Genomic DNA, 69,384 nt, shown 5'->3' on the forward strand with positions numbered 1-69,384 from the left:
TGCCAGCTGAGTGTCCCTGGGCAAGTCCCTCTACCTCTCTGATCCTCAGTTTCCCCAGCTGAGCAGGTGGGTGCTGCCTCCTTCCCCTGGGCTTGGAGGGTGGCAGTTATGGGGGGAAATGTGCCGGCAGAGCCTGCCGTGTGACTGTGAGCCCTGTCCCCAGGGCAGGAAGCTGGGCAACAACAGTAGGGCCTTCTCCTTGCTCAGGTGCCCTTGGGATGCTGTCACCTACTGTCTGTCGGTTCAGCATCTTCAAGGGTCCGTGTGCTGGGGCTGGGGAGGGCAGAGTGTGAGGGGTTGGGTGTTGGGGCCATGCACAGCCAGGGCAAACGCATGATGAAGACATGAGGGTCAGTGTGTGAGAGCAGAGAAGCTCAGACTCACCGGGACAATGTTGTGGGGGATGGGCCTGGGCCCCTTCCTCAGAGAAGGGGTTTTACATACAGGCTGTTGTGTTACCACGTCCAGACACATACACAATACACCGGCATATGCATGTCTGCATCCTAGTTTAGTGTATGTACAGGAAATGCACAACATATCCAACATATCAATCCACAATACACACAGACACACATGCATCACACACACATTCTGGAGAAATCTTCCCTCTCCCAATGCACAGCTTATTTTTCCAGGCTTCCAGTTACTCCCAGGGCAACCTCTAGAAGCTACAGCAGGCTGAGGACCTCACAGGGGACAAGAGTCCTCCCCACACACACACACATACACACACATTCTTCCCATGGGGTGAGCATCAGTAAGCAAATCCCAAGGTGGAGCACAGCTCCCAGCCAGCCCTCTGCAGCTCCCTGAACTCTGTCTCACCTTCCTGGCTGTTCTGTTACAGTTTCGTGAAGAGCCCAAGCCTGGGGACCTGATTGAGATTTCCCGCAGCGGCTCCTTGCACTGGGCCCTCTATGCGGGCGATGGTTATGTGATCCACCTGGCTCCCCCAGGTAAGGGGGCTGAAAGTGTAACTTTCCAGAGATTCGTTAACATGATGAGAACAATTCAAAGCCAAATGCCACCCTGGGAACCCGCGTGGTTTCTCCCTGAGCAGCGCTTGTGCACACAGTACATCCGTGTCCCTTGGAGGCATCTTAGTGGTCCCTCTGGTCCCGACTCCGCGGGGACAGGGGTCGGTGGCTTCAGTGAAGCCGGGCTGGGGCTGAAGTGGATGCTCCCTAGTTCCTTCCAGCCCTTTAACTGAGCGTGCAGACAGATTTCTCTAAACCAGGAGTGTCTCTGGGTGTCCTGGTCTCATAAAAGACAAGGATCAAATACTGTGGGTTGGTCAACCGGATAATGTCCATTCATATAAGGGAGCACAATAGCAGCCACTGACCATCACACTATTCATTTGCTTGAGAAAGTATTCACAGCTATTAAGTAAAAAAGAAAATCTGTCAATCCACCAATCACATAGGAGAAGGGACAGACACCAGAGCTCAATAGTGTGATCCCCTGGTCCTCCTCCCTGTCTTGTGTCTCCTCTCTCCCTCCTGGCCCCCCCTGCAGTTCCTCATACTAGTGTGTCTGATTCCAGGGGAGAAGTCTGAGGCTGGCTCCCCCACCGGCTTAGGGGTGGTGAAAAGCGAGCTCCTCGTGGAAGTGGTGGAAAACTACTTCTGTAAGGTCAACAACTACTTGGACCACCTGTACAAACCACGGCCCATAAAGGAGATGCTCAGTTCTGGGAAGGAGATGGTTGGTAAGGAGATGGAGGACAGTGATCTGAGCAGGAACTGTGAGCACTTTGTCACCGATCTGAGATATGGGAAGGCTCGTAGCCGGCAGGTAAGGCCCTGTGTGGGGAGCTACCTCTGCCTTGTGGAGGTCTGCTGGGCGAAGGGGTGAGAGGCCTATGCATCCACATGAAAAAATTACCACAAATGATGAAAAATTATGCTCCCTGCCTCCTGCTGGCTGGCACTTAGGATGTCTGAGAAGAAATCTCGGGTCTGTTCCTAATCCACTCAAGGTCTTTGAACAGGTCACTTCCTCTCTGATCCTCACTTTCCCCATGTGCAGAATGAGGGGATGTCTGGAGGACCTCTGGGGCTCTGGCCACCTCTCTCCCTTTAGGATCCTTCACCTCTAAGCCCCTAAAGGGAGCTCCTGATGCCCTGTGTGCTGTCAGGGAAAGTCTAGGCCGACCGTGGAACGTGACACATCTGCTAAGGCCCAAGAGAGCACTCGGGGAAGAGAAGCTCAAGGTCTGTGGCCTATGTGAGAGCTCAAGAACATGTTCTGTAAGGTCTGGGCACAGCCTTACCCCTGTACTCCTTCCCTCTTACCAACACACAGCTTCTTAAGAGGCACAAACATTATTTAATCCCCAGCGGTCCCTGCTCTTTCTGTTGAAACACAGCACCTCCAGGGCTCACAGCCCCTGTGATTGGGTGATGGGCAGCCTGGAGTGAAGAGAATGAGCGGAGGAGGAGCAGGTTTGGGAGGGAAATTAAGGCTTTGATGCTCATGGTGGGTGTTGAGGTGACCAGTTAGACATCCAAGTAGAGATGTTAAGTAGCAATTGGATGTTGGAATCCAGTTCAGGGCTGAGGTGGGGGTGGAAATAGAAGTTTCCAGGCTGCACTTGGGAACAGTACACAGAGCACAGTGATCCCTGAGGCCATGGTTTCCCATCGTCCCCCTCAGCTCTGCCACCACCTCCCTCTGCAGAGCTGGAGCCCAGGGAGAGCCCCGACCACAGAGCCATTCCCACTTTCACCCCCAGAGCTCTGGCCCCAGGAGCCCAGGCAGGAAGGCCCCTCCCCTGTCCACCCCCGTCAGAACCTAATGGCCCACCATGGAGGCTCACACAGGCCCTGAAGTTGGTGGGACAGAAGTCTGGGGGTTGGTCAGGAAAACGTGGGATCACATAATCGGGAACTGGATGACCCTGAATAAAGTCATGGGGGACAGATCAACAAAGAAGTGAATTCCAGAGGAGCTTCCAGGCTAAGTGACCATTGCAGGATATGGGCATGGAATGAGGGCAAAGGGAAGCTGGCCCCTGGTCTCAGATTGGGCTCCTGGGGTGAGCACTGTAGGAGGGTTGCTGAGGTCACCCACAAACAGAAGATAAACTGAAAAATCTCAAATCAGGAACCTGCAGTGCCCTGGGCAGGGACCCTGAGGAGCAGGGAGGAAGTGAGCAAGCAGGGAGGAAGGAAAGGGGACCAGGAAGGGACAGGGCAGAGAAGACCCAGTGCAGCCACTGCCAGCTGAGTGTCCCTGGGCAAGTCCCTCTGCCTCTCTGATCCTCAGTTTCCCCATCTGAGCAGGTGGGTGCTGCCTCCTTCCCCTGGGCTTGGGAGGGTGGCAGTTATGGGGGGAAATGTGCCGGCAGAGCCTGCCGTGTGACTGTGAGCCCTGTCCCAGGGCAGGAAGCTGGGCAACAACAGTAGGGCCTTCTCCAATGCTCAGGTGCCCTTGGGATGCTGTCACCTACTGTCTGTCGGTTCAGCATCTTCAAGGGTCCCTGTGCTGGGGCTGGGGAGGGCAGAGTGTGAGGGGTTGGGTGTTGGGGCCATGCACAGCCAGGGCAAACGCATGATGAAGACATGAGGGTCAGTGTGTGAGAGCAGAGAAACTCAGACTCACCTGGACAATGTTGTGGGGGATGGGCCTGGGCCCCATCCTCAGGGAAGGGGGTTTACATACAGGCTGTTGTGTTATCACCAGCCAGACACGTACACAATACACCTGCATAGGCATGTCTGCATCCTAGTGTGTGTGCATGTGCACGGGAAACACAACATATTCATGCACAATACACACAGACACACATGCATCACACACAAGTTATGGACAAATCTTCACTGTCCCAATTCCAAGGTCATTTTTTCAGGCTTCAGTTACTCACAGGGAAACCACTAGAAGCTACAGCAGTTCAAGAGTTCTCCCCACCTCGGCACCCCCATCCCACATACACACATTCTTTCCATGGGGTGAAATGTGCCGCACCAGCATAGCCAAGTCTCAGGGAGGGCCGGCGAGTCTGAGGGAGGGCCGGCGAAGGATGAAGAAAAGACAGACAAAGAGAATAAGCTGGGTCTAGGTGGATCTTCTATGCGTGACTCAGACCACAGAACACATCCAGACTGCAAGCTGATGCTTTATTTTATTGTCAGAGGTAAACAAGGTAATTTACAATGTTCTTGTAAGTTTCACTGGCTTTTGGCAGCACTTGCTGCACCTCCCATAGCCCATTAGCTACCCAGGAAAGATCTAGGGAGCAGTCACAAGATCGAACTTAATTATGCTAAGAGGGCTGTGCCACCTAAGCTGGGACTGGTTTGTGGCTTTGCCAGCAGGTCAGTCCAAGGCTTAACCCTATAACCGCTCCCTACAGTGAACATCAGTAAGCAAATCCCCAGGCGGAGCAGCTCCCAGCTCGGCCTCTGCAGCTCCCTGAACTCTCTCCCCTTCCTGGCTGTTCTCTTGCAGTTTCGTGAAGAGCCCAAGCCTGGGGACCTGATTGAGATTTCCCGCAGGGGCTACTCCCACTGGGCCCTCTATGCGGGCGATGGTTATGTGATCCACCTGGCTCCCCCAGGTAAGGGGGTTGAAAGTGTAACTTTCCAGAGATTTGTTAACATGATGAGAACAATTCAAAGCCAAATGCCACCCTAGAAACCAGTGTTGGTTTCTCCCTGGGCAGTGCGTGTGCTCACTGTACATCCGGGTCCCTTGGGGGCATCTCAGTGGTCCCTCGGGTCCTGACTCAGCAGGAAAAGAGGTCCGTGGGCCCCAGGGAAGCCGGGCTGCACCCGCATTGGATGCTCTCCAGCTCGGGCCCGTTAGCGGGGCGAGCAGACAGATTTCTCTAAACCAGCAGCGTGTCTGGGTGTCCCGCTCTCATGGAGGGACTGCCTCTCAGGCTGTGTCCTGTGCCCAGAGGATGTCACAGAACAGGGCGTCCTGAGAGGGCTTCCTGAACACCCTCCACGGAGCAGCTCTCCCAGGTCACACCTCCCAGAGAGTCTCACACACACGCACACGAGCACCTGGACCCTTGATGTAACGCAGGGAGAGCAGAAGCAGGATGACAGGCAGGCAGAGGAGAAGACAGGGCCCAGACGTGTGTGTCGTCCATGAAAGGAAGGTGCTGGGAGGAGACCGCGGACTGGGAGGCACAGGGGCTGGTGCCCTGCAGAGCAGTGGCACCCACACCTCGGACAGCAAGCGTTTGCCTTCTCGCTGGACAGAAACTTCTCATGATCACAAGAATCTCCTTGTGACTGAGCAGGTTTCTATGCGCTGTCACCTACACTGACAGAGCTGAAAACTGTCAGCATTGATGGCAAATAGTAAGCGAAACCCCCTAATCCAGACGACACTTAGGAGGCTTGGAACAGGGAGCGTGAGTGTGAGCAGCGGGTCCTGCTTGTGTGTGAGAGTGCAGGTAGTGCTTCCTCCAGGGCGGTGCTAAGTGCAGCATCAGCCTCGAGACTCACACATAAAGGAGCCTGCTGGTTAGCGTGCTCTCTAGTTCCCTCCTCTTAGAGAGCAAATCCCGGCTCCAGGCTCAATGGATTGGACGCCACCAGCTCGAAGCGCTATGTGGCCTCTCCATGTGGCCAGAGCTGGGCCAGAAAAGGCCCATGATGCCTCAGGTCCAATTTCAGTTGTTGAATGGAGATGAGAGTATTTGCCATGTAGTTCAAAAGGAGAATAATGAGGGAATATATGAAATTTGCACAGCAGAGTCTGAAACCCAGTGGGACTAAAACAACTCTGATCTCTTTCTGAAACACACAAGTGCAAACATGAACAAATACAATTTACTGCCGTTGTTTTCAGTGGCTAAGCTATGGACCAATAATAGGGACTAGGTCAACTAGATGATGTCCATTCATATAATGGAACACAGTGGCAGCCACTGACCATCACAACATTGATTAGCATGAAAAGTATTCGCAGCTCGTTAAGGAAAAGAACAAAATGATTGAATCCTCCAATCACATTGGTGAAGGGACAGAAACAGAGCTCAATAGTGTGACCCCCTGGCCCTTCCTCCCTGTCTTGTGTCTCCTCTCTCCCTCCCTGGCCTCCCCTGCAGTTCCTGATACTCGTGTGTCTGATTCCAGGGGAGAAGTCTGAGGCTGGCTCCCCCACCGGCTTAGGGGTGGTGAAAAGGGAGCTCCTCGTGGAAGTGGTGGAAAACTGCTCCTATGAGGTCAACAACCACTTGGACCACCTGTACAAACCACGGCCCATAAAGGAGATGCTCAGGTCTGGGAAGGAGATGGTTGGTAAGGAGATGGAGGACAATGATCTGAGCAGGAACTGTGAGCACTTTGTCACCGATCTGAGATATGGGAAGGCCCATAGCCGTCAGGTAAGGCCCTCTCTGGGGGGCTCCCTATCCCCTCTGGGGACCTGCTTGGGGTCGGGGTAACGGGTCTGACTAGCCAGCAGAAAAATTACCCTGAATGATGCAAACATGAGCTCTTGGGGTTCCACTGGCTGGGAGTTAGGTGTCGAGAGCAAAATTCAGGTTTGCTTGTAATCCACTCGGGGTTTGGACAGCGCACTTCCTCTCTGGCCTCAGTTTTCCCACGTGCAGAAAGAGGGGATGTTTGGAGGAAGTCTGGGGCTCTGGCCACCCTTATCCCTTTAGGATCCTTTGACTCTAAGACCCACACTAAAGGCAGCTCCTGAAGCCCTGTGTGCTGTCAGGGAAAGTCTGGGCCAACCCTGCACCATGACACATCTGCTAAAGCTCCAGAGAGCACACTAAGGAAAGCTGCTCTAGGTCTGTGGCCTATATAAGAGCTCAAGAAGGTTCTTATAAGAAGACGCTTTGCATCCCCTTCCAGCTGAGTGTTCTTGGGCAAGTCTCCCTACCTCTCTGATCCTCACTCCTCATGTGAAGAAATGGGTGCTCCCTCCTCCTCTAACCAACCCATTAATGTCAGATCTGGGCACAGCTTTAACCCCTTCCTCCTTGCCCTTTGACCAACACAAGCTAGTAAGGATTCAATCCCCAGTGGTCCCTGCTCTTCCTGATGAACCACAGCACCTCTTGGGCTGGAGGCCCAGTGACTGTGTCATGGGCGTACCAGAAAGGAGGAGAATGAGGGGAAGAGAAGAAGTTTGGGGATAGAAATTAGGGATTTGATGCTCAGGTTGGGTGTTTGAGGTGATCAGTTAGACATCCAGGTAGAAATTTTGAGTAGCAGTTGGACGTGTGAGTCTGGAGTTCAGGGCTGAGGTGGGGGTGGAGATAGAAGTTTCCAGGCGGAACTTGGGAACAATACACAGAGCACAGTGATCCCTGAGGCCATGGTTTCCCATCATCCCCCTCAGCTCTGCCACCACCTCCCTCTGCAGAGCTGGAGCCCAGGGAGAGCCCCGAAAACAGAGCCATTCCCAATTTCACCCCCAGAGCTCTGGCCCCAGGAGCCCAGGCAGGATGCCCCCTCCCCTGTCCACTCCTCTCAGGACCAAGTGGCCCACCATGGAGCTCACACAAGCCCTGGAGTGGGTGGGACAGAAGTCTGGGGGTTGGTCAGGAAAACGTGGGGTCACATAATTGGTAACTGGATGACCCTGAATAAAGTCATGGGGGAGAGATGAACAAAGAAGTGGATTCCAGAGAAGCTTCCAGGCTAAGTGACCATTATAGGATATGGGCATGGAATGAGGGCAAAGGGAAGCTGGCCCCTGGTCTCACATTGAGCTCCTGGGGTGAGCGCTGCAGGAGGTTTGCTGAGGTCAGACACAAACAGGAAGTTAAACTGAAAAATTCTCAAATCAGGAACCTGTGGTGCCCCCAACAGGGACACTGAGGAGCAGGGAGAAGGTCATAGGCAGGAAGGGACGAAAGGGGACCCGGAAGGCACGGGGCAGAGAAGACGCAGTGCAGCCACTGCCAGCTGAGTGTCCCTGGGCAAGTCCCTCTGCCTCTCTGATCTTCAGTTTCCCCAGCTGAGCAGGTGGGTGCTGCTTCCTTCCCCTGGGCTTGGGAGGGTGGCCGTTATGGGGGGAAATGTGCCGGCAGAGCCTGCCGTGTGACTGTGAGCCCTGTCCCAGGGCAGGAAGCTGGGCAACAACAGTAGGGCCTTCTCCAATGCTCAAGTGCCCTTAGGATACTGTCACCTGCTGGTGTCAGTTCAGCATCTTCAAGGGTCCGTGTGCCGGGGCTGGGGAGGGCAGTGTGAGGGGGTGGGTGTTGGGGCCATGCACAGCCAGGGCAAATGCATGATGGAGACATGAGGGTCAGTGTGTGAGAGCAGAGAAGCTCAGACTCACCTGGACAATGTTGTGGGGGATGGGCCTGGGCCCCTTCCTCAGAGAAGGGGGTTTACATACAGGCTGTTGTGTTACCACGTCCAGACACATACACAATACACCGGCATATGCAAGTCTGCATCCTAGTTGAGTGTATGTACAGGAAATGCACAACATATCCATGCACAATACACACAGACACACAAGCATCACACACACATTCTGGAGAAATCTTCCCTCTCCCAATGCACAGCTCATTTTTCCAGGCTTCCAGTTACTCACAGGGCAACCTCTAGAAGCTACAGCAGGCTGAGGACCTCACAGGGGACAAGAGTCCTCCCCACACACACACACACACATTCTTCCCATGGGGTGAGCATCAGTAAGCAAATCCCCAGGTGGAGCACAGCTCCCAGCTCGGACTCTGCAGCTCCCTGAACTCTGTCTCCCCTTCCTGGCTGTTCTCTTGCAGTTTCGTGAAGAGCCCAAGCATGGAGACCTGATTCAGATTTCCCGCAGCAGCTCCTCGCACTGGGCCCTCTATGTGGGAGAAGGTTATGTGATCCACCTGGCTCCCCCAGGTAAGGGGGTTGAAAGTGTAACTTTCCAGAGATTTGTTAACATGAGGAGAACAATTCAAAGCCAAATGCCACCCTAGAACCCGCGTGGTTTCTTCCTGAGCAGTGCTTGGGTCCCCCTACATCCGTGTCCCTTGGGGCATCTCAGTGGTTTCACAGCCCCTCACACAGCAGGGAAAGGGGTTCGAGGGTTCAGTGAAGTCGAACTATGTCAGCATTAGGAGCTCTCCAGCTCCCGCCCTTTCGCTGGGCATGTGCATAGATTTCATTAAAGCAGCCGCCACTCTGGGTGCCCACAGTCTCATGAAGAAGAAGGGTTATGACGGTGGATTGCTCAACTAGATGATGTCCATTCATATCATGGAGCACCATAGCAGCAACTGAGCATCAGAATATTCATGAGCTTGAAAAAGTATTCACAGCTCATTAAGTAAAGAGTAAAATCCGTGAATCCTCCAATCACATTGGTGAAGGGACAGAACCAGAGCTCAATAGTGTGATCCCCTGGCCCTTCCTCCCTGTCTTGTGTGTTCTCTCTCCCTCCCTGGCCTCCCCTGCAGTTCCTGATACTAGTGTGTCTGATTCCAGGGGAGAAGTCTGAGGCTGGCGCCCCCACTGGTTTAGGGGTGGTGAAAAGGGAGCTCCTCGTGGAAGTGTTGGAAAACTGCTCCTATAAGGTCAACAACTACTTGGACCACCTGTACAAACCACGGCCCATAAAGGAGATGCTCAGTTCTGGGAAGGAGGTGGTTGGTAAGGAGATGGAGTACAGTGATCTGAGCAGGAACTGTGAGCGCTTTGTCTCCGATCTGAGATATGGCAAGGCCGGCAGCCGGCAGGTAAGGGTCTCTGTGGAGGGCTCCCTCTCACGCCTAGACATCTGCTTGGGGGATAGGAAAGGAGAGGGCTTTGCATCCAAAAGAAAAAATTACCAGGAATGTTGCAAAATTACGCTCCATGGCTCCTGCTGGCTGGGCGTTAGGATGTTGAGATCAAATCTCAGGTCAGTACCTGATCCACTCTGGGTCTTTAAACAGGTCACTTCCTCTCTGGCCTCAGTTTCCCCATGTGCAGAAGGAGGAGATGTTTGGAGGACCTCTGGGGCTCTGGCCACCTCTATCCCTTTAGAATCCTTCACCTCTAAGATCCACCGTACAGGCAGCTCCTGATGCCCTGTGTGCTGTCAGAGAAATTCTGGGCCAGCCCTGGACCATGACGGGTGTCCTAAGGCCCCAGAGAGCCCGTGGGCAAGAGATGCTCAGGTCTGTGGCCTATGTGAGAGCTTTGGAACATGTTAAGTAAGATCTGGGCACAGCCTTACCCTCTCCTCTTTCCCTCTTACCAACACACAGCAAGTTAAGAGGCAGAAGCAGGATTCAATCCCCAGTGGTCCCGGCTCTTTCTGCTGAACCACAGCACCTCCAGGGCTCACAGCCCCTGTGGCTGGGTGATGGGCAGCCTGGATGGAGGAGAATGAGGGGAGGAGGAGCAGGTTTTGGAGGGAAATTAAGGATTTGATGCTCATGTGGTGTTTTGAGGTGACCAGTTAGACATCCAGGTGGACCTGTTGAGTAGCAGTTGGACGTGTGAGTCTGGAGCTCAAGGCTGAGGTGGGGGTGGAGACAGAAGGTTCCAGGCTGCACTTGGGAACAGTACACAGAGCACAGTGATCCCTGAGTCCATGGTTTCCCATCATCCCCCTCAGCTCTGCCACCACCTCCCTCTGCAGAGTTGGAGCCCAGGGAGAGCCCCAACCACAGAGCCATTCCCACTTTCATCCCCAGAGCTCTGCCCCAGGAGCCCAGGCAGGAAGACCCCTCCCCTACTCACCCCCGTCATGACCAAATGGCCCCACCCAGGAGGCTCACACAGGCCCTGGAGTGGGTGGGACAGAAGTCTGGGGTTGGTTAGGAAAACGTGGGATCACATAATCGGGAACAGGATGGCCCTGAATAAAGTCACGGGGAACAGATGAACAAAGAAGTGATTTCCAGAGAAGCCTCTAGGCTCAGTGACCATTGTAAGATATGGGCATGGAATGAGGGCAAAGGGAAGCTGGCCCCTGGTCTCAGATTGGGCTCCTGGGGTGAGTGCTGCAGGAGGTTTGCTGAGGTCAGACACAAACTGGAGGATAAACTGAAAAATCTCAAATCAGGAAGCTGCAGTGCCCTGGGCAGGGACCCTGAGGACAGGGAGGAGGTGAACAAGGGAGGAAGGGAGGAAAGGGGACCAGGAAGGGACGGGGCAGAGAACACCCAGCACAGCCACCTCCAGCTGAGTGTCCCTGGACACATCCCTCTACCTCTTTGGGCCTCAGCTGAACACGTGGGTGCTGCCTCCTTCCCCTGGGCTTGGGAGGGTGGCAGTTATGGGGGGAAATGTGCCGGCAGAGCCTGCCGTGTGACTGTGAGCCCTGTCCCAGGGCAGGAAGCTGGGCAACAACAGTAGGGCCTTCTCCAATGCTCAGGTGCCCTTGGGATGCTGTCACCTGCTGTCTGTCAGTTCAGCATCTTAAAGGGTCCGTGTTCCTGGGCTGGGGAGGTTCGAGTGTGAGGTGGTGGGTGTTGGGGCCGTGCACAGCCAGGGCAAATGCATGATGGAGACATGAGGGTCAGTGTGTGAGAGCAGAGAAGCTCAGACTCACCTGGACAATGTTGTGGGGGGTGGGCCTGGGCCCCATCCTCAGAGAAGGGGGTTTACATACAGGCTGTTGTGTCATCACAACCCAGACACATACACAATACACCTGCATATGCATGTCTGCATCCATGTGTGAATGTATGTACATGCCCATGCACAAGACACACAGACACACATGCATCACACACACATTCTGGAGAAATCTTCCCTCTCCCAATGCACAGCTCATTTTTCCAGGCTTCCAGTTATTCCCAGGGCAACCTCTAGAAGCTACAGCAGGCTGAGGACCTCACAGGGGACAAGAGTCCTCCCCACATACACACACACACATTCTTCCCATGGGGTGAGCATCAGTAAGCAAATCTCTATGCAGAGCACAGCTCCCAGCCAGGGCCTCTGCAGCTCCCTGAAATCTCTCCCCTTCCTGGCTCTTCTCTTGCAGTTTCGTGAAGAGCCCAAGCCTGGAGACCTGATTGAGATTTCCCGCATCCGCTCCTCGCACTGGGCCCTCTATGTGGGCGATGGTTATGTGATCCACCTGGCTCCCCCAGGTAAGGGCGTTGAAAGTGTAACTTTCCAGAGATTCGTTAACATGACGAGAACAATTCAAAGCCAAATGCCACCCTAGAACCCACGTTGGTTCTCCCTGGGCGGTGCGTGTGCTCACTGTACATCCGTGTCCCTTGGGTGCATCTCAGTGGTCCCTCGGGTCCTGACTCAGCAGGGAAAGAGGTCCGTGGGCCCCAGGGAAGCCAGGCTGCACCCGCATTGGATGCTCTCCAGCTCGGACCTATTAACTGGGCGAGAAGACAGTTTTCTCTAAACCAGCAGCGTGTCTGGGTGTCCCGCTCTCATGGAGGGACTGCCTCTCAGGCTGTGTCCTGTGCTCAGAGGATGTCACAGAACAGGGCGTCCTGAGAGGGCTTCCTGAACACCCTCCACGGAGCAGCTCTCCCAGGTCACACCTCCCAGAGAGTCTCACACACACGCACACGAGCACCTGGACCCTTGATGTAACGCAGGGAGAGCAGAAGCAGGATGACAGGCAGGCAGAGGAGAAGGCAGGACCCAGACGTGTGTGTCGTCCATGAAAGGAAGGTGCTGGGAGGAGACCGCGGACTGGGAGGCACAGGGGCTGGTGCCCTGCAGAGCAGTGGCACCCACACCTCGGACAGCAAGCGTTTGCGTCCTCGCTGGACAGAAACTTCTCATGATCACAAGAATCTCCTTGTGACTGAGCAGGTTTCTATGCGCTGTCACCTACACTGACAGAGCTGAAAACTGTCAGCATTGATGGCAAATAGTAAGCGAAACCCCCTAATCCAGACGACACTTAGGAGGCTTGGAACAGGGAGCGTGAGTGTGAGCAGCGGGTCCTGCTTGTGTGTGAGTGTGCAGGTAGTGCTTCCTCCAGGGCAGTGCTAAGGGCAGCATCAGCCTCGAGACTCACACATAAAGGAGCCTGCTGGTTAGCGTGCTCTCTAGCTCCCTCCTCTTAGAGAGCAAATCCCGGGCTCCAGGCTCAATGGATTGACGCCACCAGCTGGAAGCGCTGTGTGGCCTCTCCATGTGGCCAGAGCTGGGCCAGAAAAGGCCCATGATGCCTCAGGTCCAATATCGGTTCTAAAATGTTTACCATGAAATTCAAAAGCAGAATAAGTGAGGGAATGTATGTAATTAGAGGTCCAGTGCATGAATTCCTGCACAGGTGGGGTACGGCGGCCCCGCCCTGATGGGGGTCCACTGGGCAGGGCCCGCCGTGGGGTCTAATGCTGGCAGCTATAGCTTTCCCACAGCTGGATCTAATTATACTTTAAGGATGGCACAGAAAAACCCACAACAGAATGGTTTTGCGTTTCACGTGCCATGAGATGAGGTTGTTTATGTGTTCTTTGCAACCGTGTATCAAGGTGGATGGTGGCCCTTGAATGATTTTTGCCTTCATCTCGGGGCTCTGCCCTCATTTTCCCAAGATGATCTTCCTGTCTGTTTGATTAACAGTTTTTCTGTTTTTGAATGTGCCTACCCTTCGCCGTTCTCCTGGCAGCCTGTGGGTCCTCTTGGCCGCCGCTTTTAAAGAGAGATTGAAAGCTCACCTAATCTGAAAGGCAGTGCAATTTCACAAAATCCCCACCCAGCCTCTCTCCATTCCTCAGCAAAGGGCCGCCATCCCCTTAATGCTTAGGTTGCCCTTTTGGCGAATTTGGAAGGTCTCCTGGGGCCCCAGGCCACGGAGGGAGAATTCCACACCTTGACTGCAGGATGAGCAGAGCCCTCTGGGGACTCTGGTCAGAGACAGAAGGGACTGATAATTATTTTCTTGTGCTTGCACTAAATGTACATGCACCATGGAGCCAGGCAGTGATTTAGGCGGGGCGGGGGGGGGGGGGTGGAGCCAGCGGGTCGAGGGACCGAGGTCATTCCAGTGGTTCCGGTCGTTCTGCCATTTGGTTGCTGGTCTTTTATAATATAGGATATCACAGCAGAGTCTGAAACCCAGGGGACTAAAACAACTGTCATCTCTTTCTGAAACACACAAGTGCAAAGATGAACCAATACAATTTACCACCGTTGTTGACAATAGATAAGCTATGGACCAGCCAATAATAGGGACTTGGTCAACTATATGATGTCCATTCATATACTGGAACACAGTGGCAGCCACTGACCATCACAACATTGATCAACATGAAAAGTATTCACAGCTCGTTAAGGAAAAGTGCAAAATGATGGAATCCTCCAATCACATTGGTGAAGGGACAGACACCAGAGCTCAATAGTATGATCCCCTGGCCCTTCCTCCCTGTCTTGTGTCTCCTCTCTCCCTCCCTGGCCTCCCCTGCAGTTCCTGATACTAGTGTGTCTGATTCCAGGGGAGAACTTGGAGGCTGGATCCCCCACCGGCTTAGGGGTGGTGAAAAGGGAGCTCCTTGAGGAAGTGTTGGAAAACTGCTCCTATAAGGTCAACAACTACTTGGACCACCTGTACAAACCATGGACTATAAAGAAGATCATCGCATTTGGGAACTGGTGGGTTGGTAGGAAGACGGAGTACCCTGTTGTGAGCAGGAACTATGAGCACTTTGTCACCGATCTGAGATATGGCAAGGACCCCAGCCAGCAGGTAAGGCCCCCTCTGGGGGGGCTCCCTCTCCCTTCTGGGGGTCTGCTTGGAATGGAGGTGACAGGACTGTGCATCCAAAAGAAAAAATTACCAGGAATGATGCAAAATTATGCTCCCTGCCTCCTGCTGGCTGGGCGTTAGGATGTCTGAGATCAAATCTCGGGTCTGTTCCTGATTTACTCAGGGTCTTTGAACAGGTCACTTCCTCTTGGCCTCAGTTTCCCCATGTGCAGAAGGAGGGGATGTTTGGGGGACCTCTGGGGCTCTGGCCACCTCTATCCCTTTAGGATCCTTCGCCTCTAAGACCCACCCTAAAGGCAGCTCCTGATACCCTGTGTGCTGTTAGGGAAAGTCTGGGCCAACCCTGCACCATGACAGGTGTCCTAAGGCCCCAGAGAGCCTGCGGGCAAGAGATGCTCAAGGTCTGTGGCCTATGTGAGAGCTCAAGAACATGTTATGTAAGGTCTGGACACAGCCTTACCCTCTCTTCTTTCCCTCTTACCAACACACAGCTAGTTAAGAGGCACAAACATTATTCAATCCCCAGTGGTCCCGGCTCTTTCTGCTGAACCTCAGCACCTCCAGGGCTCACAGCCCCTGTGACTGGGTGATGGGCAGCCTGGATGGAGGAGAATGAGGGGAGGAGGAGCAGGTTTGGGAGGGAAATTAAGGATTTGATGCTCATGTGGGGTGTTGAGGTGACCAGTTAGACATCCACGTAGAGATGCTGAGTAGCAGTTGGACGTGTGAGTCTGGAGTTCAGGCTGAGATGGGGGTGGAGATAGAAGTTTCCAGGCTGCACTTGGGAACAGTACACAGAGCACAGTGATCCCTGAGGCCATGGTTTCCCATCGTCCCCCTCAGCTCTGCCACCACCTCCCTCTGCAGAGCTGGAGCCCAGGGAGAGCCCCGACCACAGAGCCATTCCCACTTTCACCCCCAGAGCTCTGGCCCCAGGAGCCCAGGCAGGAAGGCCGCTCCTCTACCACCTCCATCAGGACCTAATGGCCCCACACAAACCCTGGAGTGGGTGGGACAGAAGTCTGGGGGTTGGTCAGGAAAACGTGGGGTCACATAATCAGGAACTGGATGACCCTGAATAAAGTCATGGGGGAGAGATCAACAAAGAAGTAAGTTCCAGAGAAGCTTCCAGGCTCAGTGACCATTGTAGGATATGAGCATGGAATGAGGGCAAAGGGAAGCTGGCCCCTGGTCTCAGATTGGGCTCCTGGGGTGAGCGCTGCAGGAGGTTTGCTGAGGTCAGACACAAACAGAAGATAACCTGAAAAATTCTCAAGTCATGAAGCTATGGTGCTCTTTGCGGGGGCACTGAGCAGCAGGGAGGACGTGGGCAAAGCAGAGACGGGGGCAGGAAAGGGGACCAGGAAGGGAAAGGCTAGTGAAGACCCAGCGCAGCCACCACCAGCTGAGTGTCCCCGGGCAAGTCCCTCTGCCTCCCTGATCCTCAGTTTCCCCAGCTGAGCAAGGGGTGCTGCTTCCTTCCTCTGGGCTGAGGGAGGGTGGCAGTCATGGTGGGCAATGTGCCAGGAGAGCCTGCTGCCTGAGCGTGTGAGCCCCACCTGCCGCCGCCCTGACCAGTGGGCAGCCACACTGGGCCCCGTGGAAGGTTTGGGGCTGGTGGGCTGCTGTCACTTCCTGTCTGTCTGGTCGGCATCTCCAAGGGTGGGTGTCTCCGGGCTGGAGGAGGCCTGTGTTGCGCCGAGCACAGCCAGGCCAGAGGCGTGATGGAGACAGGAGGGCAGTGTGTGAGGGCCCAGACGCTCAGACTCAGCTGCCTCACTTTGGGGATGGGCCTGTGGCCCCCGCCTCAGGGAAGGGGTTCTACATGCAGCCTGTCATGTCATTACAGTCAGGACACATGTGCATCCCACCTGCATATACATGCCTGTATGCACTGTGTGTGTGCATGTACACACCACACACACACACACACACACACACACACACACATCCTACGTCCCCCCAGACCGTGCTCCTTTCTCCATTCTAGACATTCGTTCTCCTGGGTTCTAGCTCCGGTTCCTCCTCAGAGGGGACCGTCGGGAAGAGAAAAGACAAGGGATTCCCTGGGTGACAGGTGATGAACAGCAGCCTGGGGTCCCCAGGCCGCGCTGCAGCTCCCGCCAGGGTCTCTGCTGTTGCCTTGCAGCCTGTCTACCATCTCTGGTTTTCCTCTTGCAGCATGTTGAAGACCCCAGGCCCGGAGACATGATTGAGATCTCTCACCAGCTCTACTGTGACTGGGCGCTCTATGTGGGCGAGGGTTATGTGATCCATCTGACTCCTCCAGGTAAGGCCTGTTGAAAGCAGGGTTTGCCAAGGATTGGCTAATGAGACCATGAGAGCGGCTGAAATGAAAGCCACCACGGGAGCCCGAGTTGGGAGACACGTTCCCCCTGCGCAGAGCTCACGCAGGGCGGAGTCCAAGCCCAGCCCCTGTGCCCACAGGGTCCGAGCGGGCCTGGCAGCGCAGCGAGGCTCCCTGGCGCCCCCATGCCACTGCGCTGCTTCCGCACGTGGCCCCGCAGGCAGGGCTGGCTCCCTCTGTACCTGGGGCTCCGACGATGTGGTTGACCGCAGCCAAGTTCACCGGGAGCTCACCGTCCAAGGGCCCTCGGCGTTGTGGTTTTGGAAAGTGTGTGTTTCACAAACGCGGTGTCTTTGCATCGGTAATAGATGCCGCTGAGCAGAGCAGCTTTCCGAGAGCGCACCCAAAGGGCAAATTCTCATGAAAGTGCGTAGCAAGCACCTGGGAATGGGTCATCGACCTCATAAATACGGCAGGAGCAGGGCGATGACGAGCTGGGTGACGGGAGAACGAACGGAACTGATGCAAGGTCCACGAAGAACACAGGTGGCTGGAATAAGCCGGCTCATTCGATGCCGACTGACTCGTGCCCCGCAGAGCAATGGCCACGTGACCTCTGATGCTCTGTCTTCATCGGGAAAAATCCTTGTCATCCATGTGGGAATGCGACTTCCGCATCTTATGTGTTTCCCACAGGCCATCATTTGTCCTGGAGGAACACAGGGATTTAGTGTAAAAACTTAGGGGCCTTGTAGGAGAAGCATGACTGGGAGGACATGTGGTCCTTTTTACATCTGATCTCCCAGGTGTGGGCAGGTTTTGTTAAGAGGATGGATTCCAAGTGCAACCTTCATCCTTGAGATTAGAAGCAGATAGTAGGGTGCTTAATTAGTGTGCTCATTGTTACTCTTCCTCTTAGAACACACACCCAGGACTCCCTATGAGAATGGAATTGGGCCCCACCAATGTTGCTCAGTGGTTGAGCATCAATTGACCCATGAACCAGGAGGTCATGGTTCGATTCCCCATAAGGACTCATGCCTGGGTTTCGGGCTCGATCCCAGAGAGGGGACGTGCAGGAAGCAGCCAATTGGTGATTCTCTCACTATTGATGTTTCTAACTCTCTCTCCCTCCCTCTCTCTGGAATCAATAAAGACATATTTTTTTAAAAAAAAGAATGGACTCGGGAGTCCATCAGCTGAGAACTGTTCTGTGGACTCTCCCTGTGCCCGGCACTGTGCCAGGCCATGGGACAGGAGCCAGGGATGTGCAGGGCTCCCTAGCCTCAGCTCTGTGCGGGGGAAGGAGTCTGGCCTTCTGGGCTTGAGGGAGGAAGTGTCACGTAGTGGTTCTAGGCGCTTTCGCAGCACAGACGTGACTGTTAATGTCCCTCTGGGCCCAATATTGGTTTCAAAATGGAGACGATAATATTTTCCTTAAAGGGTACAACGAGAATTAAGTTAGACAGTATATGAAAATAGATGTGATTCTGAAGCACAGCAGGGTATAAAGATGCACAGGTAAAGAAAAAGTTAAAGGAGTTCACCACCACCAAACCAGGATTACATGAAATGCTGAAGGGTATTCTTTAAGAAGAGGAAGAAGAAGAAAAAGGTAAAGATAAAAATTATGAACAACAAAATGACATCAAATACATACCTACCAACAAGTGAATCTAAAAATCAAGTGAATAAAAAATCTGAAGAACAGAATGGACTGGTGAATATAATAGAATCAGGGACATAGAAAGGGAGTGGACTGACAATTCTTGGGGGGAAGGGGGTGTGAGGGGTGCAGGAAGAGATTGGACAAAAATTTTACACCTATGGATGAAGACAGTGGCGGGGGGTAAGGGCATGGGGTGGGGTGGGGAATCAGGTGGAGGGGAGCTATGGGGGGGGGGAAAGAGGAACACCTGTAATAATCTGAACAATAAAGATTTATTTAAAAAAAAAAAAGATGTACAGGTAGATCAGTATATTCCTAACAGAACTGCTTCTCATGGCTCAGCTTTCCATGAACCCAAATGCTCAGGAAAAGGGCATGGGTCACATTCACACAACACGATGACACTGTCTTGTGACCCGGCCATTGACAACCCTGGCATTTATGACATGTGAAAATAATTCGGGACACCTCGCCCAGGAAAAGAACAGAACATGTGACTCTTGGCGTCCTTCCTGGGAAAGCTACCACCCAAATCCCCCCAACTGGTAGGGTTTGTGCCTTTGGTCTCCTGCCTCCTGTCTCCCTATCTCACCTGCCTGTGCCTCTCTGTGGTTCCAGGTCAGTCCCGCAGTACCGGCTTCTCCAACATATCTATGTTTCTGAGCGGCAGGGCTGAGGTCACAAAAGAGCCTCTGCAGACGGCGGTTTCCGGCTGTCCCTACAAGGTCAACAACCACTTGGACCATAAGTACAGGCCCCGGCCTGTGCAGGAGATCATCACTTCCGCCACGGAGATGATTGGTAACCAGATGACTTACTTAATTCTTCTTGAAAACAGCAAGCGTTTTGTCACTGATCTGAGATATGGCTTGCCCCGCCGGGAGTTGGTAAGGCCCCTCATGGAGTGACCCTTTCTCTCTGGAGTTCTTCCTGGAGTGGGAAAATGGGTGGGATTTGGGGAAACCCCCAGTGAAGCCTGCATGGTATTTGATATGTTAATATACAGCATTAATCCTCACAGTAATGCTGCAGTATTGGTTCTCACAGTAGTGCTGCAGTATTAATTCTCACAGTAATGCAGTATTAATTCTCACAGTAATGCTAGAGTATTAATTCTCACAGTAATGCTGTGGTATTGGTTCTCACAGTAATGCTACAGTATTAATTCTCACAGTAATGCTGCAGTATTGGTTCTCACAGTAATGCAGTGTTAATTCTCACAGTAATGCTACAGTATTAATTCTCCCAGTAATGCTGCATATTGGTTCTCACAGTAATGCTAGAGTATTAATTCTCACAGTAATGCTGCTGTATTAATTCTCACAGTAATGCTAGAGTATTAATTCTCACAGTAATGCTACAGTATTAATTCTCACAGTAATGCTGCAGTATTAATTCTCACAGCAATGCTGCATATTGGTTATCACAGTAATGCTAGTGTGCTCAGCATGTGAGAGCTCTTAGCTCACTAAGTCATGACCATAAGCCGTGGGGTACACAGAGTTCAGGCACCTGGGGCGGGAGCAATGGGACGGGACAAATGTGCTGCGGCCCTGAGAGGAAAGGCTTCAGCCCGACTTTGTCCAGGCTTCCTGTCCCTCCTGACCCCAATGGGGCTTCTCTGAGTGACAGCAAAGCTGGGGACCCCAGCAGTCCCGGAGGCTCCTCTCCCGGGGTGACTACTAGGTGTTGTGTGGCAGGGAGCAGTCTGCAGCTCTCCAGCCAGGCCTCTGCTACCATCTGTCTACACTCTCTCTGCTTTTCTGTTGCAGTCGAGGGAAGACCCAATACCTGGAGACCTGATTGAAATTGGTCAAGGTGTTTCTAAGCACTGGGCAATCTATGTGGGAGACGGTTTTGTGATTCATGCGACAACTTCAGGTAAAGATAAAATATTTGTTTAATCACCGGCTTTATGTTGAAAAGAGGGAATAAAAGAGAACTCATTACTGTGCTAATAGCATCTGTTTCCTTTTGAACTATGACATGTCAGATCTTTACACTAAGGAATGGAATAGGGACTCCATTAGCTGACAATTCTGCTGTGACTCTCTCTTAAGTGTCCAGAACTAAGCCAGGTGACAGGACATAAGAAAATGATGAGAAGTTCCCTGTGGCCATGGAGCCACACAGCTTCCACACAGCAGTAGAAACCGCTAGGCCTTTGGGGTTCTTTCAGATCCTTGCTCCACAGCTTCTGTCGCTTAAGTTCTCTGCCTCCAAATTGGTTCTGTGAAATGGAGACAAGTTACCACCTGGGAGAGGTGGTAAGCGAATCAGTTGAGACTGGCTTCTTCCAGGGAGCTTCTGAAAACTCAGAAATGTGTCTGAGTCAGACCCATGCCCAGAGATGCACCATCTGCAAGCATTTTTATGACATCACTGTGTATCGTCAAAGACAAGTTTAAAGAACTGACGTACCCAAACCTGGAGGTTTGCTAAGTGCATCGAAGTCTGCCATCAGTGGAATACCACGGCAGCCATTGTCAGTGATTGCTCTGGGACCTGTTGGCAACAGAGCCTGAAGTATTTCAGGTGCAGAAGTGTGGATCCAACAATCGCCCTCCTGCTAAATTTAACGTCCAACAGGAGGGAGTGATGGTAGAAGGAAGGGACCATGACCTCAGATGTCAATAGAGCGACTTCCTTTCTTCTTCCCCTCCTTGTCCACCATGGCACTGCTGAGCATGGCAGCATCTTAGAATCTCTTTGTGATCCCAGGTGTGTCCTCGGGGCCTAGCTCTTCCAACAACGTACATGACTATGTACAAGCCATGGTGAAATGGGAACCTCTGAACGCAGTGGCAGGCGATAACAAGTACAAGGTCAACAACTACTTGGATAACCAGTACAGACCCCGGCCTGCGCATGACATTGTCAGTTTGGCGAGGAAGAAAGTTGGTGAAACCTGGAATGACAACCTTCATTTCCCAACTGTGAGCACTTTGTCGCTAAACTGAGAAATGGCCGCCCTGCAGCCAACAGGTGAGAGCCCTATGGGGTGAGTCCACGTAGAGTTCCCTTTCCAGGAGGATGGGGGGCAGCTCTTGGTAAATATCAGAGGCGCCCCCTGACATCTCTTATACCAACACCCAGGGACCAAGCACTTAACCAGCCCAAGGCCCCAGAGCTACGTGCACACTTCAGAGTGTGAACCAGTTGCTTTGACTCCAAAAGCAGTGTTTTGTCCACTGAGTCCGACTGCTTTCTGCTCTTTGAAGAGCCTTTTCAGTGGGGAGACCTTTGGCGAAGGGTCGCCAGTGCCACCCGGGGAGGGCTCCTTGCCCTGCCTGCCAGGAAAAACGGGTGTAGATTCTGGCACCGCCCCCGACCAGCCAGGAGACCTGCTACAGGATCACTTTGCTGCCTCGACTCGGTTTTCTATCCAGAATCGGCCAAGTGCCTCCCACGTCACGGTGTGCTGTGAGCGTTAAATGATTGGGGAAGCGCCGCTCAAATGTGAGCCCCTCTGACTAGCAGTTGCTCCTCCCACAGGCCCGTGGCCAACCAGGCAAGCCTTTCTTTTTTTCTTTTTTTTAAAATATATTTTATTGATATTTTACAGAGAGGAAGGGAGAGGGATAGAGAGCTAGAAACATCGATGAGAGAGAAACATCGATCAGCTGCCTCCTGCACACTCCCTGCTGGGGATGTGCCCGCAACCAAGGTACATGCCCTTGACCGGAATCGAACCTGGGACCCTTCAGTCCGCAGGCCAGTGCTCTATCCACTGAGCCAAACCGGTTTCGGCCAGGCAAGCCTTTCTTGTCCCCGTCCCCGTCTCCGGAGGAGGGGCCAGGCCCAGAGGAGGACATGGCTTCCCGAGGCTCATCAGCATAGCTCCCGGGACCCCGAAGCCGCCTGCCACCAGGACGCACTGGGGCCCTCTCGCCCCTAGTTCCGCAGCAGCACCTCCTCTCGCCCTCTGCGCTCGCAGCTGTCTGGGTCCCTTCCAAACACTGTGCTGCCTGTGAAGAGCGGACACCTAGCTCAAACCCCAAACCGGCTTCCCGTGCCCTGAGGGCTTTGGAGGGGTCACTTCGCCCCTCGGGGCCTTCCTCGTGTGTGGAAGGAGGGGGCAGGTGGAGGACCTGTGAGGGAGGGCCTGGCTGGCTCTATGCAGTCCTTTACCTCTGCGCTCAGCTCTGAAGGCAGATCCCGAAAAGTCCTGTGGGTTGTCAGGGAGAGTCTGGAATGAGCCAGGGTCCAGGTAAGATCACCTTCCCTTCTCTCTCACCCTCCCCCCCCCACCCCCACCCCGCAGAGGGCCTCCAGGGCCAGAGCTGCTCAGACGGGAGCTCTTGGGGACACGGTCCGCTTCTTCCCTGGGGAAAGGTCTCTGGGGTGGACAGGAGAATCCAGGTGTTTGTGTGACTCGAGAGGGAGGGACCCTCAGTCTTGGACTTCCTTTTAACTCTGAGCAATGCTCTGTTCTGCTTCTCAGAGGGGAGTTGCTGAGTCAGCTGGTGCTGCTGCGGCTGTGCCACCACTCCTGGCTGCTGCTTCGTAGTGCTCCCCGGAAGTAGTGAGTGCTTGAAGAAGCCGCTAGAAAGTCTCCAGCTAGAGCTGCGTCAAGCACCCGCCGATCCCCTCTGTTTTGAGGAACCACTTCTAACAAGACCGCGGCTTCTTTTTTTTTTTTTTTTTTTTTTTTAATATATTTTATTGATTTTTTACAGAAAGGAAGGGAGAGGGATATAGAGTTAGAAACATCGATGAGAGAGAAACATCGATCAGCTGCCTCCTGCACACCTCCTACTGGGGATGTGCCCGCAGCCAAGGTACATGCCCTTGACCGGAATCGAACCTGGGACCTTTCAGTCCGCAGGCCGACGCTCTATCCACTGAGCCAAACCGGTTAGGGCAAGACCGCAGCTTCTGGAGGAAGAACATGAATGAGTCCAGTGATCCCTTCATCAAATATGTCCACTGCTTTCCTGCAAACTCAAGCGTCTTTGGATATTCTTGAAATATTAATGTTTATTGCATGTAATATTATTATATGTAAGATCCTTTTTCTTGAATAATTGGTATTTATTGCATGTAACATTATTTAAGATCATTTTTCTTGAAATATTAAGGTTTACTGCATGTGACATTATTATATTTAAAATCATTTTTCTTGAAATTAAAAACAAAACTGGAAAAAAATCTTTGGAAAGGAAGCAACTACCATTGAGTACCCGCTGGCCACTTCCACTGGCTCATCTTGAAAAAGACTCTTAAAATCTGAGCTGCAGTCCCCTCTTCTGTCGCCACTGCCTCGCCGCTGGTTGCCTTGAGGTGGTGTAAAATGCCTTAGCCCATGGCCGACCATCCGCAGACGTTCAATAAATTGGTCCCACTCACTTTTGCTCCTGCCTCGATTAATTTTACTCTCTGGGCGGACAAGGGACTAAAATCCCTCTGGCTAACCCCAGCAGCCGGCGAGTGAGTCCCAACGTGAGACCAGGCGGCCACCTCCCGCCACACCTGCAGCGCCTCCGTGGGCCAGCCTCCATTGCCGTAAAGGTGGCAGCTGTGACACAGGGTCTAGCCTTCCCCGCCCGTGACTATTGCGTGAAACCACTGTCACTTCATGGGCTCCGTTAGCGTGGGTCTGATTTCTGGAGGGTGTCTCTTCTGGATGCCAATCCCAGCTGTTTTCCTGTTGGCGTCCCGTGTGGGCTCGGAAGTGGCGACCCCCCTCTCCTTCGAGGCAGCTGGGCTGCTGTGTCTGCCACCAAGCTTCCCCAGAGAGTGGCCCCAGGGGAGTGTCCGCCTGTGGGGTCCCCATGGCCACCACTCCTCTGGCCCTGCGGACAGGGGACACTTTCCACTTTGCTTCCCATCCCAAAGATATGAAAGTCCGGACCTCCATCCCCAGAGCTCAGCGAATCCCAGCCTGTAGCTAATAAAGAGAATGTACCAGAAGCTCAGAGAATCTACCCGAAGGAAGAAGGGCTAGGGGATAACATCGCTGCCACGATGTCATGTGGCCACGCTGCGGTCCAGGACACACGTGGGTTCATGTACTTACAGAGCCAAGCATGGCTGTCCCTGCAAGGACCCTGATCCGCCGCCACGCCCGTGAGCTCAGCTCACCTCCCACAGGGCGACGCTGGGACATGGCCCTCCCGGGGCCACACACCGTGGAGGACCACCTGCCTGTCCCAGCGTGACTCACGGCCCTGACACCTGAGCTGCCCCGGACCAGGTCCTCCCAGGACAGCTGACAACGCGCGGGCCCTTCCCCTTGCGGGAAACGGGCTCTCCCTGCGGGGCCTGCGTCTGCTCCGTGACGGGGCGGGGCTCCCAGTACTTCTCCTGAGTGGCACTTGTCACACTCCAGCGTCACTTGGATTCCAGGGTGCTTTTGTGGCAAATACGTGTGTTTTCCCAACAAGAAACGTTGTTCTACACGGCCCGGCCTCGGGACTCCTTTCCTGGCCCATCGTCAGCCCAGAGGCCACCCTCATAGCTGGAATAGGAAAACGTTGCCGCTGAAAATGCCTGCTGAGTGCACGACTGACTATAAACGCGGCTATACCCAGGCGCCGGGGTGCAGGGGAAGGTGAAGCGACCCCGAGCCGGCACCTGTGCCCCAGCTGGAGCGCAGATGTGCGGGTTTCGTCCAGGTCCAGCCCGCAGAGGCCTCCGAGGGGAACCGCGGTGCCTGTGCGGACAGGGGCGTCCGCGCTGCGCCGGGAGAGCTAAGGAAGGGGAGCGGGGATCTGCAGAAGCTGAAGCCCCGAAAGAAAGAACCCCTTGGTACGCGGGGAAGGACCATGGAAACCCCGCCCAGAGCTTTGGGTGTAAAACTGGAAGTGTGTCCCGTGAGAAATGGCAAAGCGGAGCCATGTCTGTGTGCGCGTGGCAGGTCTGTGTTGCTGCTGCCCCTGGAGGAGGGCCGGTGTAGACGAGGGGGTGCCCGCAGCCATCAAAGCGGGGCACGCGGCCCCCACAGGAGCACCCGAGCCGCCAGCCGTGGGGGCAGTAGACACAGCCGTAGGCAAACTACGGCCCGCAGGCCGGATCCGGCCCGTTCGGCTGTTCTATCCGGCCCGCGGAGCCGAAAGAGCTGAGGGTTCTCTTGCTCTCCCCTCCGCTCCTTTACTTTGAATGTATATTAGTTCACACAAACACTCCATCCATGCTTTTGTTCCGGCCCTCCGGTCCAGTTTAAGAACCCATGGTGGCCCTCGAGTCAAAAAGTTTGCCCACCCCTGCCTCAGCGGGAGGATGGGTGGCTTCAGGACTTAAGCGAGCCCTGCGGTGCGTGTCCTTTTACGGGCATGTGCACGCGTTCTCTCGCGTCCATGGCCAGCTGGCAACTGCTCGGTCACAAAGCCGAAGGTGTGCTTAGCTCCGGTGTACAGCCCACTCCTCTAAAGTGGCTACACGCACCCCTCCTTGCGGGAGCTCCCGCTGAGTCACCTTGTCCCCTGCCCCCTCCTCCCTGCTCCTCATGCTCTGTCCCTCCGGGTAGGACAGCTGAGTGTCCATAGGCCGCTCTGCCCGCCAGCTTCCATTCTGGTGGCTTAGGAGACAGCACTGTTGCAGCCCCCCCCCCCCCCCTGCCGTCACCACCTTCTCCCGAGATAAAAACGCTCCTGAGATCATTTGGGCCCAAAGAGCCTCTTGGCAGATCCCTCAGTGGCTCGGGAGCTGCGGGACGGAGCCAGCGACCCTGCCTCCCGCCCCCCACCCCCACCCCCACCCCCGGTCCCAGGGAAGTTCTGCTTCTCCCACCCACATGCACCCTGAGGCCAATGAGCTCCTGGGCCCCTTGTTCTAAGGCGCCACCTGCTGGAGGTCCCCGCTGCGGGGTGCAGGAGCCCTGGTCTGCCCCACCGTCTGCGGCCCAGGATTTCTGAAGGCTTTGCTAAGACCATGTCCTAGGGGGCGCTTGGGGTCCACATCTCTGTGCCTGGACATGCCTATTCTCTCGAGACAGAAACGGCAGCCCAGGGTCCAGGGGAGAGGTCCCGAGTTCCGGGAGCAGGGGGTGCAGGGGCAGAAATGCGGCTCCAGGCCTGCTCGGGTGGCTCCCGGGGGACTGCGAGCCCCGGGGAGCCCCCGTCTGGAGGCAGGTTATTGCACATTTCCATGTAGGACAAGGCACCGATGCGTCCATCTTCTGATGTAGTGAACGGTTAGCTTTGCGATGTAGAGCATGTCTCCCAGCGCCGTCGGAAGGAAACGGGAAGTGAAAGTCTCCACTGTGGCATCAAGCCCGCCCCACCAGCCCCGGGACCCCCCACATCGCCGCCCGCCGCGGAGCCCCCGGAGCCCCCTGCCAGGGGCTCTACAGAGGGAGTGCGTGTCCCTGCCTTGGCCACGTGGGCTGTAACGCTCGTCTTAGAGCAGGGGTGGGCAAACTTTTTGACTCGAGGGCCACCATGGGTTCTTAAACTGGACCGGAGGGCCGGAACAAAAGCATGGATGGAGTGTTTGTGTGAACTAATATAAATTCAAAGTCAAGGAGCGGAGGGGAGAGCAAGAGAACCTGATAGAACAGCCGGATCCGGCCCACGGGCTGTAGTTTGCCCACGGCTGTCTTAGAGGCTTTCAGGAACACTGCTTGCCACCTGATCTCCCCCTGCGGGCCTGTGAGGGCTTCCGGCAGCCTCCTCGCCGCGCGGTCCGGCACAGCGGGGTGGGGGGTGGCAGGAGGGCCCCTGCGGAGCTGCGGGCCCCCGGGGGCAGAGCTCAGGGATGCTGCTAAATGTCCCGCAAGGCACAGGCCCCCGGCACGGCTTGATCCAGCTCAAGACGGCATTGGTGCTGAGGCAGAGCGTCTCTGCCCTGAGCCATCACTAAACACACAGAAGAGGGGGCCCAACTGGCGAGTCCATAACTGGGGTGAAATGCAAACAAACCACATTCAGTTACGATCAAAAGCAGAAGGAGAACAAGAAGGGAATAGAGGAATCATGGGACAGGTAGAAAACAACATAGCAATAATGTACACATATCATATGTACATAGATGGAGAGAGAGAGAGTTATAGGAAGATTGATGTAAATGGTCCAGTTCCCCAATAGCAGTACGAGCCACCATTGATTGATTCCAACTCGGTACACGGCCTGTTAAGCAATTTCAACTCAAACATTCGCACAACGGCCCGCTCGGTGGATGTCACTTCCCACGCCCTTCCGGACGCGCACACCGTGTTTGCCCAGAACCGGGAGCCAGCAGGCGGCCCCAGCTTGGCATTTCTCCTCCGGGGACAGCGCTGTGGCCGGCGAGCCGCACACCCAGGACCGTCCGCGGGACCCTGAGCGAGCGCTGACCAGGGGACGGAGCTGCTTCTGCCCTGGCGCCCAGGGACCAGCTCTGCGACATCGGACAAGCCCGCCACGCCTCGCCCTCCATCCCGTCCGCGTCCCCGGGTTCTCACAAGAACGACATGTGTGGGCAAGTGCCGGAAGCGGAGCCACACCGACGCCGCCGGCCTGGGGCGGGGGGACGCTGGCCAGGACGACCCTGGGGTCCCTGGGCGCCCCAATCCCCACGGTCAGGTGGGCGGCGAGCCTCTCCCTGCCCTGAGCCAGGACTCCGAGTGCCTTCGTTCGGCTACGGCCAGGGGTCCTCAAACTTTTTAAATGGGGCCAGTTCCCTGTCCCTCAGACCGTGGGAGGGCCGGACTATAGTTTAAAAAAAAACTATGAACAAATTCCTATGGGCACTGCGGGCCCGGGACGCGTCGGCTGCTAAGCAGGACAGGCAGCGGCCCCCGGCGGGCCGGATCCATGTCCTCGGCGGGCCGCATGTGGCCCGCAGGCCGTAGTTTGAGGACGCCTGGAACCTGCCTCCTCTCCGGACCCTGAAGGAAGACGGAGGCAAACCCCCGGCTCCTGGCGGGGAGGCCCAGAGCTGGAGGCGCCCTCACACCCCCCTGCCTGCCCTCTGCAGCCGGGGTGGGGGGGGCAGCCCCTGCGGCCCCTGGAAGCGAGCTGGGCCTGGCATGGTGGCCACAGACAGGCACTTTGAGGGGCGGGCAGAGCGCGGGCGGGCGGACGTGGCGGGCCCTCCTCGTCCCCGGCCCTCCTCGTCCCGGGCCCTCCTCGTCCCGGGCCCTCAGTGGTGCACACAGTACAGCTGGATGGTGCCGCTGACCCGCAGCTCCCGCAGCCGCTCCAGGACCTGCCGGCCCAGGCTGGTGGCGCCCAGGCCCTGCCCATTGAGCGCCAGCTTCAGCCCGCCCTCCTGGCACAGCAGCAGCACCTGGCAAAGGGGGGCGTGAGGCCGCGGCTTCCCACCGGACCCTCCACTGCCTCCCCGCTGCCCACCCAGCGAGCCCTCCTCCCGTCCACGGCCCCTGGGCACCCGATGCTGCCCCCGCACCGAACGGCCCCGCTTGTCACCAGTCCTCCCACCAGGATCCTCTCAGCTCGGGCCTCAGCTCCAGCAGCTGTACCAGGGGCTGTGCCCTCGATGCTGGTGCCAGGCCCCGCCCAGCCCAGGGGGTCCCTGGCCACAGTGCCGGGGTGGAGAGCCCTGGCGTGGAGGTTCCCGGGAGGCACCCCCTCCTCAGGGCCCGGGTGGGAGTGCTTGGCTCTGACCCACCTCGAAGAACCGCTGGGGGTGGAAGAGGAAGGGGGCCGAGATCAGCTGCTTCCGCCCCCAGGGCCAGACCCAGGCCAGCGTCCTGTCCGCGAAGGAGGCCCTGAGCGCCACGGGGACCCGCGCCGCCTCGTCCAGCAGGCTCAGCGTGACGCTGCGGGCAGGAGCGGAGAAGGGGCTCAGCGTCCGAGCCCCGGCCCTGGTGCCCCAACTCCCCCCACTCCCCCCCATTCCCCCCCTCCGCTGCTGCGGCTGCCGGCCCGGAGGGGGGGAGGCGGCTGGAAAATTGGGTCCCGCCCCCAGAAAGCAGCTCTGGACCCCTGACAGTGCGGAGTGAAACGCCTGCGGGAACCTCACACGGAGACTGAACCCCCACGTGGCCACTCACTGGCTGCAGGACCCCGGGGGAGCCAACGACCTCGCCCGAGCCTCAGTTTCCCCTCCTGGGAATGGGGATAATGGCGGTACCAGCGATGGCCAGCGCTTCCTGAGGGCGTGTGCCAGGTATTAAGTGTTTTGCAAACGGCGAAGGGGCTAGAGTGGGGCTGCCTGGGCTCAGCTCTGCCTCGCCCCCACGGCCCTGGGCGAATCAGTGGCTCTGTGCCTCAGTTTCCCCATCTGTAATGTGGGGCCTCCTCCCCAGAAAAGCCTTGTCTTCCCAGTGGCCTGAGAACCCTTGGGGGCCTCGGTGTCCCCCCTCAGCCCTTCCCAGCACAGCCCGGTGGGTACTGACTCCCTCGGGAGGCCTGGGGAGCTCTGGGGGAGTTCTCTGAGGCTGCTGCCGAACCCCCAGATCCTCAGTGCTGGGGGGATGGGTCAGAGGAGGAGGACACACTTCCAGTGCACATGAGGCCCGCGCCTCACATTCTCGCCCCGTTTGTCCCAGTCCAGCCACAGCTGCCTTCTGAGAACCAGCGACAGCGTTGCTTGCAGCCACTGTGCTGAGCCCGGATGTGGGAGGCCGGGCCCAGGCGCCTGTACCGGGGTTCCGGCTGGTCCATGCTACCCTTCCACGCTAAAGCCACTCCCTGTTCTGCAACTGCAAGCGTCTATGTAAGGACGGCTCCCAGCTTCTCCTTCAAAAGGATCCGATCTGTCATGCGCCGTCTGTGGGCACATTCTCTCCACTCCCCCCACTCCCCAGCCTGCTCTGCCAGCTCCCCAGCCTGCTCTGCCAGCTGTCCGGCCTCAGGGGGCCCTCGGACTCATGGGCCTGGCGACAGAGCAGCTAACTCACCTGCCGTGTCACTCATAACCACGGGCCTTGGAGCTAGACTAGGAGCCTGGTCTCATGCCTCCATGTTTTTGGGGGGACCGGGAACGTTCTTTACCCCTGGGAACCATTCGTTTTCCCTCTATGGTTGGGATTATTTCTCCTTTGGCTTTCCTGGTGGGGACACACAGGACTCCTGATGCAGAGAGGAGTGGGAGCCCGCCCAAGACCACACGGTCAGGAACCCAACCCAGGGGAGCCTGGCTCTGAGGTCCATGCCATCCCGGGCTGGGGCAGGAGGGCAAGGGTTGGGTGAGGTCCGTGACCTCAAACACAGGAACAGAGCCAACAGAAAGAGTGGGAGCACAGCGGCGGTCCCCCTCCTCCCCGCCCCTCCTCCTTGGGAAATGGGACAGGAACACCAGCTGTGCGCCTGCACAGTTAGGAGCATTCACACGGCCCTGAAGTCAGCCCTGGTATCACCCCTTTCACAGGCAAAGAAGCTGAGGCATAGAAAGGGAAGGAATGCCTTGAGGTTGCACAGGCAGTAACTGTCCTCGCCCCCCTCCCCTGCCCCCCCAGGCAAACCCAGGAGGCAGTGTGGCCCAGAAAAGCCAGGAAGTCCAATGCAGTTCCAGGAAAAGGAAAAGAGGGTGGGGTTTGGGGATGGAGCAGGAGCGCCCCCAGGGGGAGAAGCTAGGCAGCGTCTCCTTGGTACCACGTCCCTCCAAGTCCCCACCCCAGCGCCTGGCCGCCTCTCTGGGCGCCTGCTATTTCCTAACCGGAGCACTGTGTCGCCGCTGGAGGTCGCACCCTCTCGGGTCTCAGCACGCGCCTCTCCAGGGAGGCCCCAGGGAGGGCTCCCAGAACTGGGGCTGCTGGGGCCCGGATGGCAGCTGGGTCCCGGCCCCAATCCCAGCCCGCCTTGTGCAAGCTCTGAACCCTGACCAGCTGACTCCTCTCTCCGCTCCTCCGTCCACTCCTCTGTAAAAGGGGGGTAAATGGTGGCTTTGGAGACTAAGAGGCAGATGCGTGTAAAGCTGGTGCCTGGCCCGGTGCAGGGGTGCCCCCCTCCCCGCCCCCCCCCCGCCGTCTGCATACTCACTCCTTGGGCTCCGGCAAGACCAGCCCCCGCAGCAGGATGACCTGTCCCGGCCAGAGGCCCCGGGGAAGGGGGCGCGAGCAGGGCACCTCCTGAAGGAACATGGGAGGCGACTGAGGGGACTCACAGATGGCTCAGGGAGGGCTGCCGCCCCCAGGAGCAGCTTTGGGGGCCACCCTTAGGGGCGGGGGGCCCTGGAGCCGGTAAATCTCTGCCTCTAGCCTGCAGCTGGGGGGGACTCGGCTCTGCCCGTTTATCAGACACCCTGCAGGCCTGGCCTCTGCCTTCCCAGGCCGAGCTCCCTGCCGCTGTGCTGCGGGCACCACGGATGCCCCTCATCCTGCACCCCGAACTGTAACGGCCCGTTCCTTGGTCTGCCTCCCACCAGCCTGTGAGCAGCTGGAGGCCTGGGGACTGACTTGTCCCTCTACCCTAGAGCCTGGCCGGAGAGGATCCAGTAACTGTGAGCAGAATGAAGGTCAAGGTCAAGGGGAGCTGGAGCGCAGCCTGCCGCTGCCACCCATGGCCATACTTCTCTCTGAAGAGGGAGAACCCTGGTGTGGGGGGCACTTCCCGCCAGGTGGTGGCCTCCTACTCGAGGGCAGGTGAGGGCTGGGGGCGCTCACTCACCAGCCTGGGGCTCCCCAGCAGGAAGGGCTGTCAAGAAAGAAGAGGGACGCGGAGGTCAGGTGGGGTTCGCTCAGTGAAAGGGAGAGGCTGGGCATTATCGTTAAAAACGGGGGTCTGTGGGGTTGGTCTCTCTCAGAGACAGTGCAGGTGGGTGAGTGGGGCCCCGGTGGGCCCCTCGTGAATTCAGATGGACGCCAGCTCTGGACACGGGGAAGGACTGGCAGAGGGTCCGTCCCTCACTCACCATGTGGTCTTGGCAATACCTGTGCCTCACCCCCGCCCGCCCTGCAGGCCAGCCCTGCAGGCCAGCCCAGCCCAGCCCAGCCCAGCCCAGCCCAGCCCAGCCGCCTCATGGGCTGGCTGTGGGGATCTACAGGGATCTTCTCTATGAATGTGGGGCCTGCCCTTTCAGGGCACCCCCTCCCCCATTCCTTTTCCCAAGCTGGCCCAGGAGACAAGCTGGGTGCTGGGCAAGGCCAATCCAGGCTCTCCAGGGGCCAAGGCAGAGCTAGTTGTATCCATGGCAACCCTGCAGGGAGGGAAGAGGCTGCTGGGCCTGTGCCAGGGGACCAGCAGCCCAGCAGGCGAAGGGCAGGTCACGCCAGGGGGAGGGGGGGAGGGAGAACCAGGGGCTCAGCTCCGGTGTCTGGGACAAGGGCCCTCCTAACTCCCAAGAGACTCACGTGTCCAACTGGATACTCGCTGCCGCCCTCTGGAAACGGCTGTTGGGAAAGAGAAAAGGCAACCCGGGATCAGGACTGCTGCCCGCCCCGGGACCAGTGTTTGGCCCTGCCTGCCTGCCTGGCCCTGCCTGCCTGGCCCTGCCTGCCTGCCTGGCCCTGCCTGCCTGACCCTGCCTGCCTGACCCTGCCTGCCTGGCCCTGCCTGCCTGGCCCTGCCTGCCTGGCCCTGCCTGCCTGCCTGGCCCTGCCTGCCTGGCCCTGCCTGCCTGACCCTGCCTGCCTGGCCCTGCCTGCCTGGCCCTGCCTGCCTTCCTGGCCCTGCCTGCCTGCCTGGCCCTGCCTGCCTGGCCCTGCCTGCCTGACCCTGCCTGCCTGGCCCTGCCTGCCTGGCCCTGCCTGCCTGCCTGGCCCTGCCTGCCTGCCTGGCCCTGCCTGCCTGCCTGGCCCTGCCTGCCTGCCTGCCTGGCCCTGCCTGCCTGCCTGGCCCTGCCTGCCTGACCCTGCCTGCCTGGCCCTGCCTGGCCCTGCCTGCCTGCCTGCCTGCCTGGCCCTGCCTGCCTGCCTGACCCTGCCTGCCTGGCCCTGCCTGCCTGGCCCTGCCTGCCTGCCTGACCCTGCCTGCCTGGCCCTGCCTGCCTGGCCCTGCCTGCCTGCCTGACCCTGCCTGCCTGGCCCTGCCTGGCCCTGCCTGCCTGCCTGCCTGGCCCTGCCTGCCTGCCTGGCCCTGCCTGCCTGCCTGGCCCTGCCTGCCTGCCTGCCTGGCCCTGCCTGCCTGCCGGGCCCTGCCTGCCTGCCTGGCCCTGCCTGCCTGGCCCTGCCTGCCTGCCTGGCCCTGCCTGCCTGCGTGGCCCTGCCTGCCTGCCTGGCCCTGCCTGCCTGCCTGCCTGCCTGGCCCTGCCTGCCTGGCCCTGCCTGCCTGCCTGCCTGCCTGGCCCTGCCTGCCTGGCCCTGCCTGCCTGCCTGGCCCTGCTTGCCTGGCTCTGCCTGCCTGCCTGGCCCTGCCTGGCCCTGCCTGCCTGCCTGCCTGGCCCTGCCTGCCTGGCCCTGCCTGCCTGCCTGGCCCTGCTTGCCTGGCCCTGCCTGCCTGCCTGGCCCTGCCTGGCCCTGCCTGCCTGCCTGCCTGGCCCTGCCTGCCTGCCTGGCCCTGCCTGCCTGCCTGACCCTGCCTGGCCCTGCCTGCCTAACCCTGCCTGCCTGCCTGCCTGGCCCTGCCTGCCTGCCTGGCCCTGCCTGGCCCTGCCTGACCCTGCCTGACCCTGACTGGCCCTGCCTGACCCTGCCTGCCTGGCCCTGCCTGCCTGCCTGGCCCTGCCTGCCTGCCTGGCCCTGCTTGCCTGGCTCTGCCTGCCTGCCTGGCCCTGCCTACCTGCCTGCCTGGCCCTGCCTGCCTGACCCTGCCTGCCTGGCCCTGCCTGGCCCTGCCTGCCTGCCTGACCCTGCCTGCCTGGCCCTGCCTGCCTGGCCCTGCCTGCCTGCCTGACCCTGCCTGCCTGGCCCTGCCTGCCTGCCTGACCCTGCCTGCCTGGCCCTGCCTGCCTGGCCCTGCCTGCCTGCCTGGCCCTGCCTGCCTGGCCCTGCCTGCCTGACCCTGCCTGCCTGGCCCTGCCTGGCCCTGCCTGGCCCTGCCTGCCTGGCCCTGCCTGCCTGACCCTGCCTGCCTGCCTGACCCTGCCTGGCCCTGCCTGCCTAACCCTGCCTGCCTGCCTGCCTGGCCCTGCCTGCCTGCCTGGCCCTGCCTGACCCTGCCTGGCCCTGCCTGACCCTGCCTGCCTGGCCCTGCCTGCCTGCCTGGCCCTGCCTGCCTGGCCCTGCCTGACCCTGCCTGCCTAACCCTGCCTGCCTGGCCCTGCCTGCCTGACCTTGCCTGCCTGCCTGGCCCTGCCTGACCCTGCCTGCCTGGCCTGGATGCTGGGCCCGGACGCTGGCAGAGGTCGCTTGGGCCTTGAGCGCTGCCCACAGGCCTGGACAGTGGTGCTCGGAGCTGGCCTCGCGGGTTCCCAGGCTCCATCTCAGACTTGGAATCAGAATCTCTGGCCTCGGCCCCCAGAAACCTGCCTTTTAACACGCCCCTCAGGGGGAGTGACACAGCCAGCTGCTATGTCTGGGCCCCTCGGCGCCACGTCTCCAAGTGCCTCGCCTCCTGGCCACCGCTCCCCGTGTTGACCAGACCTCACGCCCAGTGTAGACTTCCATCCCCGGCTCCTGCGCCCCTCCTGTCATCACCGTCTCCTGCCCTCACCCCACTCATGTCCGGCACCTCCACGAACCCCCCCACCTTGGTCACAGCTGGTGCGACAGGACTTGTGGGGGGCCCGGGCCTGCCCACGTGTCAGAGGAGGTCAGAGGCCACTGCCACGCCGGCCCTGGCCCCACGGGAACTTACATTGATGTTCAGGAATCCAACGGCCTTCACCAGGATGTCCCCGAATATTCCCAGGGTGTCCACGCGGGACAGCGGGAGCCGGTAGCGGTAGTGGAGGAAGTGCCGGCCGTTCACGCTCACCTGCGGGGAGGGGCGTCCTCAGCGCAGCTCGATCAGGCCCCGGGGGCAGGGCAGCTGGGAGCCGGGCTTGGCAGCTCCTCTCGGTACCTGCCCCCCGCCCCATCTCCCGGACACAGTGCGTGGGGGCTCAGCAGAGGAAGGACGGGTGGAAGGACGGGCCCACGCCCTCACCTTCATGTCCTCATGTCCGAAGAGGAAGAGGATGCGGAAGCTGGCTCCCCTCCGCAGGGCCAGGCGGGGCCACCGGGCCTCGGCCTGCCAGCGGCCGGCCTGCAGGGTGTTGCAGATGGCGTGCGGCTGGGTGGTGTGGAAGCGGGGGTTGAAGTGGATGGCGATGTCGGGCGGGGGGTGCAGGCTGCAGCCGCACTGGAAGTCCACTTGGAACCTGTGGGCGGCGAGGCTCTGGAGGGCACTCCGCTCAGAGGCCCCCGAGGCCCCGAAGGCAGAGAGGAGCCCCCGCTCCGCCCTCTGGGGCTGAGCCCGCACCCGGGGAGCACCCCTCACCTGCGCGCACCCAGCGGGACCACGCCCTGCAGCATGACCATCTTGCCTGCGCGCAAGCCGCCGAAAATGGTTGTGACATAAGGAACCACCTGAACGAGGGGAGAAACCCACCCTGACGTGGTCGGAAAAGAGGCCGAGGGGCCCCATATCCCACGGGGGGGGGGGGGGGGACAAAAACGAGAGAACTTGACCTCCCCGTCTCTCCCCCAAGCAGCTGGGGGATTCGTTTTCTCTGGAATGTGGTCTTCTACCCACTCCTCTTCCCTGGACCTCCACCTGTGGAGCCCACACTGCCCTGGGGAAGCCAAATTCAGCTCCTCTGGGCCCCACCCCCCCACCCCCACCAGCCCAGCCCAACCCAGCCCCTCCCCCAGCGCCTAGGGCACAGCAGTGCCCCAGGGAGGCTCGCTGTCCACTGCTTGCACCCTGGCCTCCAGGAGTTGGCTAGCCAGGCTCCCTGAGGACTGTTCCCTGGCCAGAGGCTGGGACTGGGAGGCAGGAGGACGGACGGGGGCGGGGGGGGGGGGGGACCTGAGCGTGGGCCCTGATAGGGACGCCTGGACAGGAACCTGACACTGACCCCACAAAACACAACGCCCTCTACAGCTCCCCCCCTCCTCCAGGCTGCTTCCTCCGCTCTCCCTGCGCCTGGGACTTGACCTTCGAGGCTCCTGACATCTTCTCTGGCATCTTATCAAGCACCACACCCTTTAGTGTCTGTCTGAACTGGTCTCCCCTCCCCGTGCTCCAGAACGCTGCTGGTTTGGTGAGCGTGGCCCTTGCCGCTGGCTCAGGGGCGACGTGTGGCCGGCCGGCCGTGGGAAGCACAGGCCCTCAGAGCCGCAGCCCCGTCTCTCCCTCTGGAGGCTCAGTGCCCGGCCTGGCACAGCGTGGGCTCTGAACAGGTGTCTGCAGCAGGTGCACAGCGGGCGGGGTCACAAGGCCAGCCTTCACGCGTTACCCCACCCCCAGCACCTCCAGAGGCCCCAGCCACCTGGACCAGCCTTCCCACCTCACTGGGAGGGAGCTGCAGCCTGGAAAGCAAGGAGGGGCTGTGGTGGGGAGGGGCGGCCGCTTCCCCGATTACTGGGGCCTGGAGAGAGGCGGGGCATCGAAGGCCAGAGCACCACAGCTCTGCTGGGCTGAGCTCCTGTCCCTCCCACTCCCCAGGCCCCAGGCTTGGCCTGTAACAGCTGCTGGGCTCTTGTGAGAGGAGCGGCCACGTGGAGAGAAAGAGAGAAAGGGCTCGTGCTGCCCCTCAGGGGAGGGTGCCGTCGCCTGCGGCTCAGCCTTCTGCAAAGCTCAGCCTTCTGCACGGACATGGTGGGAGGAGGGAGCCAGGAACCCACCCCATCCCTGAGGGGGAAGTTCCCTCCTGACTCCCTGCCACGTGCTCAGTGTCCCCCCAACCATACTACCCACTCCCCCAGGGCCTCCTCCTCACCCACTCCCCCAGGCCCTCCTGGTCACCCACTCCCCCAGGCCCTCCTGGTCACCCACTCCGCCAGGCCCTCCTCCTCACCCACTCCCCCAGGCCCTCCTCCTCACCCACTCCCCCAGGCCCTCCTCCTCACCCACTCCCCCAGGCCCTCCTCCTCACCCACTCCCCCAGGCCCTCCTGGTCACCCACTCCCCCAGGCCCTCCTCCTCACCCACTCCCCCAGGCCCTCCTCCTCACCCACTCCCCCAGGCCCTCCTCCTCACCCACTCCCCCAGGCCCTCCTCCTCACCCACTCCCCCAGGCCCTCCTCCTCACCCACTCCCCCAGACCCTCCTCCTCACCCACTCCCCCAGGCCCTCCTCCTCACCCACTCCCCCAGGCCCTCCTCCTCACCCACTCCCCCAGGCCCTCCTCCTCACCCACTCCCCCAGGCCCTCCTGGTCACCCACTCCCCCAGGCCCTCCTCCTCACCCACTCCCCCAGGCCCTCCTCCTCACCCACTCCCCCAGGCCCTCCTCCTCACCCACTCCCCCAGGCCCTCCTCCTCACCCACTCCCCCAGGCCCTCCTCCTCACCCACTCCCCCAGGCCCTCCTGGTCACCCACTCCCCCAGGCCCTCCTGGTCACCCACTCCCCCAGGCCCTCCTGGTCACCCACTCCCCCAGATGCTCCTACTCACAGCTCTACTGCTTTTTAAATGCAAGCACCCTGTGAGCTCAACAGTCACTCACACCCAAGTAGGAACAGCTGGTCAGCACTTTGCCAAGCTCAGGAGGGCCTTTCCGGAGCTGGAGGGCAGATGCTGGGGAAGCCGGGCCCAGGGCTGCGTCTCTCCATCCCACCACCTGGAGGCTGGCCCCAGCCAGAAGGGTGGAGGCTGCTCACCGGGTGGAAGGCCGGCGGCTGCAGGATGAAGGTGTCAGGAAGCGGGTCCAGTTTTTCTGCCAGTGACATGGGTGGTGGGGCGCCTCCAACAGGAGCTGCTGGTCCTAATTCCAGGAGCACAGCCCGCTGGCTGACTCACCTTCCCGGCTGGGCTCCTAAGCCCTGGGGCAGTGTGTCCAGCTGTTGGTCCTAATGCTGCTTGGAGCTGGCCTGGGCGGGCATGGTCCACCCACTCCCAGTGCCACACCCGCGCCCTGGCCCCGCGGCTGGAATGGGCTGCCTGCAGACATCCGTGTCCGGGTGGGAAACTCACACTAACCACCCACCCACCCACCCACCTGGCCCCTCTGGGCCTGAAGCACAGGCTAGCTGTTGCAGAGCAGAGCGGGGTGGAGGGGGCAGAGGCTGGCTCCTGGGGGCCAGGGAAGGTTGTGGTGTCCAGGCCTGTCCCCTGAGCCCTCCCAGGTCGGAGGCAGGCTGGTGGCCCCGCCCCCAGCTCCACAGCTTCCTGGACACCTTGGACTGGCTTCCCATTCCCTCCTCCCCTCCCATACTCCCCACCAGACCTTCTCCTCTCTCCCTCATTCCCTTGCCCTTTTCTCCATTTTTCTCAGTTTTGTAAGTGTATCGTTCCCTGGGGCTCTGTTTCAGCATTGGCTGGGAATGCCAGGGCCCCGCTGATGCCCCAAGAAAGGGGGGTGGGGCGGGGGGAGAGAAAAGGGCAGGAAGAGAGGAGGAACCCCTTTAAGCTCAGAAAAGGCAGCGTGGCACAGTGAGAGGCACAGCGCACCCAAGGGGACCTGGGTTCTTGCTCAGCCACTGCGCTGTGTGCCCTGGGACAAGCCACGTCCCTCGCAGGGCCTCCCTCTAGTCGTCTGTATGCAGACAGGGCGACCACAGCCGTGTGTGTGTGTGTGTGTGTGTGTGTGTGTGTGTGTGTGTGTGTGTTTCCCAGGGAGGTCTGTGTCTGGGGGTGCCCTCGGATACCTGCATTTTTATCACGCTCCCCCATGACCCTTTAGACAGAGGCGGTCCCGTTATGGTTTGAATTCCAACAAGGCTTTCCCTGTTGAAAGCAGCACCATCGTTCACCTTTATCCTGAGTTGGGAAGTCCCGGGATCTGCCCAGTGTCAGACTTGGCAGCAGGGAATTCATGGCAGGACCCGGCTGGGCAGAGGCTCAAGTGCAGGGGGTGCTGGGGAAGGGCCAGGGCTGTGTTGAAGTAGGGCGAGTGCATGGGCCGTGGGGGAGGGGAAGGCAGCTCAGCTGCCACTCAAGGGCGGCATTGGCATCAGCATCAGCATCACCTAAAAGCTTGTTAGAAATGCACATGGTGAGGAGGGACCTCAGGGCCCAGGAGTCTCCAGGTAACGCCCGCCCCGTCCAGGTGACCCGGACGCACACTGAGGTCTGAGAAGCACTGACTTCGGCCCTAACTGGCAGGGCTGGGAGTGTGGAGCCAGGAAGTTTGTTCAGATCTTTCTGAGAGGGCGGAGCTGGGCTGCTTTGTGTGGGGAAATGTGATCTGAGGTGTGTTCAGGTAGAAAAATCTATATACAGACGGGGGGGGGGGGGGGGATGGGGGGGCAAAGGTGGAAAAACCAGCTGGGCAGCGACCCTGGGCATCCGAGCTGGGCCCTGTCCCCATCCTCCCAGCCTGAGGCAATGCACCACTTCCCTCCTCCCCACCCCGGCCTCGGTTCCTGTCTGTGAATCAACCAGGAGACGTGTTCGTTCGCTCGGGCTGTCACAGACTGGGCGGCTTAAACCACAGACATTGCAGGTCTCACGGTTCTGAAGGCGGGAAGTCCAAGGTCACGGTGTGGCAGGGTCCTTTCCCCGAGGCCTGTCTCCTGGGATTGCAGATGGTTGCCCCTCCTCTGTGTGCTTGTGCCCTAACCCCTTCCTATAAGGGGACCAGTCCCATTGGACTAGGGCCCACCCCCATGACCTCACCGCCCATTTAGAGTCCTTGTCTCCAAATGCAGTCACGTTCTAGGCACAGCGCGGGATTTGGAGGGGAACACCATTCAACAGTAGCTTAACTGTTCACTTTCCGAACCCCAAGGCTAGTGCCCCAGCCAGGCCTGGGGCTGGTGACAGCCTGCAGTGGGGGAGGGGGGACGGCAGCATCAGAGGAAGGAAGATGGCACATTCTGTTTCCCTTTGCAGGTGACTCGGGACTTGGGCAGCTTGGAGGGGCTCCTAGCACCCCCAGAGCCTGTTGAACAGAAGAGGTTCCAGGGTAAGAGAGAGCCTTTGTGTCTGTGAGTCTGTCTGGGCTGGGGGAGGGCAAAGCCTCCATCCTGAGCCTGAGTGAGGGGCTCATCGGGGAGGTCCAGGCTGGCAATGACCCTGACACCTGCAAGGGGGATCCCCCTCTTCCCCAAGCTGGCGCCCCCACTCCCACTCTCACTCCCACTCCCTTTCTTTCCCGTCTGAGCACTTATCAGAACTCGTCATAGTACGTTGACGTCTCGTTTAATGTTTGTCTCCCCTGCTCTCCAACAGAAGTCCCATGGGGGCAGACTGGGTCTCATTCGCCCATTGCTGAGCAGACGCCTGACACAGAGCCAGCGCTCAAGATGTAGTTCAAGAACCAGCGACGGTAGCAGGGATGGTGCAGGGCCCCTGTCTGGTCTCGGCCGCCTCCTCTGTCTCCCTCCAGCAGAGGTGGGATTGTGGCCCAAGCCACAAACTAGTCACGTACTGTTCTAACCGGGCACAGGTGACAAGTGATCAGTTACCAACCCACAGCCTGGGGGACGTAGTCCGCGGTCAGGGATCTCGTGGTGCCTGCTCCCCCCATTGTGTGACCCGGTGGCCTCTCTCACAGTCCCCGGTCTCGAATGGGCCTCTCCGGGGACCGATGCAGAGAGAAACCTACTTTGGTTTATGTCTCTGCTCTCTTCTTCCACCTGAGTCTTTTCTGAGTCCCTGGAAACTCTCACGGATCCTCGTTCTCGAGGGACCAGTTGCAGCATCCTGGCACAGAAGGTGGGTGATCAGGAGAAACGCTGGGCGAGAAGAATCCACGGAACCTGGCAGACTGGGCGCTGGCCGGAGAAGGGAGGCCCGGGAAAGGGCTCCATAAGAGTGACTCCTCTAGCCTGTTTGGCTCAGTGGATAGAGCATCAGCCTGGGGACTGGGGGGTCCCAGGTTCGATTCCGGTCAAGGGCATGTACCTTGGTTGTGGGCACATCCCCAGTGGGGGGTGTGCAGGAGGCAGCTGATCGATGTTTCTCTCTCATCGATGTTTCTAACTCTCTGTCCCTCTCCCTTCCTCTCTGTAAAATATCAATAAAATATATATTTAAATAAATAAATAATAAAAAATTTTAAAAAAGAGTGACTCCAACACTGGGCCAAACGATGCGAGGGCTCTGCTGGCCTTCATGAGAGACGGGATGCGGGAGGGGCATCTGTGCTGGGTGCCTCCCCCCGTTCTCTCCTGGGATGGCGCATTCATGGGCAGAACTTGTATTATCGTGTGTCATAACTGCATGTGCTCACGTAGTCTTTTGTCTGTGGTACATGGTGTGTGTAATTTAAATTAAAAACACAAAATAAAATATGTATGTGAAAACGCATATAAAACCCTGAATCCGTCAAGATTTTAACTCCTGAGCGGGCTGCCCCAGTCCCTCCTCACCTGGCCCCCATCCTTCTCTCCTCCGCCGCCCCGTGACCTCCAGCTTCTCCAGCCGCGCCCCGTGCCACCTCCCAGCCTGTGCGCACACTGGTGTTGCGTTTCCTCGCACCCCTCGAATAGCCTCCTACCCCCCTTTCCCCGCCTCTCCGCTCAGAGCCCATTTGCGCCCTCTCTTCGGGTGCGCGCTCAGCGCCCTTGGCTCCGCAGCGCGCGCGCACCCCTCGCTCTTCGCCCCGCGCCCCGCCCGTTTGTGGGCGCCCCGCGATCCCCCTCCGCAGTTCTGCCCCGCGGGGACCTGGGGCCACGCCCACCGGGAACGGGCCTGCCTCCTCGCCCCTGCGAGGCCTGAGGACCCCACACGCCACAGCTTCGGGATGGGCCTGAGCCCGGACCCCACACGCCACAGCTTCGGGATGGGCCTGAGCCCGGATGCGGGGAGAAAGGGCCGGCTCTGTCCCTCTAGGTTCCCCAGGTTCGGGCCCAAACCGACCTCAAGAACGTCAGGTATGGGGCCAGGTGACGAGCAAACTGCTCCTGACATTCCGCGGTGCGGGGGTCGGTGCGCTGGTGGGGGGGGGCGGTGGGAGGGGGGGCGCCCTCCCCATGGAGCCGCCACGCTGGGTGGTCCCCCCAGAAAAGTCACCTGGGTTGCCTTCGAGTCCTTCTTGTAGACGTTTGTTGTTTGTGCGAAATGCCTGTTAACCGGAACGAGCGGATACTTGGGAATGACGGCTTATTACTCACTTAAGTGGGGCAGGCGTCCTCTTTATTGATTTCAGAGCGGAAGGGAGAGGGAGAGAGAGACAGAAACATCAATGATGAGAGAGAATCAGTGATTGGCTGCCTCCTGCACTTGGACGGAGCCCACAATCCAGGCAGGCGCCCCTGACCTGAATCGAACCTGGGACCCTTCAGTCCGCAGGCCCACGCTCTATCCACTGAGCCACACCGGCCAGGGCAGCCCCAAGGTGTCTGCAACCTGGAACAGAGACACCTGCCTTCCTCCTCTCCCAGATCCTGTCCCCTGGAACTCCCAAGTCTCTCCTTCCCAGAGGAACAGAGCCCTCTCCAGCCTCTAGTCCCACAAACCCCCTGGTTCATCCAGGAATCGATCCCAGGCTCACCGGCCTGCCAGGTCCTAGACCAGAGCCTCGAGCCCCCCTTTCAAGGCAGTCATTTGAGCCCTTGTTTCACAGGTTCAGCCTCCAGGGAAGGCAAGCGTGGCTTAAATCGCTTTTTTTTTTTCTTTTTCTTGAAATAGAAGAATCCATGGGCTCTCAGGTGCTGGTCCAGCTCTCGCCCAAGCAGGGCCCGTTGGAGGAAGGGTAAGTTCTGCGCGTGGAAGGCCTGGGGCTGAGTGGGAGAGCCTTTTGGAGGCCGGGTTTTGCTGGGAGTTTTGTAAAAGCAAATCTTGGCGTGATTTGTGTGCACACCAGCCTACCACTAAGCAGTGGGCAGAAGGCAGGTGTGGGCTAGCCCCGGGAGGGGTTTCTGCAGCCATTCCCACCCTCGAGGCCTTCTCCAGAACCGGAGGGCCGCATTGCTTTGAAGGACCTTCCGACACTGCCAGTTGGTAACCAGGGCAGGATGCAGCCAGTGACCTCAATTCCCTTTCGTTGAAAACAGGGTTTGCTTCTTTTTTAAAATCCCAGGGGCTGAGAGTTTCCAGACCCGCATTAAAAATGGCAGCCCCCCCCCCTTCACCACACGTTAGAGAAGAGTTAAAGCTGGGGAAAGGTCAAGAAAATGCCTTTTGAGCCGAAACCGGTTTGGCTCAGTGGATAGAGCGTCGGCCTGCGGACTGAAGGGTCCCGGGTTCGATTCCGGTCAAGGGCATGTACCTTGGTTGCGGGCACATCCCCAATAGGAGGTGTGCAGGAGGCAGCTGATCGATGTTTCTCTCTCATCGATGTTTCTAGCTCTCTATCCCTCTCCCTTCATCTCTGTAAAAAATATCAATAAAATATTTTTTTTTTTTAAAAAAAAGAAAATGCCTTTTGGGGTTGGTACTGTGCCAGATAGGTACACACGCTCTCTCAGCGAAGCCTCCTGACAGCTCTGTGAAACAAACATCACCGTCTCTGTGTCAGAGAAAACCACACGCATTTCAGACGGATTGACTTACTCGCTCAAGGTTGGGCAACAGCTATCAGAGCCAGGTCTCGAACCCGGGTCTTTTGGGCTCCAGTGTATTTCCCTCTATTATCTCGCTCCCAGGGCCAGTCCCCTCCTACAACATTCTGTCTCAGGGGACAAGATACACCAATTTCTGTCACATCACTTGCGGCCACAGTGTGGGGGCTCAACAAGGTTTCTCAGGAACATGAGCTAATGGTCGGAAGAACCAGCTCAGGACTTCCTGGGGCCTGCCTCTGGCAGCAGGACCCCGGTGACCAGGAGGGAGCAGAGGCCTCTTGCATTTCGTTATAAGCCATTATGTACAGTTACCATTTTTTTTAAAAAAAAATGTTTTTTATTGATTTCAGAGAGGAAGGGAGAAGGAGAGAGAGATAGAAACATCAATGATGAGAGAGAATCATTGATCGGCTGCCTCCTGCATGCCCCACACTGGGGATCGAGCCCGCAACCCCGGGCATGTGCCCTTGACCGGAATCGAACCCAGGACCCTTCCGTCTGCAGGCCGATGCTCTATCCACTGAGCCAAACCGGCTAGGGCCTGTTGCCATTTTTTAACAAAACTATATGCAAGTATCACTTCAATAAACGTTCAAAAAATATTATCAGCAAATACAAACCTTCTGAAAGCTACTCACTGTTACCATTAGCGTTTTAAAACAATTGTCTGGAGAGCCGTAAGCGGCAGTCCTTTGTGTGACCGTGGCTGGTGTCCCGGAAGCAAGCTTGGGGGGGGGGGGGGAATGTGTCCTAGGATCTCAAAAGCGAAAAGTGTCTTAAAGTCACACATCGGAAGGAATGCAGGGTGTCCAATCGTTGTGAAGTCGTGTTATCCGTTGACTACATGATCACAAAACTCATCCAGGGAGAAGCCCGGAGTGAACTCGGAGACCACGCCCAGCCAGAAGAGAACAGAGTCCAGCTTGTCCCTGAGGTCTGAGAGCTCCAACCAGCTAACGAAGCCAGCGGCCGAGGTGGGTGTCACCGGGTTCTCAGCCCCGGGACTTCTCTACGAGTGGCAGTTCGTTCAATTTAGACCGTGTGGCAGGTTGAACTGCATCCTGACTTGGGATGTTGGCTATGGCTTTTTAGTTTTGTAGAAACCGCTTTGGTGAGCTGTTTATTGAGCTTTATTGAGGTACTCGTGGCCCGGTGCACGAAATTCGTGCACATTAAAAGGGAATTAATTAGAAGAAATATTTTAATGTTGCTATTTGCCCTTTCTCTATAATAGAAGTGTCAGAGATGAAAGAAAATTAGTAAAATGTATATGAAAATCTCCCTCCTGTCAGAGTCTGGGGCGCACCTCAGGACCCAGAGTCAAGTCCCCGCCCACCACCCACACGCACTTTGAAAATGCAGGAGACCCAGATCTGGCTGGACTCACCCCCATCAAGCCCCTCTGGGCGGGGGCCACGCCTCCCCTCCCCCACAGCGTCAGGTCAGCACCGAACTGAACTGGGACGCACGCAGGCAGGGTCATGTCCTTAGCCGGGGATGCAGGCAGGCAGCTTCACCTCAGCGCTGGGCGGGAATGCACGCAGGCAGCGTGATGTTAGCGCTGGGGGCGGAAGTCCCAGAAAGGCGATCACCAGGCCAAGGCTGCAGGGGGTGGGGACAGAGGGATCTGGGCTCAGACAGAGCTCCCCCAGATGTCCTCACACCCCATACGGACGGTGGTCCCCTCTCCCCAGCCAGACGTGGTAGGAGCGCCCCTTCCTCTTGCAATGTCCCTCCACCTGTCCCTCCACCGCGACAGCTTAGCCTGGTGCGCGGCTTCACGCAGAGACACTTGCAGGAGCCGTCACCCCGCCCGCAGCCTGTGCCTAGATGGTAGCCTCACCGCCTTTAATAAGGAGAGACAGCGGGCGGGCGGGTCTCGGTCCCGCGTGTGAGGAGCGCGCTCCCCGGCCTGGGTTCTGCACCGCGAGGAGGCGCGTGTCTGCAGGCTGAGCTGTGGCCGATGCCCGGACAGGGTCTCTGGGGTCCCGTGGGCACGCGCCTCGGATTTATTGGTATCTTTTCCCATCGCAGGGCAAACCGAGACCGAGACCTGGGGACCTGATCGAGATTTTTCGAATCGGCTATGAGCACTGGGCCATCTGCGTGGAGGACGACCGCGTGGTCCACCTGGCGCCCCCGAGTAAGAGCGGATGCGCTGCCAAGCTAGCGGCATTGAAGCGCGCCACGTGAAGTGGCCCCGCTCATTCCCGCGGCCCCGGGGCGGCCCACTGAGCAGTAAACGCCCCAACGCAAGACTAGACCGAGCCCCGGCCGGTGTGGCTCAGTGGATAGAGTGTCGGCTTGCAGACGGAAGGGTCCCGCGGTCGATTCCGGTCAAGGGCGCGTACCTTGTTGCAGGCTCGAACCCTGGCCCTGGTCAGGGCACATGCAGGAGGCAACCAATCCATGTGTCTCTCACATCGATGTTTCTCTGTCTCTCCCCCTCCCTGCCACTCTCTCTAAAAATCAGTGGAACAGTATCCTTGGGTGAAGATGAACACACACACACACACACACACACACACACACACACACACACTAGACCAGGGGTGGGCAAACTTTTTGACTTGAAGGCCACAATGGGTTCTTAAACTGGACCGGAGGGCCGGAACAAAAGCATGGATGGAGTGTTTGTGTGAACTAATATAAATTCAAAGTAAAGGAGTGGAGGGGAGAGCAGAGAACCCTCCGCTCTTTTGGCTCCACGGGCCGGATAGAACAGCCAAACGGGCCAGATCCAGCCCGCGGGCCGTAGTTTGCCCACGGTTGCACTAGACCTAACTGTCCTGTGACAGAGCTTGGTCTCTGTCTACCAGACACGCCGTGTGTCCAGCCCTAAAGCAGAAGCGAGGGACAGGGTCCCAGGTCCCCTTTCGTTTCCATGGCACTTAGGAACGTGAGCCCCCGGCCCGTCCGTGTTGACGGCAGTTCACATTCTTCCTCGTGTTCCCGAGGGCCCCCGGGAGGGGTGCTTACGTGCCCTGGTCTCCACTTGCTTCCCCTTGTCCCCCAGTGCTGCTCCCACTTCCTCGCCTCTGGCCCCCCACCCTCACCTGGTCTCCCAGCTCTTCCCCACCCGCTCCAGGTGCCCACCCTCAGCGCTCCCTCCTCGAGGCAGCATGAACCGAGGCTGAGGGTAACCCGGCGGCTGGGGAACTCAGTGCGGTCTGACGATGAGAGGCTGGGGGAGTAGGGGGTTACAGCATAGACTGGGAAGCCATTGGAAAGTGGCATCCGGAGCCCTTGGCCACGGTGACCGCCCCAGGAGGCGGGGCCCGGGGCGCTGGGAGGGAGGGGCCCGTGGCCGGCCCTTCAATGCCTTGGGGATGTGTGCCCTGTGCCCACACGGCCCATTCGAGGTTAAATTACAGAGGGTCACTGGCACCCAGGGCCCGGGGCCTTGTTCACGGTTCTCACCCCGCCTGCGTCCTGTCGCCTCCCAGCCCGGCCCGGTCCGGCCCCTGGCTGAGACCTTCCCGCAGATCAGCCCCTCTCCCAGCCCTCCCTCCAGCCCCAGCCCCCACACCCCACTTCCCGGGAACCTACACGGAGGGCAGAGCGAAGGTGACATCGCTTCACGCTGCACCCCGCCCCATCTCTCCTTCCCAGGAGCCTCCCTCTGTACGCCCAAAGGGGCTGTCACAGCCACGTCCCCGCCTCCCGTCAGATCTGTCTCTAAACATGACTTCCGTCATCCCTGTCCCCGGAGGCTGAATTGCCTCCTGCCAGCTTTTGTGAAATAGGCGGGTTTTCTTCAAATACGTAAGGGAAGAGGTAGGGACGTTACTCGCCCCCCAACAGCTTCGCCGGGGGCTGGACACACGTTTGCAGAAAAACAGCCCTGGGGTTAACCCGCCAGCCCCAGGGGCAGCTTCCTGGCCCTCTCCGAGCCTCTGTCCCCGCTCAGGGCTGAACCTGGTAACTTACCGGCTTCCAAACTCCCTTTTTTCAAGGCTGTGGAGCCCTTGGTGAAAACCCCCATATGTGAGTGGAGAGAGGCAGAGTGGCTCTGGGGGAAGCGGGTGGGGGGTCCCATCCAGAGCCCCATCTGCGTGGCCTCGCCTGCGCCCTGGCAGTGGCTACGGAAGGACGCGTGTCATGGACCCACACGTCAGCCCCTTACCCAGGAGCCGACGCCTACACGGCAGGGCGCTTGGCACACGTGTGAAGGCACCTGAAGTCTGGCAGGGAGGACAGAGTGCCGTCCGGGCCACGCCATCAGCTCTGTTAGAGTTTTATGGGCGAGGCCGTGGGTGGAGAGCGGGGTGCGGTGCAGGCCCGGGGTCCTGGGCAAGCTGGGCAAGCTCATCGACTCCAGCTCCCCATCCTCTGCATGCCTCCGACAGACGGGGAAACTGAGGCCCCCGAGGACAGCAGCTTGCCCGCCTGCCATGTGAGAGCGTGCCGGGCTCTGCCCCGCGGTCCCTGGCGGCTCTCCAGCCTCTGTTTGCCTCTGGCCTCAGGTGAGGAATTCGTGGCCGGCAGCATCACCTCCATCTTCAGCAACCGGGCCGTTGTCAAGTGCAGCCGGCTGGAGGACGTGCTGCACGGCTGCTCCTGGAAGGTCAACAACAAGCTGGATGGGACATACCTGCCCCTGCCCGTGGACAAGATCCTCCAGCGCACGAGGAACATGATCAACAAGATCGTGCAGTACAGCCTGATCGACGGGAACTGCGAGCACTTCGTCAACGACCTCCGATACGGCGTGCCCAGGAGCCAGCAGGTAGGCATGCCCAGGAGCCAGCAGGTAGGCGTGCCCGGGAGCCAGCAGGTGGGCGTGCCCGGGAGCAGCAGGTAGGCGTGCCCAGGAGCCAGCAGGTGCGTGTGCCCAGGAGCCAGCAGGTGGGCGTGCCCAGGAGCCAGCAGGTGCGTGTGCCCAGGAGCCAGCAGGTAGGTGTGCCCAGGAGCCAGCAGGTGGGCATGCCCAGGAGCCAGCAGGTAGGTGTGCTCAGGAGCCAGCAGGTGGGCGTGCCCAGGAGCCAGCAGGTGGGCGTGCTCAGGAGCCAGCAGGTAGGCGTGCCCAGGAGCCAGCAGGTGCGTGTGCCCAGGAGCAGCAGGTGCGTGTGCCCAGGAGCCAGTGGCTGTGGTGGACGACGCTTCTGCTGAGCTGTCTTGGGCTCCTCCTCTCATGGGGGTCCGAATGGCGATCCGTGGTTTCATGTTATCTGTCGCACTGGGGGGGCCTTCCGTTTCCGAGGACTTTACGTCCTTCTCATCCCTATGAACCCGTCGAGGAGTAGAAAAGGCTCTGGGCGACGTAGTAGGACCACTGGTGGAGCCGGCTGGGCCAGCACTGCCTGGTCTCCTTGGTGAAGCCAGTTTACCTCCCAGACGGTCCCTTCCTTTACAGAACGGGGATTAACCAAGGCAGGCACTTAGCTGCTAACCTTGCAAATGGAACGACTAGCCTTTTTTACTTGCCTGCCTGCATTTAAAAACATAGAAATTTTATATTCAGCGATATGGATCCCCAGCCTCTCTGAACAACCCATCGGCCAGGCCATTGGGCCCGTGTTCGCCCTTGCTGATGGTCTGTGGGGCCCCCTTTCGATGGGTGGTGGGGGGTAGGCTTGTCACCTACCAGTGTCATCACACACCGGCCTGGCCCCACTGCATTTGGGTGTGTGCCGCCCCACCCCCACCCCTTGTAATATGGGGTGGCTGGGGGGGACACATTCAATGTGGCACTAGAGCTTTGAAAGCTAGGTCCCTGTGCCAGTGTGAGCTGCTCTTGTTAGCCTTTGGCCCCTATTAGAACCCCATGAGAAGAGCAGAGGAAGTACTTACTATGGCCTTTGCAGTAGGTTTTTAAAAATCCAGGATTAGATGAAGCACATCATTTTTCTAGTTCTCTTCCACGTTTCCTACGTTTTCCTCACACCCCGGGCAGATCCCAGCATTGGTCTCCGTATGGTGCTACCCCCTCTCCAGGCGACGGGGGCGGGCCTCCCACGTGCGCCCTCCTGCTTCTCACTTTCCACATCTTCCTCCTCTGCATCCCCCCTGTGAGGCCTGTGGCAGCACCAGGGCCGTGGTGGGCGCCGGGATGAGGGGTCCCCCAGCCCTTGAGCGTTTGTACACAAGGCCTCAGGGCTGTGCTGCTCTGAGGTCCTTTGCCTCTGAGCCCCCACACTGGAGGCAAAACCCCCGACTGAATGGCTCTGAGGCAGGAAGGGGCCAGGAGCCTGGTGCCCCCCGCGCCAGGGAAGGGGAGTGCTGAGCCTCGGATGTGCGCCCCGGCAGGCTGCCCTGGCTTCTCTAGGTCTTGGCAGCTCTAGGGTCTTTAACACTGGAGCACGGGTTGCTTCCTGCTCTCGGCAAAGGCTCCAGGCAGGCCGGTTCCTGAAGGGGCTGGTGAGGTGGCGTTGGGGCTGGGGGCGAGCCCGGGACCCTGCCTGAGCGCCCTGTGAACTGGTCTGCTTTGCAGGTGGAACAGGCCCTGATGCAAGGGGCGAAGGCAGCGGGAGCGATGCTCTCAGCCGTGGTGGAGAGCATACGGCCCAAGGCAGTCACCGCCGGAAGCGACTGAGGACACCGCGCAGAGGAAGAGCTCCCCTGGCCTCTGCTCCCCTGGCCTCCCTGCCCAGCGGCCCCACCTAAGAAACTTGTGAGCTTCCGGGAGAACCTGGGATGTGTCCAGTTACCCCTTTAGACGTGTGTCCCGTATGTGTGATTAGACCCACGGACGCGCGGGGTGGGAAGAATCCAGTATTTATTACGCAGCTGTGAGGCACGGTAACGCCACCCGCTCTCTGTGGAAGGGTGTCTTGCTTGTTCCTTAGGCCGAACCTAGTCTGTGATGCTTGAATACCATCGGGGACATCCCGGAAAGCTTCTGGAATGTTCTCAGTAATAAGAACTCCTTACAGACTTTCTTTTTGTGAAACTGACATGTCTCTAGCTTGTCCGGGTCGCTGCAGCCCTGCCCTTGGTGACGCACAGCGCCGTTCAGGGGAGGAGGGATCCGAAAACCTTGGCCTCCCTGCTCAGGGCCAGCTGTGCCTTAACCTAGAAACACCTTTCCCAGGAAATATTTTCCATGTAAAGTCTCACGTCAGCTTTATTCTTTACTAGAGGCCCGGTGCACAAATTCGTGCACAGGTGAGGTCCGGCTGGCCCTCCCTGATCAGGGCCTATCGGGCAGGGCCGGCAGGGGGGAGGGGAGACGTAGGAGGTTGGCCAACTGGCCTGCCCCCAATCAGGGTTGGGAGGGCTGATCGGGGGCGGGGTGGCCAGGGGGAGCGGCCACAGGCAGTTGGCCCACCGGCCCCACCCCCTGATCAAACTCCCAGTTGAACTCCCAGTCGAGGGGACAATTTGCATATTAGCCTTTTATTATATAGGATTACTTAAAAGCCCTAATTTAAAGTATAACCAATAAGACCCTTTATCTTGCTTTTCTACCTTATCAGTACCAGAAAATTTGAAACTTCTAATTTCATTGACTTCAGATGAATCCTATATAATAAAGAGGTAATATGCAAATTGACCATCACTCCAACACACAAGATGGCCACCCCCATGTGGACACAAGATGGCCACCACAAGATGGCTGGCGGGGGAGGGCAGTTGTGGGCGATCAGGCCAGTAGGGGAAGGCAGTTGGGAGGGACCAGGCCGGCAGGGGAGGACAGTTAGGGGCGACCAGGCCTGCAGGGGAGGGCAGTTGGGGGCGACCAGGCCGGCAGGGGAGGACAGTTAGGGGTGACCAGGCCAGCAGGGGAGGGCAGTTAGGGGTGACCAGGTCAGCAGGGGTGGGCAGTTAGGCGTCAATTAGGCTGGCAGGGGTGATCAGGCTGGCAGGCAGAAGCAGTTAGGGGCAATCAGGCAGGCAGGCAGGCAAGCAGTTGGGAGCCAGCAGTCCTGGATTGTGAGAGGGATCCCAGATTGGAGAGGGTGCAGGCTGGGCTGAGGGACACACACACACACACACACACACTCACACCGTGCATGAATTTCGTGCACCGGGCTTCTAGTATTTAGAATAACTTAACCAATGGACCTTGTACTGTGTGAATGAGGGAAAGCAAGGCATGATTTTTGTGTTTGGAAGAATGTTGACATGATGGAAGATTTATTTTAGGATTGGCAGTCATCGTGGGGAGCTGAAACCACCCAAGGAAGCGAGGGAACGTCTAGGAAATGAGAAGGCCATGGGAGAGGGTAGGAGGGAGCCCATAAATCTGTTAGGATCTCCCATGAGCCTTCCTCCCATTTGGAGAAAGTAGACCTGCAGTGAAACTCTTTTTCTTTCTTTTTTTTTAATCCTCACCTGAGGATATTTTTCCATTGATTTTTAGAGAGAATGCAAGAGAGAGGAAAAGACAGAGAGAAATATGGATGTGAGAGAAACACATCGATTGGTTGCCTCCTGCACATGCCCCAACCAGGGCCTGGGCCAGGGAGGAACCTGCAACCGAGGCAGGTGCCCTTGACTGGTATCGAACCCGGGACCCTTCGGTCCACAGGCCGATGCTCTACCCACTGAGCCAAACCCCCTAGGGCCCTGCAATGAAACTCTTCGATTGACCCCCTCCGTTCTTTCTTAGCAATCCCCCTTTCCAGCTCCTTCTGGATCATAGACACTGGAGTCGCGGGGGGGGGGGGTTGTCATTGATTGTCTTCCCCAGGGAAGGGCCTCTCTCTGCTCAGTCCAGCACTGGTGGCTAAGCACCCCCGTGTCTGTGAATCCCGACCAGGACAAAGCCATTGCCTCCATTCCCCACCATCAGCTCGTCCCCACTCGCCGAGAATGCATTGAGTTCCCCATCGTCTCCCTTCAGTCTTTCTACTCATTACACAGGCTAGAGTGAGACTGCCTCTGAAGCAAGATCCAAAAGTTCTATTTTATTGTAAATACTTTCACTGATTTCAGAGAGGAAGAGAGAGAGAGAAACATCAATGATGAGAGGGAATCATTGATCGGCTGCCTCCTGCATGCCCCACACTGGGAATCGAGCCCACAACCCGGGCATGTGCCCTGACCGGGAATCAAACCCTGAACTTCTGGTTCATAGGTCAACGCCCAACCACTGAGCCATGCCGGCTGGGCTAGAGTTATATTTTATAAAGTATACTAGAGGCCCGGTGCACAGATTCATGCACCGGTGGGTCCCTTGGCCTGCCCTGCGGGGATCGGGCCGAAACTGGCTCTCTGACATCCCCCAAGGGGTCCTGGATTGCAAGAGGGCACAGGCCAGGCCGAGGGGCCTCCCCGGTGCACGATCGGGGCTGGGGAGGGACCACGGGAGGGCTCCAGGGCATGTCCAGCCCGTCTCGCCCAGTCTTGATTGGCCGGACCCTAGCAGCAAGCTAACCTACCGGCCAGAGCATATCTGCCCCCTGGTGGTCAGTGCACGTCATAGCGACTGGTCGAATGGTCAGACAAACAGTCGGACACTTCGTGTAAGAGGCTTTTAGCATATAGGGTTCCTTTTAGCTTTGAATTACTCGGTCTTACATTAGCGAACCTGTAGATCTGAAGCTGACTTTGAACTCACATAAATTATTGGTCCAACAAACCGATGTTATTCATTTAGCAAACAACCGCCCCGTGCCAGGGAGTGTGGTACCTTCTAAACAGAGGCCTCCTCCAGGTCTCGCTTCACGTTTAGGACAGAAAGATACCTGTCTGGCTTCTTTCTGGTTTGGACAGACTCGGGGAGCCCTGGAGCTGGGTGCCCTGTGGGGTGTCCTGCATCGAGGCCAGAGGGCCGGTCCCTTACAGCTCTCCCTGTGTCGTCGTCGGCTGCAGGCCGCCAAGGACGAGGGGGGGCCCTCCCAGAGGGGTTCAGGGGGGAGCTGGGCGCCACCCACCCTCCTCCATCCTGAGGCCGTGCGGGGGGCACACCACACGCGTGGGCAGAAGCTAAGTTTCCGCCACGCCTCCAGGCTCTGTGTTAGTGCCTGGGGACCCAAAGGCAAAAATTCAGCCTCTGGGGAGAAGCCCCAGGAGGGAAACAGCGCACTAGCCCCCCGCAAGCTATGGGCGCGATCCTGCCCACGTGCAGGTGGGGGGCAGCGTTTCCACGTGAGGGGTGCTGGGTGCTGCTCTCAGAGCAGGCGCTGCGTTGGGGTTTTCTCTGAAGCCAGGTAACCAGGCTGCGCACACAGGTCGCTCAGGAAAGGAGACGCCACCTCCTTGCCGAGGCCCCTCCTGCCTGCGAGCGGGCGGCCTCGGGAGCCTCATCGCTTCAGGTTGTACGTCGAGTCAGTTCAGTGTTTGCTTCTCTTTGTCCAAGGATGGACCTCGCTGCGTGGAGCCCGAGAGGCGTGGAGTCTGCCCTGCCACGCCCCCCTGTCCCACGCGGGCTTCTGCCCCACCCGAAGGCAGCTGTCAAGGTCTTGGATGGCGGGTGGTCTCTTCAAGGTGCGCTTCCATCACTTTCCAATAGGGTGCGCCCTCCTCGGGACGCTGAAACTCCTGCAGGATGCCAGGTCTGAGCCCGTTGGAGGCACCCTCCGGGGCCTTTGGCCACCTCTCCCCGGGCGCCTCCTCCCCTTTGTGGCATCGGGGGCACCGGGACTAGCTGGGCCTGCTCACAGGTGCAGAGCTTGCTCCCACTCTCACGTCCCCAACTTCGGGGGGACAAACCCAGCATAGCTGCTCCCGGGATTAGGTCATGTTTTAAGCCCACCAGCCTCTATCTATCAAAATTCTTTTCCGTAATAATGGTGCTATGAAACGAAGAAGAGTAATAGCCAGAAGAGACAGTGGGAAAAAAAAATATTATTAAACTTTATACACAGAACCACACAAGCAAAACCACAGAATGAAATAAAATATTTCAAAGCACCACTGTTTGCTTAATGGTTTTTATTCTACCTTACCGCTTGAACTTCGATCCTTTGGTTAGAGCCTGATATAAAAGTATTTTATAGAAATAAATGTCCAGTCAACAAAATTTTCCAAAAGAAAAAGAAAATCAGCAAAATGTATAATCTAGGCAACTACAAACTTGTACCACAGACATAACATTTTTCCTTCGTTTTTCTTTAGTTTTCAGAGTTAATCACTTAAAACTCATAGATTTCCATTTAAATCTACTATTCAAATTCAGTAACGTAGTTCATATGGGAAATGACATGTTCACTCAGCAGACACAAATGCACCTCTGCCCGGGTACATTCCGTTTTACTGTTTGAGGTCTGAAACACAGAGAGAGCTCCAAGGCCACATAAAATGACATAACCGACGTCATTCAAGTTCAGGCTCTTCATCTTTCCCATCGCTATGCTTTCGTTGTTTATTTTGAATCCATTATGTAGAGGCAGGAATATGTCGGACCACAGGCACGACAGTCCAAAGTGAGCTGGTCTCATTCTGAATCTTTGTAAGCTTCTTCTTTTTCTTTCTTTTTTTTTAATCCTCACCCGAGGATATTTTTTCTTTGATTTTTAAAGAGAGTGGAAGAGAGAGAGAGAGAGAAACAGAGAGAAATATGCCGAACCCCGACCAGGGCCTGGGCCAGGGAAGAGCCTGCAACCGAGGTCCGTGCCCTTGACCGGATTGAACCCAGGACGCTCTATCCATGGAGCCAGACCGGCTAGGCCTTGTAAACTTATTCTTGAAACAAATATGTGTGGCTCGGTCCACAGACGCCCAGGACCAACTGTGTCCCTGGGAGCTCTCCAGCCCTATGCCCACAGGGAATACAGCATTTGTGAAGGATAAGTAACCGGAACGTGCTGATTGGAAGCCCACAGGTATAGTATTAGCCCTTAACCAGTCACATCAATTGTTTTTTAGGGGATGGGTAGGAGGATTTTATCTCTTATTTAAACTAGAGGCCCGGTGCACGAAATTCGTGCATGGGGGGGGGGGGGTTGTCCCTCAGCCCAGCCTGCACCCTCTCCAATCTGGGACCCCTCGAGGGATGTCCCACCGGGATTGGGCCTAAACGGGCAGTCGGACATCCCTCTCACAATCCAGGACTGTTGGCTCCCAACTGCTCGCCTGCGTGCCTTCCTGATTGCCCCTAACCGCTTCTGCCTGCCAGTCTGATTGATGCCTAACCACTCCCCTGCCAGCCTGATTGATGTCTAACTGCTCCCCTGCCAGCCTCTTTGCCCCCAACTTCCCTCCTCTATGGGCCTGGTCACCCCTAACTGCCCTCCCCTGCAGGCCTGGTTCCTCCCAACTGCCCTCCCCTGCTGGCCATCTTGTGGTGGCCATCTTGTGTCCACATGGGGGCAGGATCTTTGACCACATGGAGGCAGCCATCTTGTGTGTTGGAGTGATGGTCAATCTGCATATTACTCTTTTATTAGATAGGATAGAGGTCTGGTGCACGGGTGGGGGCCAGCTGGTTTGCCCTGAAGGGTGTCCCGGATCAGGGTGGGGGTTCCCTTGGGGCGTGGGACGGCCTGGGCGAGGGGCCTGTGGTGGTTTGCAGGCCAGCCACGACCCCCAGCGACCCAAGCAGAGGCCCTGGTATCTGGGGTTTATTTATCTTCTACAATTGAAACTTTGTAGCCTGGAGTGGAACCAAGCCTTCTGCTCGCTCTGTGGGGGCAGCCATTTCTGTTGGGATTTATTTATCTTCTATAATTGAAACATTGTAGTCTTAAGCGGAGGCCTGGACCGGCCAGGGTGTGCGGAAAGCTTGGCTTCCTCCATCGCCGGGGGCAACCCTAGCCTCCTGCTCTCTCCAGCTCTGTGGCTGCTGCCATTTTTGTTGGGATTAATTTATCTTCTTTAATTGAAACTTTGTAGCCTTAAGCGGAGGCCTGGGCCAGCCAGGGTGTGCGGAAAGCTTGGCTTCCTCCATTGCCGGGGAAACCCAAGCCTCCCTCCTGCTCTCTCCATGGCCACAGCCATCTTGGTTGGGGTTAATTTGCATACTCGCTCCTGATTGGCTAGTGGGCATGGCTTGTGGGTGTAGCAGAGTGATGGTTAATTTGCATATTACTCTTTTATTAGATAGGATTGCTGGTGCATCTGATAACAAAATGGAGATGGGCTTTTAGTACGTTTGTCACTGTTTTCAAGTTCTCTACATAATCGCACCTCCTTGGGCCTCAGCTTCCTGCCAAGTGTGAGACTCCTTCTCTGTCAATGATGGGCACCTGCCTGACCACAGTTCTTCGGCGGCCCCTACGCTCTTGTTTCTGACATTCCTTCCCCTGCTCAGATCTTTCTTACACTTGGCCAAAGAGTTTTGAACCCAAAGGTAAGAAATTGACGTGCTGCACTAGCTGGTTTGGCTCAGTGGATAGAGCATCAGCCTGCAGACTGAAGGGTCCGGGGTTCAATTCCAGTCAAGGGCACATGCCCAGGTTGCAGGCTCGATCCCCAGTAGGGGACATGCAGGAGGCAGCCGATCAATGATTCTCTCTCATCATTGATGTTTCTATCTGTCTCCTGCTCCCTTCCTCTCTGAAATCAATAAAAATATATTTTTTTAAAATGTGCATGCTTCACCTTGACAATGTCCCTCCTGTGACAGGATGCCTTGTGTCTAGTGGACCTGAAAAGAAAGCCCTTAGGTAGGATGCTCATAAAAGCAAGCCTGAGGCACGGGGGAAAGGGGACACTGAATAATTATGCCGATGCAACAGGTGTACGCTGGGCCATCCTGGGCAAACTAGTGAAGAAAGGGAAGAAAGAGGGGTGTGTGTGTGTGTGTAAGGGCCGGAGCAAACCTAAAACATATCAGTTATTTCTTAAAAAGATTGCATGGTTCCACATAAAAATTTAACACCTGACACCACTAAATACCCCGGCCTCTTTGTACTCATTTTTGGTGATATAGTTCCAGCATCCCACATGTTATTTTAAGTTATGTTCTTTCTCTTTGTGTTAAATACAATCTTCTGGCCTAAGCCCAAGGATCACTTAATAGAAGCGAAATTAGTTTCTAGTTTTCAAGAATGCCGGAGGGTTCTCTTCGTCTTCTCAGCAGTAATTCCCCAAGACCCTGTGTGTCATTGTTGCGAAATACCAGTGCCTTCATTTTTACACTTTCCACTGACTTTTATGGAATTACCTGCTGGCTCTCCGGGCATTGCTCGGAAAAGCCATTAGCGACCCTCACGTGACCCGGGGCCTGAGGTTACGCAGCCCAGAGCTCACAGCAGGATCGGCCCCGTGAAAGCCGCTGGCTTTCCAGTTCCAACACCTGTGGCTCATGCTCCAGGCGATGCTGGAAATCACACCGACCTCTTGTCCTTGGTTTCTTTTGGGGATCCAGATCCTGCTGCTCTAGAAAGTGACGGCGTGCCCTCGCTGGGGTGGCTCAGTGGATAGAGCGTCGGCCTGCGGACCAAAGGGCCCCAGGTTCGATTCTGGTCAAGGGCAGGTACCTGCATTGCAGGCTCCTCCCCAGCCCGGGCCCTGGTTGGGGCTCGTGCAGGAGGCAACCAATTGCAATGTGTTTCTCTCTGTCTTTGCCTCTCTCTTCCATTCTCTCTAAAAATCAATGGAAAAATATCCTCGAGTGAGGATGCTAACAAACAAACAAATAGGAAATGACTGCGCATCTGAGGTGCCTCGAAGGTCTACCAAGGAACCTGTGCTCTGGGCCAAGATCCCGTCCACGTGTGGCAAGGACCTGTAACTGGGCCTGGTGTCGGGTTCTGTCTGTGGAGCCCACAGTTACCCTCCAAGGTCACTCAGCTATTGGCAGGGACAGGCTTCCGTGGGGTCAGGTCAGGCCCTGCAGATCGCGTGCTGGAACCTACCGGCCCGCTGCTCCAGGCCTCTGGGGCTGCAGGAACCTCTGCTCTCCCCCGGGACTCTAGGATCTCCGATTTCCTCTCCCAGGAGGGAGTTAAGAGTTCCCCGGTTTCCACGTGGCCTTTTCCACTGGGAAAGCTCTTAGCCCACAGGCCAGGGAACCCACACGGGGGTTCTGCACGCCTCCAAGTATGTCCGACCCCATTCTCACACAGGGGCTGCGAGATCATCGTTTTGTGCGTGTGGATCCCATAGAGCTGCTGAGTCAGGCTTCCGTCAGTTACACTAAGGTGGAGGTCAAAGCGGGTGGATACGTATGAGAATTCTTCTTATTAGAAGCACATTTTTTGAAAATGGTTTATTTCATCACTTGCTCTTTCACTGTTGACATCTTACAGCATTTTGAAATTTTACTTAGTCCTTATTTAAACTCTGAGTACAGAAACAGAGGAGAAAGTATCCCTCGCTTAAAAGCCTGCCACTAAACGTTGTTTTTATCATTCTGGTGAATAGTGTTCTGGTTTTCTCCAATAATTTGTTAAGGTTTTGCCCAACAGCAGCTTTAAGTATGACTCAGAGCCTCTGTCTCTAAATGTCTGACAGTTGCTTTTACTGTTCAAAACATTTTTTATCCCAAGATTTTGCAGCCAAGTTTTCTACTGAAAATTATGGTTTATTTTTTTCCAATTAACTTTTCATTAAAGTAGGATTTAGGGGTGGGGGCGGGGGGCGGGGGTTAGAGTATGAGGTCACATTAGTAGTCATTTATTTTTTAACTAGAGGCCCGGTGCACGAAATTCGTGCATGGGTAGGGTCCCTAGGCCTGGCTGGTGATCAGGGCTGATCTGTGGGGCGACCGGTGGGGTGATCGGGGCCTCCCGCTCACACCCGCCTTGGCCGGCCTAGCGCCACCTGCTTGCCAGCCCCGCCCCCTGCCACCACCACTGGTCATCTCCCTCTGTGGGGCAACCGGGAGGGCAACGTGGGGGGGGCCTGCTCACACCCACCTTGGCTGGCTTGGGGCCTACAGGCTGGGGGCAGCTCCTGCATTGAGTGTCTGCCCCCTGGTGGTCAGTGTGCGTCATAGTGATAGGTTGTTCTGCCGGCTGTTCTGCCATTCAGTCGATTTGCATTTCAGGCTTTTATTATATAGGATAATTAGTTATGCTATTTGTTGCATGAGCCTCTATTTGCCAGTGGTTTCTGATACCAAAATTACATAGTAGATGTTACACCCACTGTGGTCTGTGTCTGGACTTCCTCTGATGTGTAAACACATCTGCTACTACTGTGTTGACTATTGCCGCTGTGACAACGTCTGGCGTATGCTGCTCTAAACACTAGGCAGCCCCGCACTCATGGCCCTCTTTTTTTTTTAAGCACCTTGTTTATTATTAATTTCTAGATAAATTTGTCAACTCTTCTTCAAATTCTCCTGAGAGTACAAGATTTTTCATTGTGATTAATTACTCCATCAACTACCAAGTAATTGGAGCACAGTCAATGTTTTCAATACGATTCTATCTTTCTCTCCAGAACCATGCTGGGGATCGACATGCGTACACATATTTTATGATGATTTCTTTAACGGTATGATGACTTTTCTCACACTTCTTTGTATGATTAATCGTAGGTATTTCATCCATAGTTATTTAGGACTGCAGTTGTCAGTGGGATCCATCTTTTTCATTATAGCTTTTAATTAATTTATTTATTTCCCAACGTTTGCCAACACCTTGGCATAATCCCATCCCCTGCCCCCCCCCCTTTTTTTTCCTGGATTAGCAGTCCATTCCTGGAATTCCTTAAAACTGGGTCACTTTTATGAAGGTGTCTTGCTGTTCTGCTTTTCTTGAGCCTTTTCTCCTGGAACAAATACAATGAAAACAGCAAACAAACACAAAACATTAAAAAACATACATGTTGTGCATTCTTTAGAGCGAGCTAATCCTTGACCCACCTTGACCCGTTGGATGAAAACCATGACCCCTGCCCTCAGGATCTGAGTAAATGTAATGCAGAAGGAGGCCACGTTCCCAGGGCAGGATCGGGAAGGCAGCTCTGCACACGTGACATTGGCCAAAGGGACTTGGAAAAGGCAAGGAAAGTAGGCAAAACCTTCCCAGAAGTCCTTCCCAATCCTCGGTCGTCTACGATGCCAACTTCTGCCACCCCCTTTCCTCTTTGCTCAGCACTTGCACCCCGAGTGATGCCCAGGTGGTCTGACTGTCAAAGGCAGCCCTCCCTCCCTGGGAAATGGGCATCTGTGTGGGGGGGTGGGGGGGGCTGTCCTCTCCCTGACTCCCTCAGACTCTCCAGGGACCAGGGCGTCCACGGTCCTCCAGGGACCAGCGTCCCAGAGAGCTCGCTGCACTCACGGGCCCAGGGCTGCCAGGGGCTGAGAGGAGAAGCTGGTGTTGGGATCTGTGCGTGGTTGTGAAACACCTTCCAGGTGGGGGTGTCACATGAGGGCACCTCCCCCACAAAGCCTACTGGTGCAGGCTGGCCAGAGCTGGTCTGTGTGACCTAGGAGCCTTGGGGGAGCCAGAGGTCACTATGGGGAGGGACACGGCGTCGGCCCCGTGGAACCTGTCCTGCTCTGAACCCGCCTGGAGGACGATGGTCCCATTTGTTTGCCTTCCTCGTCACGGACTCAGAGCCCACGCTCCCCTAAGGGCCAGCCCAGGCCACTCACTCCTTCTCCACGTCCTGGATGGAGTCGGGCAGAGGCTGATTCCTGGTCTCGGGAAGGAGGAAGACGACAAGGCTGGGGATGAAGGAGGAGACCGCGTAGAGGATCCAGGGCAGGTGGGGAGAGTACGCCGTCAGGATCATCAGGAGGGGAGCCAGGGCCGCCCCGATATTACCAGCCATCGCAACGATTCCTGAAGCCGTGGCCCTTGGAATGCGAACAGCAATGCAGAAGTAATCTGGTCAAAACCCACACGTGCCGTTTGCGATTCATCATCGCGCTTTGCTTGTGGGAGACAGCACAGCAGCGTTCAGATACCGAAGGCTGACCATCTACCACCCCATCTCAAATACACTCTCCTATTGCTTGCCCTTTTTTCCAGGACACAAGCGCATCAAGCCATTTTCGTTATCTAGAAAATATTCTCACCCACAGCATCGACCTTTCAGTGGTTCAGGAGAACATGTGCGATGATACGCTACATTAAAGGACTTAACCCATCGCCTGGCAGAAAGTCAGCCGTAAATAAGCTTTACCTATAAATTGTTGTTAGCCCGGTGGCATGGCTCAATGGTTGAGTGTTGACCTGTGAACCAGGAGGTCACGGTTGTGGGCTCGATCCCCAGTAGGGGACATACAGAAGGCAGCCCATCAATGACTCTCATCATTGATGTTTCTCTCTCTCTCCCTCTCCCTTCCTCTCTGAAATCAATGAAAATATTTTTTTAAAAAATAAATTGTTGTTGTAATTGCTTGTTTTGATGACTAATCGGTCTTAGTTTGCTTCCCACTGTAAATGTTCCCTAGCTGGGAAAGGTCTGTTTTGACCCTGATGGGGCTTCCGTGCGTTGTGTACCTGATTATGGTGGGGATTAGTTCATTTCCGTGGGCCAGAGAGCACATGATGGCCGCAGACGAAAATCCCACTCCCAGCGTCGACAGAGCCACACGCAGGGTCTGCATGTCTGCAGGGGAAGACCAGTGAGACTCAGGAAACCTGAGCTGAGGGAGTCACTATTCCCAAATCATTCGTGGGAAAGATGCTATTGACGATGCTTGCATGGGCTACACATGTGTAGAGGAAGCACACAGAGGCACAGAATACAGTGATGGATAGCTGAGAAATATGACTAATCTATAGACATCACATCTTTTTTTAAAAACTGAGTTCTTGCATCACCTCTCCCTACTTATCAGAAATTTGCCAAAGACAAAGAGGGCAACTGGAGACCAGCAAGAGTTTGCCGTCATTTATTCTGTCCCGAGTCTCCTGCCTTTCACGGAAAACGTGGGACTGTGACGTGAGCAATTACTGAGGGAGGCCAGACTCGGCAGTGTCCTCGAAGAGTTCAAAACCCGGTGCATATGCAACATGGGCACGGAACGTCACCAGCCCTGGAGGAGAAGGGAATGAAAGGGCGGGACTCGTGTTGGTGGACACGCTGGAGGGTGGCTTGGTCTAACAGCCTTGGGCAAACTACGGCCCGCGGGCCGGATCCGGCTGTTCTATCCGGTTCTCTTGCTCTCCCCTCCGCTCCTTTACTTTGAATTTATATTAGTTCACACAAACACTCCATCCATGCTTTTGTTCCGGCCCTCTGGTCCAGTTTAAGAACCCATGGTGGCCCTCGAGTCAAAAAGTTTGCCCACCCCTGGCTAGGATAATATTTGAAGACTCAAGAACAAGGACTGCATTAGGAGAAAGAAAGGGTTAGGCTTTGGAAACCTCTGAAAGGAATTTTTAGAGCCAGTTGTCTACCCAATGTAAACACTCACACACACACACACACACACACACACACACACACACACACACCATCTCATGAGAGCGTTACGTCGGAGTGGGCTCTGGCGCAAGGCGGGTGCATCATGGCTGACACTCGAGGGGAGCAAAGCCCACGGCCTGGGACCCTGTGAAATACGTCACATACTCTTCACGGGGGTTAGTGAAGCATGGGACCCGCTGGTGCCCCCCGTGGCATGTGGTCATTGAGTTTAGTGAGATCGATTCTCAGAGAGGCTCTCACTGCTCGGAGCCTGTTCCTGGCGTCCACTCCTCTGCTTGAAGCCGGGGGGCCTCCCAGGTGCAGCTGTGACCCAGCCACAGCCGCACGGGCGCACAGAGGACAGTGGGAGTGGGGGGCCTGAGTCGGGACTCATAGAAGCAGCCAGACGGAGGGAGGGAGGGCGCTGTGTGGGCATCTGAGACCATCGTGCGTGTGACGCAATGCCGCCCTTTACAGCTGCACGTGTGCTGGCCAAGGGCGAGGCTCATGCTCTCGTAGCGCAATGGTCGGGAATGAATGACACCGATCACCGGGCACTTCTCGGGGTCGACGAAGACAGCCTTGTATGCGAGCTGACCTCCCTGACCTTTGACTCCTCCCCAGCCACCTGCGGGCAGGATCTGTGCTCCATCCTGAGATTGCTCTGGGGAAGCCACTAGAACGCATTCTCCCTTTCCGTCCGGCCTCACACGGGCGTGAGTAGGTTCCCCAGGAAAAGGGGGGAGACGGTTCCGTTCTCCAACCTGCGCCCCTTTCTCACCTCGAGGCACAAACGTGATGGCCAGAATGGAGCTCCCCAGCAGGAGCAGGAAGAGCACCTGGCTGAGCCTCCGGCCCAGGCGGTTCAGGGCCAGCAGCGCGACGCAATTGGCCGGGAGGGTGACGGCGCCGAAGAGAACCTGGAACAGGAAGACATTGCTCCCCAGGTACTGGAGGTGCAGGCTCAGGCCGTAGAAGGGTATGAAGTTTGCAAATCTGTGGGGAGCACAAGAAGAGAGGAGACGGTTTGAGGGTTAGAACCCACGGCAAGCACAGGATGGTGAGAAATGGTGTCAGCCAAGCGGCCGGTGGTTGGTGATAAAGAATGAAGGCATCACCCGGCCGTGGTGGCTCCGTGGTTGAGCGTCAACCTATGAACCAGGAGGTCACGGATCGAGCTTTGAATCCCAGTCAAAGCTCGATCCCCAGTAGAGGGCGTGGGGGGGCAGCCAATCCATGATTCCCGCTCATCACTGATGTTTCTCTCTCTCTCTCCCTCTCCCTTCCCCTCTGAAATCAGTAACAATGTTCTTTTTTTCTTTTTTTTTAAAGAATGAAGACGCCAAAACCGGTGTGGCTCAGTGGATAGAGCGTCGGCTTGCGGACTGAAGGGTCCCGGGTTCGATTCCGCTCAAGGGCATGTACCTTGGTTGCGGGCACATCCCCAGTGGGAGGTGTGCAGGAGGCAGCTGATCGATGTTTCTCTCTCATCGATGTTTCTAGCTCTCTATCCCTCTCCCTTCCTCTCTGTAAAATATCAATAAAATATATTTAAAAAAAAAAAAAGAATGAAGACATGGTCGGTTCTGTAGAATAAGTCTTTGCGGGGATCATGATTTTAAAACCGTCATGAACTATTGAATGCTGATGGGGCTCATAATTGTCATGAAGTGTTTCGGGAGGTGGGGAGCGTTGTGCTCGCGGGCACGTGGTGGGGCTTTTAGGGTTTTACAGCCCTTTCTCCATCCCGATCTGGGTGTGGCTGCTTATTCACAGGTGAATAGTCATAGAGCCGTGCTGCTGTGTGCGTTACTGTTGGTAGTTTTACTGGAATCACAGCAGAAACAAACAAGTGAAAAACTTAAAATCAAAACCTGTGCCACGACTGAGGGTCCCAGCCTCAGCTCCCAGGGATGAGCCGGGAGGCCACGTGCTAGACGGCACTCCTCACCGGACGGTCCATTCCGCGTCCGTCTCTTCTTAGCACTCTGACTGTCTCTAAGCAAGGCAGCGTTCCCTACGCTTCCCCGTGTTATCCCGACTCGGCCCCCATGACACGGTGTGTCCTCGGAGAGACACGGGGCCACGCCCGCGCTGCTTAGCATGCCCCACGCGCGCCGGGAAGCCTACCGCACACAGGACAGGAGGCAGATCCTCTCACGCATGTTGGGCGTGCGGAACAGGTCGGACACGGGAGGTCTGGTCTGCGCTGCCTCCAGCTCCTCCTGCATGGTGGACCTCAAAACCTTCAACGACAGCAACGGCACCCCAGTCAGTCGTCACAGCGCTGTGGGCACTGTGGGCCCCCGGCAGAGGGCATGGTGGACCCCTCCCCTCTCTGTCTACGGCAAATACAGCCACAAGGATGCATGGACGGGGGGGAAAGGGCGGGGAAGGGGAGTCAGGGAGCTGAAGAGGCCTTGAGGAAATTGTGTAGCCACCAAGACACTAGACGTGAGATTCGACGGGGCTGCAAGACATCTAAAAGGGTGTGCACGTCAGACATGCAGGTCAGGGAGGGCAGGGTGCACATGGGCCATGGTCCGAAGCCCCATGGATGCCAGATGGACAGGAAAGACCTGGGAGCTCAGCGTGGGTCTCGGCTGGCCATCCTCTGCGCACACACTGTTTGTCTCAGGAAGAAAGAGCATTTCCTGAGAGTCTATTGTGGTTTTTCACTCAGTCTCAGATGGCAACCCAGAAGACCCAAATCAGGGGTCCTCAAACTTTTTAAACAGGGGGGCAGTTCACTGTCCCTCAGACCGTTGGAGGGCCGGACTATAGTTTAAAAAAAAAACTATGAACAAATTCCTATGCGCACTGCGGGCCCGGGACGCGTCGGCTGCTAAGCAGGACAGGCAGCGGCACCGGGCAGGCTGGATACATGTCCTCGGCGGGCCGCATGTGGCCCGCGGGCCGTAGTTTGAGGACGCCTGCCCTAAATAGTCACAGCACTTTTTTGAGCATAAAAATGCTGGAGGCATCGCATGTTCTGATTTCAACATATATTACAAAGCTCCCGTCACCAAGAACGTGGTGCCGGCATAAAAAGAAACACGCAGACCAAGGAAACGGAGATCCCACGCGTACACAGCCTGTTGATCTCTGATCGTGGCGCCAGGAATTTACAGTGGAGATGGAACCGTGTCGTCAGTAAACGGCGCTGGGAAACTGGACATCCCCAGGCCAGGGGTGCCATTGGAAACGTATGTGACAGTGCACACAAAAACCAACTCCAAATGGTTAGAGATGACCATGTAAGAGGAGACTGTAAGATTCCTAGAGCAAACTTCTTGGCGTTGGTCTTGGCAGTGAGTTCTTGGATGTGACCCCGAGAGCACAGGCTGCAAGCTAACGTAGACGAGGGGCACTACAGCAAGCTGAACGTCTCCCGCACAGCGAGGGACACTTAACAAAACGAAAAGGCACCCGTAGAACGGAGAAAACGTTCACAGGCTGTGTGTGTGAGGAAGGGATCACAGCCAAAATGTCCAGGGAACTCCTACCAGTCAAGAGCAAAACAGCCAAATAACTCAGTTTAAAAACGGGCATGCGCACGGAACGGACATTTCTCCAAAGACGATATACAAACGGCGAACGGGCACATGGGAAGGTGCCCATCATCAGTAATTGTTACGGGAACACGAGTCAAAACCGCAAGGAACTATCGCTTCGCGCCAGCTGGGACGGCTGCTATCGAAGAGAGACGGTGAGAGCTGGCGAGGGCGTGGAGGCTAGGATACCCTGTGTCGTGTTGGAGGGAATGTGAAATGGTACAGCCACTGTGGAGACGGTAAGGAGGTGCCTCAGAAAATTAAAATTAGAGCCCTGACCGGTTTGGCTCAGTGGAGAGCGCGTCAGACTGCGGACTGAAGGGTCCCAGGTTCGATTCCGGTCAAGGGCATGTACCTTGGTTGCGGGCACATCCCCAGTAGGAGGTGTGCAGGAGGCAGCTGATCGATGTTTCTCTCTCGTCGATGTTTCTGACTCTCTATCCCTCTCCCTTCCTCTCTGTAAAAAATCAATAAAATATGTTCTTTAAAAAATTAAAATTAGAACCGTCATATGATCCCATAATTTCCCTTCTGGGTCTAACTCCAAAAGCACTGTAAACGGGATCTTGAAGAGAGATTTGCACACGCACATTCACTGGAGAACTAGTCACCAAAGCCAAGCCTTTGGCCACAACCTAACCTCCCGTCAATGGGTAAAGACAACGTGGTAAACAGGATATCACTCATTCATAGAAACCCTGCCCCAGCCGGCGTGGCTCAGGAGAAAGAGCATCGGCCCGAGGACTGCAGGGTCCCGGGTTCGATTCCAGTCAAGGGCCCATGCCCAGGTTGCGAGCTCGGTCCCCAGTAGGGGGCGTGCAGGAGGCAGCCCGTCAATGATTGTCTCTCCTCATGGCTGCTTCTCTCTCTCTCTCTCCCTCTCCCTTCCTCTCTGAAATCAGTAAAAATATTTTTTAAAGGAAAGGAGGTCCTGCCATTTGCTGCAACATAGCTAACCCTGAGGACATCTTGCTAAGCGACCCCTACACAAGCACTGTCACTGTGAGTGACCGCCTCTGTGGGGGACAGCACCTGCGTCCCATTCTTCCGGCAGTGCCTCGTCCAGGGGTGGGCAAACTTTTTGACTCGAGGGCCACAATGGGTTCTTAAACTGGACCGGAGGGCCGGAACAAAAGCATGGATGGAGTGTTTGTGTGAACTAATATAAATTCAAAGGAAAGGAGCGGAGGGGAGAGCAAGAGAACCCTCCGCTCTTTCGGCTCCGCGGGCCGGATAGAACAGCCGAACGGGCCGGATCCGGCCCGCGGGCCGTAGTTTGCCCACGGCTGGCCTAGTCCCTGGGTGTTCACTCAGACAGCGCTGACAGCCGCTGGGGACCAGGGACGTTGGGTACAATGACGGGCATTCCCGCCCTTCATTCATCACATGGACGCCATCCAGGGTACATACATGTCAGCGCATGTCTTCCCTGCATCCCATAACCAGCGCCCTTCCCTGCTCACCTCCATGGTGAGGGTGTCCCCAGCGTTCTTCCTTCCATTCATGCGGGCAGCTTTTCTAAGCTCCTGCAAGCCCTCCTCCGGTTTGTTGGTGATAATCAGCCACCGAGCGGACTCTGCCAACCACCTGGGCAGACAGGACGACAGAGGAGCAGCCAGGTCTCACTTGCCCCTTCCCCGCATCCTCTGTCCTGCAATGCCTCGCCCTCCCCTCTCATACCTACCTCCTGCCTTGTTATACCGGGAAATGGGGGCTTAGGTCCTCCTGGACCGTAACTAGGAAACTGGGAGATGCCCTCTCCACGCAACACACCTTCACGGCTGGGAATATAGAGTAGGAGTATGTTGGCCCCCCCCCCCCCGCCACATCCCAGGGAACAGAATCCGTTTTAGCACGTAAAAAGGGGGTGCGCCTCGTTAAAGTTGAATTCTGCTGAACTGCGGATGTGAGTGATCGCCAAGTGTAACTACGTCCCGGGCGATCTTTTGGCCATACATGAAAGAACATTTTTTATGTGAAATTTTACTTGCATGCGACACCCTGTATTTTACCAGGTTCGTAAACGAAAATGCAGACCCCTCAGATCAAGAGAAATTATAGATAAACAATGCATCATGTTTGGGGGACGCATACACCGTGCCATGCTTGGGATGGTATACAAAAAGGAACGTTGCTTCTCTGAAATTCACTTTTTTTTTCCTTTTTGAAATTCATGTTTAACTGAGTGTCCTTGGTTGACCTGGCAGCCCTGCCTGTCCTGGCCCTGGGGTTGCGCCCAAGGCACAGACCAGGAGAGCACGTGGTCACGTGTTGACTAAGGACAGGACCGTGTTCCGCGTCCTTATTCCGGGAGCCCGCACCCCAGGGTCCTTACGACAAAGGAAGAGGGGCGGCTGATACCTCGAGGAAAGAAACAGGACAAACAGCGGCAGAGAGTACACCAGCTGGAGGGTGTGCCAGTCGCGGATGGCGAAGGCCATGCCCCCCAGGAGCAGCTGCCCCACGGAGGCAGCGCCGATGGTGGTGGTCATCCCCAGGGCCTGGAAGCGGGGCGCGGTCCACTCCATAACTGAAAGGAAACGCAAACAGGGTTTCGACTTCAAACAAAGTGGGGGTTCCAGAGTCAAAAGTTGGGCTTGCAAAACGTCAGAGACCCAGCGCGTGTACTCACCGAGCACGGAGCTGTTGTTGAGGACGCCCATGGTGGAGAAGCCGGCCAGGAAGCGCAGCGCGCAGTACGCGGGGAGCAGGGGCGCGAAGGCCGCGCAGGTCTCGGCGATGGCGAGCACCAGGGAGCACCATCGCAGGATCAGCCTCCTCCCAAACCTGAGGCGCGGGGACGGGTG

The 69,384-nt window shown here is 57.0% G+C and overlaps 3 protein-coding genes across 4 annotated transcripts in view; 1 reads left to right on the forward strand and 2 right to left on the reverse strand.

Moving 5' to 3' along the window:
- Positions 1–28,646: 28,646 nt before the first annotated feature.
- On the reverse strand, positions 28,647–38,162 carry LGALS12 (galectin 12; the record flags this gene model as incomplete). The annotated part of the gene is made up of 9 exons (XM_080640826.1): positions 28,647–28,793; positions 29,136–29,286; positions 31,451–31,539; positions 32,078–32,104; positions 32,761–32,799; positions 35,144–35,263; positions 35,435–35,648; positions 35,768–35,856; positions 38,094–38,162. 9 exons carry the CDS (start codon positions 38,160–38,162, stop codon positions 28,647–28,649), a joined length of 945 nt encoding a protein of 314 aa, XP_080496952.1.
- A 4,003-nt stretch (positions 38,163–42,165) lies between these two features.
- On the forward strand, positions 42,166–50,418 carry PLAAT5 (phospholipase A and acyltransferase 5; the record flags this gene model as incomplete). The annotated part of the gene is made up of 6 exons (XM_080640753.1): positions 42,166–42,251; positions 43,009–43,072; positions 44,749–44,857; positions 45,918–46,026; positions 48,350–48,612; positions 50,317–50,418. Exons 2-6 carry the CDS (start codon positions 43,017–43,019, stop codon positions 50,416–50,418), a joined length of 639 nt encoding a protein of 212 aa, XP_080496879.1. The 5' UTR covers positions 42,166–42,251; positions 43,009–43,016.
- Positions 50,419–58,914: 8,496 nt separating this feature from the next.
- The window catches only part of LOC308258137 (organic anion transporter 7-like), a 14,808-nt gene continuing 4,338 nt past the window's right edge, over positions 58,915–69,384 (reverse strand). Inside the window, exons 3-10 of one of the 2 annotated variants that reach the window (XM_080688398.1) lie at positions 69,210–69,364; positions 68,939–69,107; positions 68,041–68,164; positions 65,154–65,269; positions 63,805–64,019; positions 62,114–62,222; positions 61,261–61,464; positions 58,915–60,431 (exon numbers count right to left, since the gene is read on the reverse strand). In XM_080688398.1, coding sequence (XP_080544524.1) covers positions 60,371–60,431; positions 61,261–61,464; positions 62,114–62,222; positions 63,805–64,019; positions 65,154–65,269; positions 68,041–68,164; positions 68,939–69,107; positions 69,210–69,364 — 1,153 coding nt within the window. In that variant the 3' untranslated portion in view covers positions 58,915–60,370. Of the gene's footprint in view, positions 60,432–61,260; positions 61,465–62,113; positions 62,223–62,476; positions 62,653–63,804; positions 64,020–65,153; positions 65,270–68,040; positions 68,165–68,938; positions 69,108–69,209; positions 69,365–69,384 lie in introns of those variants that run through there. The other variant, XM_080688399.1, reaches the window with a different exon arrangement.

This window comes from Plecotus auritus, assembly GCF_963455305.1.
Source record: "Plecotus auritus genome assembly, chromosome: 9".
Lineage (NCBI taxonomy): Eukaryota > Metazoa > Chordata > Mammalia > Chiroptera > Vespertilionidae > Plecotus > Plecotus auritus.